This window comes from Quercus robur, chromosome 3 (assembly GCF_932294415.1).
Source record: "Quercus robur chromosome 3, dhQueRobu3.1, whole genome shotgun sequence".
Lineage (NCBI taxonomy): Eukaryota > Viridiplantae > Streptophyta > Magnoliopsida > Fagales > Fagaceae > Quercus > Quercus robur.
Window position 1 is genome coordinate 6850993 of NC_065536.1, and position 72089 is coordinate 6923081.

General features: G+C 37.0%; 3 protein-coding genes and 1 long non-coding RNA gene across 8 annotated transcripts; 3 read left to right on the forward strand and 1 right to left on the reverse strand.

The window, feature by feature from the left end:
* Window positions 1-9089: 9089 nt before the first annotated feature.
* On the reverse strand, window positions 9090-10182 carry LOC126719152 (pectinesterase 3-like). Its single transcript, XM_050421737.1, has 3 exons — window positions 9687-10182; window positions 9520-9636; window positions 9090-9202 (listed from the first exon to the last, which is right to left on the reverse strand). Exons 1-3 carry the CDS (start codon window positions 10180-10182, stop codon window positions 9090-9092), a joined length of 726 nt encoding a protein of 241 aa, XP_050277694.1.
* A 4260-nt stretch (window positions 10183-14442) lies between these two features.
* Window positions 14443-16484, forward strand: LOC126716873 (uncharacterized). Of its 5 annotated transcripts, XM_050417909.1 has the most exons (5): window positions 14443-14750; window positions 15138-15179; window positions 15724-15783; window positions 15903-15994; window positions 16267-16484. In XM_050417909.1, the coding sequence occupies exons 1-4, from the start codon at window positions 14534-14536 to the stop codon at window positions 15956-15958; spliced, it is 375 nt and encodes a 124-aa protein (XP_050273866.1). In that variant the 5' UTR covers window positions 14443-14533; the 3' UTR covers window positions 15959-15994; window positions 16267-16484. The 5 variants fall into 5 exon arrangements, with proteins under 5 accessions (XP_050273866.1, XP_050273865.1, XP_050273863.1 ...); XM_050417908.1 differs by having other exon boundaries at window positions 15903-16484; XM_050417906.1 differs by lacking the exon at window positions 15903-15994.
* Window positions 16485-29723: 13239 nt separating this feature from the next.
* Window positions 29724-31543, forward strand: LOC126716874 (uncharacterized). The gene is made up of 3 exons (XR_007652309.1): window positions 29724-30479; window positions 30737-30898; window positions 31179-31543. It is a non-coding gene; the product is annotated as an uncharacterized LOC126716874 (long non-coding RNA).
* Window positions 31544-35676: 4133 nt separating this feature from the next.
* Window positions 35677-39067, forward strand: LOC126719154 (midasin-like). Its single transcript, XM_050421738.1, has 8 exons — window positions 35677-35829; window positions 35966-36119; window positions 36326-36399; window positions 37872-38019; window positions 38360-38458; window positions 38604-38704; window positions 38819-38908; window positions 38993-39067. The coding sequence occupies exons 1-8, from the start codon at window positions 35677-35679 to the stop codon at window positions 39065-39067; spliced, it is 894 nt and encodes a 297-aa protein (XP_050277695.1).
* The last annotated feature ends 33022 nt before the right edge of the window (window positions 39068-72089 follow it).

Here is a 72089-nt window from a genome sequence, read left to right on the forward strand (position 1 = left end):
CAAGAATGGTCCATGCTTCCTTGGTAACTTCTGTGGATGATATTTTCTTGAATTCCTCATTGGTCACCCCACAAAACAAAGCATTCAAGGCTCTACTATTGAAATTTGCTGCTTTGATTGTTTCTTCATCCCAATCCATCGGTGCTTCCTTTGGCTTAATCCAGCCAACTTCAATAGCTTGCCATACCTGTTCACCTAAAGCTTGCAAAAAAACTTTCATATGAACTTTTCAATATGCATAATTAGTTCCATCAAATAAAGGAGGAATCAAAAGAGATTTTCCATGATCCATGACAATAGGGGGTCAAGGATCACACTCAGAAAATTAATCTAATCAGAGTGTACCTGCTTTGATACCACTTGTTGGGAAATTTAGACCCCGGTTGATAGAATTAACAAGTTTTAAACCCAAGTTGTTAATTAGATTTATTATGAATAAAACTTGTTAAAACAAACAAACATCAATATCATGTCAAAATCATGTAGCGGAAAAAATAAATAAGATAAGATATGATGACCCAGGAAAACCAATGAAACAAACTAGTTTCACAGTAAAAAACTTGGGGGGAAACCTTCCCAAAATGCAATCCACTATAGTAAAGAGAAGTTTCAGATCTAGTACAAAACCTTTGTCCTTAGACTCTACAATCCCTGTAAATGAACTCACAGCAGAAACCTTCTACCGCTTCAGAACTTCTGAACTCTTCAATATATGAACGCCATCCTTTTTTATGCACGAATCCTAGTACGTGACTAACCAATTGCGTGGATCCCAATATGCGACTTAATCACCAACTAGAAGAAGATGCTGGTTGTAAAGTTCTTCACTTCATCAACAATGAAGATCAAGAAGCACTTGGTTACAAAACCCTAAGGCGCAAAAGACGCAGTAACTTCTTTCAGAGAGAATAAGGCATCGGTCACCTTCTGCATATGTTCTCCTTGTATTCTCTTATGTAACGGCCTCTAAAATAAGCATTATATAGGTCTAGGGTTGTGAGAAAATAAACCCTACACAAATACAAAACCATGGGCCAAAAATCTGAATTCCCGTAACCTTGATCGATCAGGAGGTGTCGAGCTTTAAACTTCGATAGATACAGCTATCGAGAAGCTATCGAGGAGCTGTCGAGGAGACAGGAACTTTCTTGATCGATCCACCAGCTATCGAGAGGTGTCAAGATTGCGATAACAATCAACTGAAGAGCTCGATAGATAGCCTAGCTGTCGAAAGGTGTCGAGAAGCTGTCGAACTATCTGTCCGCAGGTGTCGAGCTATCTGTCCAGCTTTAGTGAACAGCTTTTCTTCACTTGTTTCTCAGTCCAATCTTCATGGCTTTAATACTAGACTTAAACAACATGTTTCTTGAAGTATTAAACACATCTTAGATTTACCCAAATACAAGTAAAGTGCGTTTTGTCAAAGGATTAGCCAATTACATAAAGTAGTGACATATGTTCCTAACAAGTGAATCACATATGTCCTAACAACCATAGTCATAAAGATTGTTAAGAATATGAATTATGTTTGAATATTTGAACTGTTTTAAGTCCTTGAAGCTGCTTATGTGTTTTTGGAAACTATTGTAAATTATAGCTTTGATATATGGAAAACTGATTATTTTCTAATCCATCTATGATATATTTGTAAGATTAAAATATTCGATCTATGTACAACTTATTATTTTACAAATCTATTTGCTGAATAGAACTTATTAAGACTTTGGTTACTTATTGAGTTGTCAACTCACCCCCCGTTTTCCCCTCCAATTTCAGATTGTAAAGAATAGCAAGTTTTGGGAGGTTTGTTGTTGTGTTGTGAGCATGAAAGAAGCTTAGTGATTTTGGGATTAGATGCTTTTGTAATAGTCTTATATCTTTTGGCCAATTGGCATTATGTACATGAGGTTTGGATTTTGTTCCTTTGGAATTATTGGAGATCTATTTATAAAGAAATTGTAGAGGTATTTTGGATTTATTTAATATAATTTTTGAGGATAAGTTTTAGTTGCTAAAAAGGCCTTGCACACTTGTAGGAGCTTACTTTATAAGCGTGCGGCCGTTGTCACATGCCTATCTTTATAATTGGGTTCAAGGCGTGACAAAAATGGTTAATGGGTTTTTATGTATGCATGATGTAAATATGATTCCTTTGCTTTTATTTGAAAATTTTCATGGATTGTGAAATTTTTTTGAAATTAGGGTTCATGTGTTCTTGAGAAATTGGGGATTTGTTCAATTGGGTAAAATGAGATAAAATTGATCATTGTTGTTGATTGATTGATTGTTTATAACATATTTCACACCTGTTGTGATGATCAATTGCTGAATTTGTGTGTTTTTGAAAAATTAGGATTTATGTTCTTCATAAATTGGGGATTCTTTATAAAACTTGATTTTCTAGGTCAATTTTTCAAAATTGTGAGTATTTGAACGGTTCTATGCATTAGTTCATGCATCATCTGAGTCTACACATCATGCATCATGTAGATTTTTAAGATTACACATATATATTTTGTTTATCTCTCTAATGCAGTCTACTCTTGGTTTTTGTGCTTCTTTTATGTTTCCTCCCTCTTAAGATCTTATAAATGGCTCCTAAGAAAGCTAAAACCAATGTCAAAACTAAAGCCAAAAGAATAGCTGAATCTGCTTCTACCTTTGCTAGGGAGTTTGATCAAATCAGGTTTCATACTCTTCCAAATGCTCAAAAGTTTGAAAATTCAGTCAAATATAGGTCTATCTCTACCTTTCAACAGCAACCATCATAAAAGGATTGAAAAAAAGAAAAAAAGAATTAAAAGTAAACTACAATGGTAGGTGTTTAGTTGAATGAATGAAACCCTAAAAAAAGGTGTGTATGCAACATGTATTCCTCCTCCTCCTCATTAACAAATGGATTTCTTTTATGTCCATGTCCAATTAATTACATGACCCAGCCAGCAACAAGAATTATTTTTAATAGTACTGAATAGACAATCACTTTTAAGTGAATGCATTAACACCACTCACAATTTTACATGAAATTTATATCAATACCTATAAGCTCCTTCAGCTAAATCACCGAGCAAGTCCAATTGCTTCCACTTATAGTACTGAATAAAGTCTACAAAACTATATAGAAACACATAGAAGAACTTAATAGAATTTATAAGCCAACAAATAACCCAAAAAAAATAAGGGTTTCTAAACCTAAGTAAGTTAGGATTTCTAAGCCTAATGTGCTGCACCCAAATATACAAATTGAAATTGTATTCAATTTTTAATGAATATGCCATAGTTGTATTTAAGCTATGGCTCAAGCAATAAGAGTTAATAGCTTTAAATGAATTTTTCATAGTTGTATTTAGTTATAGCTCAAGCAATAAGAGGCAACAAATATTACTCCATAAAAAACTAATCTCTTCTTGTCTAATAATTTTTAGGAGGGTTGTCGCCTTAAATTCAACTAAATTCTCTCAATTCCATCGGTCGCAGCACATACCATGTTGGCATGAAAAGAAACAAAAAAACAATCCAACAAACAATAAAGGACTTTCACAGAACAGACATTAATTTTTTACCAAGCCTTTGATCTTTATTGATTCCAATTTCATTAATTTAAACTAAAGTTGTAAAGTTGTAATTTACAACCATGTGTTTTGTTGGCTTTAATTATGTGCCAAATTTAATTGTAATTTTATTCAATCTTTTATACCCTATATTTATTGTGGGATTTAATTGTAAGGAGTGTGTGATAGAGAGAGAGAGTGTGAAGACTCAAGCACTTGAAGACAGAAGAGTTTTCATGGGTAGCTCGCCACTAAGCATCCCGCAAAATGATGCATGTGCCCTGCACATGACTGGAATGCAAAGAGTCAGGATGGATGGCGATAGCTGTGTTTCGCAAGTAGCTCGCGGGTAAGGCCTTCCTGCGAAACACTCACGAAACATTCTGTTTTGCCAAACTATGCTATCTAATACACACTTTCTGTACCCACACTATATATACCCATATTACCCACAATTGTTAAGGAGTGCTTCTAAGAGAAAACCTTAGCCATAAAACTTAAGAGTTAGAGATTGTTATACCCACAATCCTCTACACAATTGCTTGTGGATTTTCCTCAATTCCTACCTCTCCATTTCCATACCATTGAAAGGTTGATAGCCCAAACACTTACCACACCCTTTCAGAGTGTTTAGTGAGGTTTTGGTCCTGCTGGGAAGCATTCGAAGAAGCCAAGGATGGCAGATGCAACATGGAGCTTGTTGTGGGATCTAGAGAGCTAGACAAAACACTATTCCAAGTAGCCTTGTTGGAGTAGGAGCTTGAAGGACTTAGGTACATCGGGTAGATTAGGTTTGGAAGGTCTCTTGCTAACTCATGTATCCCAATTGATTGTCTAGTGGATCGATTACCACTTGAAGGGCGGTGGAGAGGTTTTACGCTGAGGATTTCCGTTTACTCTTCGAAAACAAATCGATGTGTTGTCTTTGTGTTTGCATCCTTCTTCCCTACTCTTTTACCTTTCATTTTACTACTATGCTATTATGAATATGGGTTAAAGTAGCTTGGTTGTTTATATGCTCGCATTTACTATTTTCTGCACTTAGTAAAAGTTAGAGTAAAATCTATCGAGTCGTAATTTTAAGTTGGGGGTCTAAATAGCTCTTGTGTTTTTACACATTTTAGAGCTTTCAATTGGTATCAGAGCAGATACACTTGTTTTGATTTTATAACCTGAGTGTGATCCTTGACCCCATTTGAGATGGACCGATATCAATCTCTAAATGCTCCACCATATTTTGATGGTAGCAACTATGCCTTTTGGAAAGTCAGGATGAGGGCATTTTTGTGTTCAATGGATGAAACCGTTTAGGATGCGGTGGATGTTGGATGGACTAGGTCGGAGGCTGCCAAATCCATGTGGGATAAGGCAGCTCTTGTGGCATCTAATGCAAATATCAAAGCACTTAATGCTATTTTTTGTGGTGTATCTCCAGATGAGTTCCACAGGATATCTCATATTTCTATTGCCAAGGAGGCATGGCAGATATTGGAGACCACGTATGAAGGAACGAAGAAAGTGAAAGACACTAAGTTGTAAATGCTAACCACTCAGTTTGAGGAGCTGAAAATGAGTGAGGACGAGTCATTTGACTCTTTCTATAGCAAGCTGAATGAGGCGGTCATTGGCAAGTTCAACTTGTGTGAGAAAACGAAGGACCCAAAAATAGTAAGGAAAATCCTTCGATCATTTCCGGAGAGCTTCCATGCAAAAGTTACAGCAATTGAAGAAAGTAAAGATCTTGATAATATCAAGGTTCAAGAACTGATTGGCTCACTTCAAACATATGAGCTGTCATTGCCATCACAAAGGAAGAGCGAATCCCTTGCTCTTAAGACGATCAATATGAGTGTAGAAGCTCACGACTCATCGAATGAGGATCTTGTCGATAAAGATGTGGCATATCTTATGAAGAATTTCTGAAAGTTTTTGAAGTTCAAGAAAAATGGAAAGTTTACTGAGAAGGGAAAACTCCAAAATTTCGGAAATGAGAAAAAGGATTTCAAGAGGAAAGATGGAAAGGACTCTTAATCCTCTCAAGGAATCACATGCTTCGAATGCAACGGACATGGACATATCAAGAAGGAGTGTCCCAATTATTTGAAAGCGAAGGGTAAGGTGTATGCCACTACTCTTAGTGATTTCAATTCCTCTAATTCAGATTCAGATCAAAGCTGTGATGGAGAGGGAAACTTCTCTGCATTCATGACCATTGCTCATATGGAACCTTCGGATGATTTGAGTGCTCTAGTGGAAGAGCTTGGTGAGCACACTGAATTGGAGTCAATTGGGATAGTTGAGGAGTCTGATGATGAGGAAGATAAAGGAACAGTGGGACTGCAAGAGACCTACATTTCCCTTCTTGAGAAGACCTGAAAGTTCAAATAGTGTATAAAACACCCTTGAACGTTTAGACCCCCAAATACAAAATAACCAATTCAAGCTTCATGACAAACAACTAGTGTGCGGAAAATGAACACAAGCTATAAACAGAATTAGTAATCAATCTAAGCCAATTAAAATCACATCACAGTAGATAATAAAAGGCAAAGATAAAGGGAAGGAAGATGCAAACACAAGGACAACACACGTTGTGTTATCGAAGAGGAAGCCGAAGCCCTCGGCGTAAAACCTCTTCGCCGCCCTCCAAGCGATAAGTAATCCACTAGAAAATATAATCGGGATACATGAACAGCAATAGACCCTTCAAGCCTAATCTACCCAATGTACCTAAACCCTCTAAGCTTCTTGCTCCAACGAGGTTGCGCCGAACCTATTTCTTTTCTAGCTTCTCGGATTTCGCTAATTGACCATAGCATCAACCAATGTAGATTGGTTCCTTCCTAACTGCTTTCCAGAACACCAAACAGCCTTCTCACAGTAATGGATATGGTGAGAAAAGGCTTTGGTAAAAAGACCTCTCAAGGGTTTAACAATGGAGAGGAAGAGAGTTGAGGAATTTGAAGAGTCTCTTATATGAAGATTGTGGATGAATTAATCTTGTATAACACTAGGGTTTCTCTCTCAAAATTCTCTCTGGAAGCTTTCTTTCTTTTGTGGGTATAAGGGGTATTTATACTGGGTTGAGAATGGATTGTGAAGAGTTAGGTTTTTCAAAACAAGGCTGGCTCGTGGCTTTACTGAGTAACGAGATCCAACCCCGAGATAACAGAACGGCCAGTTGTGCTATTTTGTCCTGTAGTGCTCCAGCTAGCATAATGCTTCAACTTCTGGCATGCTTGGCACGTATGCTGCTTCTGGCGGCTTGAAGCCGCAAGTCACCCGTGAGATTAAGTTGCGAGTCTCTGTTTTCTTACACACTCTTGAGTATTTTAACACTCTATCTCACTTACTACCCTTACAACAATCCCACCTAAATACAGGGTTACTAAATTCTGAAATACAAGCAAATTTGGCATGGAATAAAGCGAACAAGACGGTTAATTAAATTCAACCTTACAATCTCTCCCTTTGGCTATTCCATGACAAAATCCTAAAACAGACTCTAGACTTAACATTGAGTTCAGAACAGTTAAGCAAAACTCACTCACACCTAACTCTAGAAACTGTGAAGCTCTTGAATCATATGAACATGAAACTCCTGAAACACAATAATACACCATGATCATTGTATGCAGAAAAGCATGAAATGCATATGAAGCAAGCAATATGTGATCAAGCAAAGATGGAGTTAAGAAACAAACCATGGCTTAATCAACCAAGCAATCACTACAAGGTAGTAACCACAATACTCATTCACACTTGGAATGAACACTTGAACAAACAAGCTAACAAGCTCAATGCAAGTCACTTGCATGCCCAACACTCAACCAATGCACAATACACTAAGTATATGCATCTAGGAACAATCCTACAAGGGCATAAGAGTAATAGTACTTAACAAGAAAATGCATGACATTTAGTTAAAAGTATTGATTTAACAAAGTATAGAAGGCTGCATAAAGCATGGTACAGACCATAAAGCCTACAGATAAAGAACATAAACCCTAAAAGCTTACAAAAGCAACATGGGTACAAACACATTATAAACTGAAAAACATCAACAATATATATATATATATATATATATATATATATAAAGTAAACCAAGTTTCAAAACCATCCAAGAGTTATGAGTTTTAACCAAACATAAACCATAACCAACAAAGTTTCAAAACCATAGAAACAACACTAATCCAAAACATAAACAGAATTAACAAGATAGACACTGTTTTGATTGCTCTTCCTCAAAATAGTACTCCCCCTCAAGAGCTGCTTCAAAAGAAAACTTCTCCCTCTTTTTGACCGGAATGGCCAAAGGGTCATTGCCCATGATGTGTGGTGAAGCTATCAAATTTTGCTAAGAGAACATCAAGCTGGTCCTGCATGGCTGCTATCTTCTCAGACTACTCAATCTGGACCTCTCTGATTCCATCAAGTCTTTCCAAATTGACCTAAAATGCATCTGGAGGTGTATCTGAAGAAGTTGATGCTCTAGTCCTCTTGCCACTCCTTCCGGGGGTTAAAGTTGATGCCTGACCTACTGCCTCTGCCTCAGTCTCCATTGGGACACCCTCTCCTTCATCACCTTCATCTTCTTCACCTAGAAGATGAACACTTATCCTCTTGAAGGTTAGCTTGTTAATTACTAAAGATGTAGACATGGGACTGATGTCTCGAGGGATTGCAACACCCTTCTTTCTAAAAATCCTCATGAGCAGACTAGGGAAGATCAATTTAGGCCTAGAAGTGGTCTTTTGGGAATTTCACCTTCTTTGAGGCTTGACACCCTTAGTCCCACATCGGTTGGAGAACCCTCCCACTCATGGTTTATAAGCTTCTAGAGCAACCATGAGTTGTGTACTCACATTAACATATGTTTGTTCTTTGGGTGCGAGTTGTGTACTCACATTAAAAGGGCACCACTACTACACATGTAGTAGTGGTACACTCATGGTTGCTCCAGAAGCTTATAAACCATGAGTGGGAGGGTTCTCCAACCGATGTGGGACTAAGGGTGTCAAGCCTCAAAGAAGGTGAAAATCCCAAAAGACCACACTCGGGGCCGAGGACAAAACCGTGAGGAACTGGCTCCCCAAAGCGGACAAAAACCGATTGGTGCGAGTTGTGTACTCACAGTAGCATTTTAGTAAAAATTATAATATATTTTAATTGATAAAGTGGAAGAGAGATGGGGGAGAAGAAAGAGAGAGAGAGTTGTATTAAAATATATTATATTATTTTAGTGGGTAATATATATTATTTTAATGAGTAAAATAGGAAAATGAAAGTTGGGATGTTGGTTGTGTTGTAAAATGGTATGTTATAATTAATAAAGTAGCTTTTTTAAGATGATAAAATGTAATAGGAAGGAACTTGACCAGGCTTCGACTGTTTCACTAAGATTAGACAATTCTGAAATAAAGCAGCCACCTTGCCAACGATAAAATCGAGGGTACCCTCGATGATACAATTGTGGAAGAACTAAGATCCGGTATGAACATGGAGGGTATCTTGGAACCCACTAAATCTGTAGTTTTAAAAGGCCATTTCAGGGGCACTAACCACAAGGGCTACAACTTGATGTTTGTCTGGTCCAGCCATATTTAATATCGTCAACTCCTCTCCAATGAAGTTTGGCCCCTTCATGGCTGAACAACAATAGAAACAACAAAACAATTAAGTGTTCCAATCAACAAAAAAAAACAACAAGAAGTAAATAGCTGCACCAAGTAACAGAAATAAGTAACGTAATCAATCAAAGACCTAAAATCATATATCATTTGTGACAATAGTCATTTAGTTAATTTAATAATAATAAAAAATAAAGTGTTCCATTCACTTCAAAATAAACATTCTTATTCACAAAATACTTGTTTCAGAATATGCATTTAAATGGAATAGAAAGTAATTGTGCATTTATCAAAATTCACGAGCAAAGATAGCAATAAAGTATTGTTGAACTTACTGAACGTTGTCGTGTGCAAGGTAGATAACTCCTTTTCAATTCTATATAGCTCTCCCTGAATGATGGTGGTTTGCCAGTTTTCACCAACAAACTGAAACTTGGGCAAACCAGGAATTACTACATGTTCGTTGTATACTTCATATAAAAAATGACTGTAGTTGTTATACCCAAGGGAGCATGTCTAATGGCCTCTCTAATGGTTTCAACAACCCCTGTGCCATCCTTAGCCACCACTATGTTTGGTGTGACTTCGCTCCTACTAAACTCGTTGGGAAATGAATGAATCAACCAAGCTTTGGTTGAGTCATGAACTTCATATCTTGTATTAAGGAAAGAAGAAGTGATGAAAAATGCAATAAATAGACCCCTATGTTCCTTCAATAATTTTATCTCATTCCTTCTGATAAAGAATTTAGAATCACTTTTAATCAACTCATTCATATAGTTTGACTGAAACAGCTCACAGTTTACCAACGATTTTCCAATCATACCCAAATCTGCCCCAGCCACAGAGAAATTAGCCCCTAGAGATGCAATAGTTTCAACAAGCAGATGTACATTCATACCCAAATCATCTTTGCAAGATTGAACATCCGATTTGACCTCTATGGACAAATTAGAAAGTTCAATATCTCTAAGACTCCTATTTACCTTTTTGGCCATATTTGCTGTATTCTTTAGGGCAACGACAAAGAGTTTTTTCTCTAATGTTTATTGGCTTTGCCACCGTGCCAATAAACAACACATCGCACTTGGAGATGAAGTTCAGAAACTAAGGCTTGGCATAGATTTCTTCCACATAACAACTAGCATGCCAGTACTCGATGTCGGTAGTCACCACCGAAAGCTCAGTTGCCATTTTTGGCATATGTGAAAACCATAGAAAATAGAATGTACCAGCCAAGAGATAGAGACCAATTAGCCCGGTTAACATTTTCTGAATCTTGAACAAATCGATAAAAGCATGTGAATGGGTACTGGCTATTTTGAGAGAAGAGTAGCTAGAGTCTGGTATAGGGTTTGTAGCTAGAAAGCATGGGTGTGGCTCCAAGGCCACTGCACCCACACTGGACACTCGATGACATGTCGATTTGCACTCGACACATCAATTAGCGTTCTTTTTTTTCTTTTTCTTTTTTTTCGTTTCTTGATTTGCGCTAATTCGGGCCGATTAGTGCCAATTCTGGCCGAGTCGCGTTGATTACAGCCAAAATTAGCCGAGAAATTAGCCGAAATACATGTAAAATAAGAAAATAAAATAAAATAAAATCTTGAGTTGATTTCTTACTTAGTTATTAACTTATTATATATTTTTCAAATTATTTGTACGTTAAACAACTTAAGTTGAAATTAAGGAGTTATTTGTAGTTATTATTGCTCTTAAATTGGTATATATTTACCATTATATGAAAATATATTTAATAATTTGTTAGTAAACGTATCCCGCCGCACCCGCACCCGCACCCGCACCCGCACCTAAACCCAAATCCACACCCGTGCTTCATAGGTTTGTGGTAAGGGTAACGGTGGTGGGAGAGAAGAGTAGAGGTAGTTGCTAAAGTGTGGTATAGAGTTTGTAATAAGGGTAGTCAATGGTGGGAGAGAAGAGTAGAAGTAGTAGCTAAAGTCTGGTATAGGGTTTGTAATAAGGGTAGTGGGTGGTGGCAGAGAAGAGTAGAAGTAGTTGCTAAAGTCTAGTTTAGGGTTTGTAATAAGGGTAGTAGGAATAAGATGTGACATTTGCTTTATTGAAGGGACAAAAATAAAAGGAAATGGAATATTTTCTTATTTTGCTTTAAAATATCTAGTTGTCTTAAACTCCAGCTCTAACAAATTTACGCATTTCCATTTCCATTTCTCTTTTTTTCTTTTTTATTGGTTTATAAAACAAGCTAAGCTGGGGAACCCAAGCTCTAGGATATTTTTTTTTTTCACACATTTAAGAGACATCTCAATCGTTAAAATTGAAGGCATTTTCTTATAAGTAAATTTAGCATGCAAATTAAATGATATTAACTTGGAAATTATGTCCCATCCAAAAAAAAAAAGTTGGAAATTGTGTATGCAATAATATGTATTTTTTTAATTGAAAGAGAGTATATATTAAAGAGAAATGATATATCTTTAACTTACTAATTACCTTTTCAAAACAAATGTTATGTCTATAATAATTTCAAAACAAATTATAAGTGTAAGTTTTTTAATGATGGATTAAAAAAAAAAGTGATGTCATTGATGATCCAAATTAAAATCAATAACATCTTATAACATAAAAATTGTTGTAAAAATATTATAAACATAGCATTATTCATATATTAAATCACATATTAATTATAATCAGATTGAAACAATTTCACAAAGACAATTTAGAGAGAATAATGCTAAAAAAAATAATTAGAGGTGGAATAAAATAATAGTTTTTAAGAAAAAATGTTACTACATTTGCATTCTGCATCATAGGGTGTTGGAATTTTTTTGTAAATATGATTCTACATCAACATCTAGTAAGATAAAATATGCATTTTATTCACATATGTATAACATAAGAGCATTCTCATTGGCAATTATAAATGGTATATGTAGGGAAAATTTAGCATAAAAGTACAAAAAGAGCCCAGCAGCCGGACTCGGAAAATCTTACAATTACAAATTTTTTTACAATTGTGCTACTTGGCATTGTTGCACTTTAGTAAAAATTATAATATATTTTAATTGACAAAGTGGAAGAGAGATGGGGGAGAAGAAAGAGAGAGAGTTGTATTGAAATATATTATATTATTTTAGTGAGTAATATATATTATTTTAATGAGTAAAATAGGAAAATAAAAGTTGAGATGTTGGTTGTGTTATAAAATAGTATGGTATAATTAATAAAATAGCTTTTTGAGATGGTAAAATAGAATAGGATGAAAGTTGCTGATAGGAATGCTCATATTGTTCAGCTTAAAAAAAAAAAAAAGTAGTATAACATAACATATTGATTATTGAATTAATAATCGATTAATTTTTCAACTTAATTAATTAGCTCACATAATTATGTTGGCTTGCTTTTATTACAACCAATTTTGTAATTTTAAGTTTGTAGTTTTAAGTTACAACCAATTTTATAACTAAACTTTGTCCATTAAAAAATTAGCTATTTTTGGACTCTACATATTGTAATGGACCCTATGCCTCCATCATTATTGTGGGGATAAAAGGCTTGGATAAGGATATTGGGCCATGGGCCACCGAGGATGCCAAAAAGCCCGAGGACAAACAAGTATTAGTAAAGACAAGTAGGTTATTGGGCCAAGGATGATGGCTAGTCACAACAAGTAGGTGATGTTGTTTGAGGAGCCAAACCTCATAGGGAAACAGAGTGGAAGCCTGAAATCCCACCAACCAACAAGTACTAGGCAGTGGACAACCATGCTTGAAAGGAGGATAAGCTTCGAAGAGAGGTGAGTCAACAAAGAATTGAGAAATATCTTAGAAGAAAGCTGCTACCACCACATTAAATGCTCTGCACTTAACCAACTGACCGCATTAATATGGAGGTGATGCCTAAACAGTGATTTCTAGCCTTACAGCTACCCACAAAGATTTCAAGAAGATTCTGATGGGACAAGTATCAAGAAGATTAGTTATTTGATCAACAAGTGGAAGCCTAAGATGAGAGAAGGTGAAAGAGTATAAAGGGAAAGGATTCCATTACAAGGAAGGCAATTAGAAAAAAGGAAAGGAACCACTTTGTAATCAAGAACTGGAATATTTGTATAAGTCTGAGAGATATATATAAGAACATACCATCCTTGGACTTGACTGAAGAGTGTTTTTCTTTTCAACTTGCTCTTCTCATTCATTCCAACACTAAACTAACCCATTGTGATTCACATTTGACTTGTTAAACGTTCAGTATTAAACCCATTCTCTAACAAATTTATTGTTGTTGGCTTGTTAGGCCATTGTCCAAATCTTTTGGGTTGTGGATCAATTTGTGTCCTTACAATTATTTTGAAAAATATTTATTATACTCACGTGCCACTTTTGCACAAAAATTTTCACAATCATGACTTTAAGTAAATATTTTAGTTTAAAAAAAATGTGTGTAAGAGACATTTTCCTATTATTTATAAAGCCTTTTTCCGTAATATTAAGCATCATAGTTCAAGCATGTTCAAAATTTCTTGTATTTGGATAGAATCCTATATATTTTACTCTGTGACTTGTTAAAACAACACTACTGATAGTGGTTAGAGGTGGCTAGGATAGGTTGAGAGCTTAGGTAGAAAATACAATCATCAGTTTATTTTATTTAGTCTCTTGTTTAGGCTTCATTTCCACAGTTCTATTCTTCTTTGCACAGTATAATCAGGTGAAATTACTGAGAGAAGGAAAGGCAAAGCTACAAAGAAAGAGTGTTTGTGAGATCCCAGACCAGTGGGGAAGATGAAAATATTGAGAGTGTTGACAATAAAAAGATGTTGTGGCCGTTTTTCTGGTAAGTCATTGGAGGATTCTTGAATGGATCGAGTTTGATAATTAAGGATTTAGGAAAGTGAGGAGGTCATTAAAAGGGGGGATCGACTAAATGTTGAAGGAATTTGATGCTCGTGTGGCATTAGTTATTAACACAATGGATTTAAGAAAATCTTACTACTCTGTTTCCAAAAATATATATATATATATCTTACTACTCTCTCTGTCTAGTTGTTGCATGCATATCTCACTTGTTTAGCTATAATTTGCTTATTTTTATGATGAATAGTCGAATATGCATCATTTATTTAACTATTATCAATATATATATATAAAACCGAAGCTTTTAAAGCTCCCATAATTTTCCACATCAGCACAATATTTAAAAAAAAAAAAAAAAAAAAAAAAACCCATAAACCCAAAAAAATAAATATAAATTCTAAAACCAAAAATAAAAACATAAGCGCAAAATACTTTTCTAAAACCCTATAAACTGCTCTGCCATTCCCCCACACGCAACCTTTTCCTTCCTCTGCCTTCTCCTTCCTCCAACATGCAGACTGCCGTTCCCCCACACGCAAAACACAGCTCAACGGCTCCACCTTCAGTCCAAAACGCAGGCCACCATCAGCCCTTCTCTCCCACAACTCAACGGTTCCACCTTCTCCGGCACCACCCTTCTCTAGCTCTACATTTGTCAGTGCTACCCATCTCTCACCCTCAGTTCTTCTCTCCCACAACACTGTCGACACTTGGGTTTCTACCACCAGGTTTGTTGTTGGGTTCTACCCCTATCGAATTTTTATTTTTATTTTTCGTATCTAATTTGAGTTTGGGGTGAGTTTGTAGAGAAAATCTAATTTGAGTTTGGGGTGAGTTTGTAGAGAAATTCGAGTTTGGTTTTGAGAATATATGCTTATACACGACTGTATTTTGGTTGAAATCAAAGAAGCCCCAACACCCCGAGGCAGAACAACCCCACTTGAGGGTGTGGCTGAAGAGAATAGAATCCCAACCCTTCACCCTCGAAGTGTTTGACAAAATTCCTGAGCCAAACTGAAAAAAGGGCTTTGGCTTGGAGGCATGACGCTTCCTTTCCTCTTTCTCTTTTGTCTTAATTTAAGGTTTTTTTTTTTTTTTTTTTTTTTTTTTTGTAGAGCTTCCACGTCTTCTTCTTCTTCCTCTGGATTGGATTTCTGGTATTGGTCTTCACTACTCATTTGATCTATAGAGTTGATTTTGCTTTTGATTCTGTTTGATCTGTATGTATATTTGTGTTCTGTTTGTGTGTATATGTGTACATAATATGTATGTATTTAAGCTTCGCTGAAATTAATGCTACATGTTTCATATTATTCTGTCGGTTTTGTATTCTGTGACTAGGTTTCTGTGTTTGTGTGGTTGGCTTCAATGTTTTGCTTAATGAAATGATTTCATTGATTTGGGACATGAAATTTTCTGAACTCTGTTTTTAGTTTTTAATTACCTTGATTTAAAGCTTTGAGAACTTCTTATTTGTTCACTTGATTGTGGTTTACTTTTATGCCAAAATGAGTTGTTCTTAGAAAAGATGTATTTTCTTTTGGGGAAAACAGAGATTCTAATGTAAAGTTCACATTGTTTGTAAATCACTGTAAGCTGAAATATGTTTTGTGAAAGTCCCCTATTTTGGATTGGTAAAAATTAGATGTGAAGAATAAAGGGGTTTTTGCTGAATTCGTTTATTTTTGTTTGTGTTGTTAGGAAGTGGAAGGATATTGTGGATGAATCAACCTAGGGAACACACATCCTCTACTTTAATGGGTAACACTGATTGTACTATTTGGAATGAATTTAATTTCAGTTTCTCTTTTGAGTAAGTAACTGAGTGCAAATTGCATTATAGAAAGTAAGTTAATATTGGTAATTGTTGTTGTTGCCAGCTGATGGAGACTCACCTCAGCAGAAAGTTACTCAAAATGGTTATAAGTTGCTATAAGTTGATTTTTTTTGGGTTATCTTTGAATTACAGCAGGTTCTGTTAGTGAGAATTTGTATTGCAACTCCCAACTAAAACTGTGAGTTATAATTTTGTTAATAGAGAACTATAAGCGTTTAGAATTTTGGTTAAGAGTAATGATTTTTACTGATAAGTTCTTTGGAATTTTGGTTTTCTTTTTAAAATTTTCTTATTGAATAGATGTAAGCCTCAAAAGTTTGATTCCCTTGCTCTTTCTTATTTCACTTTTATGCTATTGGTTAAATGATTTGTTAAGCTTTCTTTAATTTATAACCTCTCTCTTTTAGTTTATTTGATTGCAACTCAGAAAATGAAGAGATATGAAGAGTATGTTGGGAGAGGAGCGTTGAAGAAGAAGAATGAAGAAAAATTGAGAGAGGGAAGGGAAAATGCAAGAAGCATAACAGAAAGTCAAAAACATAAAATTTAGTGCTATATACAAAGACAAAAGAACACCTCAATCAGAATGAGAAAGGGTTTGTTCCTTATTTCACTTATTTTTTTATTCATTTAGTATTTTGGATTTTCAAATTTAAATTTTGCATGTTTTTTTTTTTCCTTTATGATTTAATTTTGGAATTTCGTACTTTCAAATATTTATTTAACTAGCTTTTTCTTTTAATGTGAGGTTGATTAATTAAATATGTATTTAACTATCCCGTGCATCGCACGGGTTAGCGACTAGTTTTATTTAAATAAAATGTCCAACCAACAACCACCTCAACACTCTTAGTCCTAATACCTGACCAAATACATTCTTTGGATGATAATGATTCTTGTCTTAAAACTTTCAAAAAAAAAAAATTTGAAGGAAATTTTAACCGAAACTTTTATATTGAGTTGGGCGTGAGAAAGTCCTCAATATCAAATATCAAGGCCATAACCAATCTATCAAATTCCACTACTCAATGGGCCGCTGATTTTGTAGCCCAACAATAAGAGGCAATAGCCGCAAGAGCAAAAGTATATAATATATATACATACACATAAATATAAATATATATATATATATATATATATATATATATATATATATTGTACATTCGCAAGCAAGCACCATAGATAGGTCAACACTGTTTATGAGAAAGAGATAAAGAGAGTCTCAAACAATCAATGTTGTCATCTACTATCAAACCAAGTTGTAGGAGAAAGTATATGATGTTTCAGGAACTCCACGTCAGCAACTAGTTGGTGTTTCTAAGCTCAATAAAAAATTGACACCTGTCTAAAAATAACATATCAACACACCTTACCTTATACACCTGAAAAGACAAATATGCCCCTGAAAAATTTCAAACCCCCGCCTAAACACCATCTTTCCCTAGCAAAATCAAAACTCTTTCTCCTTTTCTGCTCTCTCTCACCAAACCACTATCTGCTCTCTTTCTTTCTCTCAAGTCCAAAGCTCCACAGCCACTGCTTAGCATCACCGTCGGAAAAATTTTCAAACACTCGCCCTCTCTTGCTTTTCCCCTTTTTGCAAAATCAAAATTTTCATCTCTTTCTCCCTTCGTTTCTCTCTACACCACCACAGCACACCAGCACCTCCATGGCTCCATCTTTTCTCTCTCAACTCCAAACCTTAACAGCCGTTGCCTAGCATCGCCGCCGGAGATAGAGATACACTGCCGATCCTCACCAGTTCTGACGAGACCGACCTTTGTCTCGTCGGAAAATGCCTAAAACTGTCTCCTTCTCGGTGTTTCCAACCACTAACACCGGAAGTTTTCTCACCACTTCTAACACCAGACGTTGTATGAAGGTTTTATTCTTCTCTTTTTGAATTTATTTTCTGAAATTTTATGTTTACATGTGTCTTGTTTTGTTTTGTTTTTTATTTATGTTTTATAAATTGACATATACATTCATATCTAGAAAGGAAACTTCTACTGTTTGATAAAATGCTTCAGTGAGAATATTGATTAGATGATGCATTTATATATTATAGCACAATTACTAGTACTATTTGGAGTTGAAGCACTTGCGGGAAAAAAAAAAAAAAAAAAAAAAAAAAAAAAAAAAAAAAAAAAAAAAAAAAAAAAACCCAAAGAATGGTGATTAGATGACGCATAGGAATCGAAATAGCCAAAGTCTAATACTTTCTCAAGTTGTAGACCCATCACTCTCATCTTCACCGTCCTTGCTTATTTTTTCAACAATATTAACCCTTTTCATCATCTTCTCTTCCTATCACTTCATGCTCCTCTTGAATCCGCAATACAAGTATTGAATGAGAATCATACACTAGCAAGCTCACCAACTCCACCACCGCCACTTCCTCCACCATTCGCATTGGTGAACGATTTTTGCAATAAGAGCAGCCATCCGGAGCCTAGGGTCTGCCTTGCTACACTCATGTACACTACTGACTTGACCCAACCCGTCAGAATCATTGTCGACCAGACTTACAAATGGTCACTAACCTCGGGCTTCAAATTCAAACAATACTTGGCTGTCCAACCTAGCAATTGGAGTGTTAATCTTCTTATGTGTGTGAAAGTTTCTGACATCATTGTCAATTATTGGGAAGATGGGTTCATTGGGTTGGATGAGTTTAACCATAAGTACGTAGCCTACGGAACCATGAACCACTTCTGGACCCAAATTCTATATCAGGTCCTTGACTGTACTGACGAACTTGATTTCTTTACTTCTGAGGAAGAGAAGATAACACAAGGGTATAAACTCGTGAAGGAATTCGTGGACTCCATTTGCAATGAGTTAAGTAATCTACTCCATCTGGGAAGTTCTCTTACGGACAGTGTCTGGGTTTCATGGATGAAACTTACGGAGTTGAAGCCAACGCCTTTGGTGGTGGCTATGTATAAGACGGATCCAAAGCGTTTTCGCAAGATGGTGTTGCCCTAGTCCTTCAAGCCTGGGCCAACCATATATATATATATATATATATATGAGATTTTAAATGAGAGTTAGAGTGGAAGAGACAAACTTAGAACCTTCTGTTTTGATACCATAAAGAGAAAATTGACGGGATTGACGAAATCAACTACAGACGAACCTAGCTAATATCACAGATGAGATCATCCTCACGGATGAACCGAACAAATGCCTCCATCACTAACGAAGGTATCAGGACCATTCAATACCGCCAGTAACACCTTGGACGGTTACAACAACAGCTACGCAAATCATTGAAAACACATTAAAACCCCATCATTAAGCAGAAGGCATTACCAAGAAACGCATTAACGTCCCATTATTAACCACAACGGTCAGAATCCAAGACAACATGTATATAAGGCTCTCACATCACCAACAGGAGGTACATACACACTCTAAAAAACACTCGTTATTATCTTGCTAGCCTGTTTTATTTTACAAAGTGTTTTCCTATTCTAACTTTGGCATTGGAGACGTTGTGGCAGGCACCACACCGATGACCATCTTTGAGGATACATTCACGCAGACCGAAGGTTGGTTCCATCTGCCCATTTCGACTCACAAACTCACACTTCATTAGTTTGGCATCGTCTGTGGGGAAGACTTTTTTAGATTCATATTATTTGAAAACGTAGTTTCCATCAACTCCTACATTCAAATGGAATCCAATCCAGATTCCGCCGCCTTGGCCCAGCAAGTTCAAGCTCTTGCGGCCACCATTGAAGAACTCACCAAACAAAATCAAGAGAGGAAGCTGCGGCTTCAACAGGTTCAACAAGAAGAGAATCGGTCCAAGGATAACCCAGAGGGGGAAGGGGATAGCCATAGGAGTATTCATCAAAGACCAACTACTCTAGACGAGCAGAATTCAGATCTCCTTCAAGAGATGAGGAAGGAGATAGACGAACTGAGAAACGCCATTAAGGAGAAGACAGACCGAAGCGTAGACAGAATGGTAAGGGCCACGGATTCGCCTTTCACCGCGACGATACTTGAATGCCCCGTGCTGTCAAAGTTCCGTTTACCTCAACTTGAGCCATTTGACAGACTCAGAGACCCTCAGGATCACCTTAATACCTTCAAAACGACGCGAGGTCTTCAACAGCCACTCGACGAGATAATGTGTCGTTCCTTTCCCACCACCCTCAAAGGAGTTGCAAGGGAATGGTTCACAAAGTTAATGACATCATCCATTAACAACTTCGAGCAGTTGAGCAATGCCTTCTTACGTCACTTCATAGGGGACAGCGTCCAAAGAGGCCAGCGGACCACTTACTCACCATTAGACAGGAAGAGAAGGAAACCTTGAGGTCGTACATGAAACGCTTTACTCGGGAGACTTTGGAGGTGGACGAAACTGATGACAAGGTACAGCTGACGACCTTCAAAGCGGGACTGAGATCTAGAGATCTCATGGCTTCACTTGTGAAGAATCCTCCAAAGACGATGGTAGAGATGCTCCTAAAAGCACAGAAGTACATGAATGCTGAAGATGCTTTAGCAGCCATAAAAGATGTAGAGAAGCTTGGAGATAAGGGAAAGAAGGAAGACAAGCGTAGGGGTCAAAAGAGGGAGCGCCCAGATTGTAGGAACAATGACGGGAACAGAAGAAAAGATGATAAAGGTCCTCGGACAATAAGATTTACTCCTCTAGTTATGTCAGTTGACAAAATTTTAACGCAGATTAAGGACGAGCACTATCTCAAATGGCCGAGACCATTACACTCATCCCCTAACGTCCGTGATAAGAACAAGTACTGCCGATTCCACAAGGATCACGGTCACGACACGGAAGATTGTAGGGACCTAAAGGAATAGATAGAAGAGTTGATACGGAAGGAAAAATTACAGAAATACGTGAAAAAGGGAGAATATAATAAGTTCAGGAACGACAATAAGAGCCAACATGGGTCCTCTTCCAGGAGTGACAAACAGTCGTTCCAACCTACACAGGACGTGATTGGGGAGATAAAGACGATTACCGGGGTACCCTTCACAAGAGGGTCATTTAAATCCCTCAAGAAAGCATACTAAAGACAGGTGAATAGCGTCCACACGATACCTTCGTTCAAGCAACAATGGACGGACCGGGACATGTCTTTCAATGAAGTGGATGCCAGGGGAGTGAAACAGCCCCATAATGACCCTTTGGTTATAATGCTTAACATAGAGGGATTCAATACCAAAAGGATCCTCGTGGACAATGGTAGCTCCGCAGACATCATCTACCTCCTTGCTTTCAAGCACCTGAAACTAGATCCAAGGAGACTGTGCTCATTTGACTCTCCCCTTGTCAGCTTCAGCGGAGACAGGGTATATCCCAAGGGCATAGTAACGTTGACAATAACAGTGGGGACCTACCCGATGCAGTTGACTCGTCAATTAGACTTCCTAGTAGTAGATTGCCCTTTATCTTACAATGTAATCATTGGGAGGCCCACGCTTAACAAATGGAAAGCAGCCAAGTCCACCTACTGTTTGAAGGTGAAATTCCCAACAGATAACGGTGTCGGCGAAGTAAAAGGAAATCAAATCTTAGCCAGAGAGTGTTATCAGGCCGTCCTGGCTGCAAAAGAGAACTACACATGGATGATTGAAGAGAAGGAAGAAGGCAAAATGAAAGCCCTGGAAACAAGACGACGAAGATAAGGACGACGCTAAGCCCTGAGATGAGAACAAGACTCATCCAGTTCCTCAAAAAAAATCTAGATGTTTTCGCATAGAGCCACAAGGACATGCCGGGCATAGCTCCAGAAGTCATCCAGCATAAGTTGAATGTGAACCCGGAAAGAAAGCCCGTCCAACAGAGACAAAGAGTCTTCGCCCCAGAACGATACCAAGTAATCACAGACAAAGTTACCAAGCTATTGGCGGCAGGCTTCATCCAGGAAGTGTAATATCCTGAATGGCTCGCAAACGTTGTCCTGGTGAAGAAAGTAAATGGAAAATGGAGGATGTGCGTAGACTTTACAGACCTGAACAAGGCATGCCTGAAGGACAGCTTCCCTCTACTAAGAATAGACCAGCTTGTGGACTCTACAACCAGACACAAGTTACTGACGTTCATGGACGCTTTCTAGGGATATAACCAGATAAGGATGGCAGAAGAAGAACAGGAGAAGACTTCTTTCATCACGAGTCATGGATTCTATTGTTACAAGGTAATGTCTTTTGGGCTGAAGAATGCCAGAGCTACGTATCAGAGACTAGTGAACAAAATGTTCAGCAAATAGATTGACAGGAATATGGAAGTATACGTGGATGATATGCTCGTTAAGAGTAAAGAAGAGCTTGCACGTCTGGACGACCTAAGGGAGACGTTTGCTACTCTCAAAAAATACTAGATGAGGTTGAATCCTAGTAAGTGTGTTTTTGGTGTGGCTTCAGGGAAATTCTTGGAATTCATGATGTCCCAAAGAGGAATAGAAGCAAACCCAAAGAAAATGCAGGTCATAATCAACATAGCATCGCTCAGAACCGTCAAGGAAGTCCAAAAGCTCACAGGAAGGATTGCAGCTTTAAACAGGTTTGTCTCTAGAGCTACGGACAAGTGCATACCCCTTTTCAAAACCTTGAAATAGGCTTTCACTTGGACCGACGAATGTGAGGCAAATTCCAAGAACTTAAACGTTCTTGAGTAGTCCACCCCTCTTAAACCCGTCCAAGGAAGGGGAAGACCTATATTTGTACCTGGTAGTATCAATTTCAATAGTGAGTGCAACCTTGATTAGAGAAGAAGGCAAGAAACAGCTCCCAATTTACTACGTCAGCCAAGCTTTCCAAGGGGCTGAGTCCAGGTATCCAAAGATTGAAAAAATCGCGTTTGCGTTAATAGTAGCCTCTAGGGCAATACTTTCAGGCAAATCCCATCCTGGTGATGACGGACCAACCAATCAAAAAATCCATGAACAAGCCTGAGGCAGCCGGAAGGATGATCCAGTGGGCAATTGAACTCAGTCAGTTTGACATTGAGTACCATCCCAGAACAGCCATCAAGGCGCAAACTTTGGCAGACTTCATCGCAGAGTTCACCTTTCCGGACGAGAACAGTCTCACCAATGGAGTCGAGCAATGGACGATACAGACTGATGGTTCATTAGCCCAAAGGAGGGGGGGAGTCGAGGTCGTCATAACCACTCCTGACGGAGAGATACTCAAGTATGAAGTTCAACTGAAATTTCTGGCTACCAACAACGAAGTTGAATACAAAGGGATACTGACGGGATTGAGGCTCGGAAAGGCACTTGGAGCTAAGAACCTGTTAGTCCAAAATGATTCAAAACTAGTGATTGGGTAGATCAGGGGGGGAATACGAAGCAAAGGAAGAGAGAATGCAGAAATATCTCAAGCTAACAAAACATCTGACTCAGGAGTTCGATAAGGTGGAATTTGCGCGACCACGTCGACCCCAAATCCCTGGTAAACAAGGTAATACGAATAGGTTATTTCTGACCTGCTATGCAGGGGGACGCTGTGGAGATCGTCAAGAAGTGCGACAAGTGTCAACGATATGGGAATGTACAATGGCTTCCAATAGAAAAACTGACGACGATAGCCTCCCCGTGGTAAAGGTTAGGTAAAATTCCTACTAGTTGCTATTGACTACTTCACAAAGTGGGTTGAAGCGGAGGCTCTAGCAATAATCACCGAGGCAAGAATTCGGAGCTTTGTGTGGAAGAATATAATTTGCAGGTTCGGGATTCCATTGACGATTATATCAGATAATGGGAGGCAATTCGACAGTCAAGGTTTTAGAGACTTCTGTTCAAACTTAGGAATCAAGAACCAGTTCTCATCCCCAAGGCATCCCCAGGCAAACGGACAGACAGAAGTAACGAATCGGACACTGCTCAAGATTATTAAAGCCAAGTTGGACGATGCAAAGGGTGCCTGGCCAAAAGAATTACCAAATGTCCTGTGAGCTTACAGAACCACGACGAGAACCCCAAAAAGAGAAACCCCCTTTAGGCTTACCTATGGCACTGACTGAAGCAGTAATCCCTGTTGAAGTAGGAGTAACAAGCATCAGGCGAGAGACATTCAACAAAGAGTGCAATGACGATGAAATGCGACTTAACTTGGACTGTTTGGACGAAGTAAGGGACAAAGCTTCCAGCAAGATGACAAAGTACCAGCAGAAAATGGTCGAATACTACAATAAGAGGGTTAAACTTAGAAGACTGGACATAGGTGATCTCATCCTGCGCAAGATCACCACAACAACTAAAGACCCTGCCCAAGGAAAGCTTGGCCCCACATGGGAAGGACCTTACCGAGTCGTCCACTACTCAAGGCAAGGCAGTTATCACCTGGAAACCATAGACGGATAGAGACTCCCTCGACCATGGAACATTGAGCACTTGAAGAAGTACCACCAATAGATGTAACAATTGAATATATTCATTCCTGAAATTAATAAAAGAATTATTCATCTAATGTCTTTATGTAAGCAGGTCTAGTCAACCGTACAAAACAAAATAGCCAAGTAACAAGATTCCGCCCTGACGGATGTAAGTTACTGACGAATCCAAAATCCCTTAAATGGGTGTAAGTCATAAAATGGCTAAGTAACAAGATTCCACATTGACGGATGTAAGTTACCGACAAAGCCAGACAAACACAACAAGATCCCTTAAATGAGTGTAAGTCATAAAATAGACAAGTAACAAGATTCCACCTCGATGGATATAAGTTACTGACGAAGAACCTGGCAACAAAGCCAAGGCAGGATCTGGGCTCCCAACTAGTTCACCAGAACCCTCGATAAGACCCCTTGAAGGGGTTCGGGTTACAAGAAATCAACTAAGTAACAAGAAGCAAAATCATTGATGAAGAAGAAAGGCACAACTGGAAACTTTTGTTAAGTACAAAGTATGGACGAATCCCACAAACATATCACGAACCAACAAGTGCACAACCACAAATACAAGAAACAAGTAAGTATGCAACAAATTCAATTAAAAACCCAAAAATCAAAGGCAATTACCATTGTTGTTATATCCAAAAAAGACCCATAAACGCTAGGCCACAAACATTGTTCTCAAGACAGGATAACAAGTAATTGTTTCGAAATTAGATTTACAAAAAAAAAAAAAAAAAAAAAAAAAAAAAGACCCAAAACATGATGGGCATCCAAGAAAATGAAAAGAAATTTTCTTAAGTAACAAGGTCAAGCATCAACAACAGAATTTTCACCAGCCGGAGCGTCAGTAGCAGTCTCTAGGGCATCACCTTCGGGAACTGAGGATTGGGCAGCTTCGTCCATCGCCATCTCTTTATCAACCTCCTCCAGGTCCAAACTCTCCATGTCAACCCTAGTAGGATGCTTAACCAGATACCTTCTGAGAAGCTTGAAGCCTTTGAAATACCAACTAAAGAGTATAGTGTTGTACTCGTCAGTTGTTTGGAAGCCTCAACTGATCTGGCGGCAATTGTTTTAAGCTTTTCCTTGGCAGTAAGGAGCTGCTCGTCCTTATCTAGAGTCAACTTGCGTTCAACTCTAAGGTCGTCATCCAAGGTCTTAACCTTCGCCTTTAAAGAGGTAGCCTTGTCCATAGAAACAATGAGATTCTTCTTCAGCTTAGAATTCTCCTTTTCCACGGCCTCCATCCTAGATGTTAAAGATGCCACTTTAGCCTCTTGAGTAAAATACTCAAAGGTGATGTGAAGACTTTCCCCCAACACCTGGAAAGAAGTTTCAAGTCGTAAGTACCAAAAAAAAAAAAATGGAGGAAGGCACGCTAACACCCTACTTGAACGAGCCTACGAACATGTCGAGACACAACCTCATTAAGAGGCACGTCAGAGAGGGCCTTCAAATCTACCACAGTCACGACCTCATGAGCCCTATCCACTACCAATCTCTCATCATCCCATATAGTGGACAACTGAGAATCAACCTTCTCCTTGTCCTTACCAGATACACACAACCTTTTGGAACCTGGGGTAGGGATCTCTTCTACTGACGTGGCAGGAGAAGTCGTTTTCGTCGTCTCAATGACAGAAACTATGGGATTGACGGAGAAAAGGGGAGCGACGAAAGGTTCCTTCCCGGTAACACGCATTGTCTTCTTCCCAATGTTTAACAACGGCTCATCCTTCTTGGACCTCATCTTCGCGTACATATCCTTATTGAACTTGGTCATCATTTCTGCAAGAGAAAAACACTTAAAAGAAAATCCAAGTGTACATAAGAAGAGTCGATACTGATGAGGTCAATACTTACTCTTTTTTCCTTCAATACCAATGCTACGAAGAACGTAAGGAGACAAGTCAGGTCCAAGGTTGTAAAAGGCAAGGGTCCGTGGATCAACCAGATCGTCCCAACTTTCGATCGTCTCTGCGTATCCTATTGCGGTCTTAACGTGCTTCTTATGCCTGCTTTTAAGCTTAGGCCATCTCTTAACTGTGCCAAACAAAAGATAAAGGAGTTAGTAGCAATAAACAGCAAATACGGCAAAACTGAAACGACGGGAAGAAATACTGACACACCTAAAGTCGGGGTTCCCCACCGACGAAGCAACCTCAGGATATCGCCCCAATCCCTACTAGATTGAGTTTCAAAATCATCCCTGGACATAAAGAAAAATCGCAATTTCCAATACCTGAAGGACGAAGGTAAACCCTTGACAATCCTTGTTCTTCTCTCCCAAAGGACTAACTTATAGTATCCATACTCTTTAGACTCTTTCAAACGGTATAGATAGGTGAGTTCACCTACCTTAATCATGTCTCCGTTAGTAACCAACCATATTTGCATACAATTGACCACAATTCTCCACGAGTTGGGCATAAATTGCCCGGGAGCAATACCAAAATGGGCCAGAAGTTCCATTAGGAACGGGTGGACGGGGAGCCTATAGCCCATAAGTGAAGGCCGACTTATAAAAACATACCTCACCTGGAAAAAAATGACAAGCCCTATCCTCGTCATTAGGACGACGAACACGAACCCACTCCGGAAACTGAAACCTATCCTTAAATCTACTCACAATGTCGGCATCCAGACCGCACACCTCCACGAGGGCATAAAAAGCCCTAAGCTCTCGAGGGGTAGAGACAGCTATATCTCCCTCCACTGGGTCACCATTAGACGATAACCCAGTCTCGCGATCGCTAGACCTAACCTCAGACATCGCCTCTCTATCTCTCATCAGACCCTTGATCCAGTTAAGCGATTAGCGAAGCAGAGGCAGTAAATCGCCCAAAACAACACTCAAATAATTGCCATCAAAGACAAAATTCTCTAAACGTGGGAAAACATCCAAAGACCCTCCTAGGCGTGCAAAAAGAAAGGAAATTGATGGGCAAGCTATCCTAACCTCAGAGCTGTTAACCATGGAAATACAGAAAAAGGCGAAAAGGGAGACAACACAAGCTAAATCCCCAAGAAAATTGAAGACAAACAAAAAGAAAAAGAAGAAGAGAATCAGAGGCTATATCGCAATAAGATAAAAAGGAAAGGTAAAAACATGTAAGGGAAAACATACCATAACAAACGACGAAGCACCAATCCGCAGCACACCAGTTTGAAGAAGAGTTGCAGAATGAAGGTTCTAAAAAATCGCTTAGAACAATGATTGGAAGTATTTTTTTGAAAAGTAAAGGAAATAAGAAAAGGAGAAGTTTTAAAAATCAAGACTCAAAACGATTGAAAACTAGCAGGAAGCCCAATAGTCCCACAAAGCGGAGCATTAACTCCACCAGTCAAAAAGCGCGACGTGGCCACTCCCTGTGGAGAGCCGCCACTACGCATTTAATATGGTGTGAAATCCCAAAAGAGTTGCTTACAGGTCTCAAAAAAAAAAAAAAAAAAAAAAAAAAAAAAAAAAAAAACTCTTCACCTTCCATGGTTGTCACGACATTTCAAGACAACTACAAAATCCGGGGGTAGCTGACGGGACTGATGAAATCAACTACAGATGAACCTAATATCACAAACGAGAGCATCCTCATGGATGAATCGAACAAATGCCTCCATCACTGACGAAGGTATCAGGACCATTCAATACCGCCAGTAACACCTCGGACGATTATAACAACAGCTACGCAGACCGTTGAAAGCACATTAAAACCCCATCATTAAGCAGAAGGCGTTACCAAGAAAGGAATTAATGTCCCATTATTAACCACAATGGTCAGAATCCAAGGCAACATGTATGTAAGGCTCTCATATCACCAACAAGAGGTACATACACACTCTAAGAAACACTCGTTATTATCTTGCTAGCCTATTTTACTTCACAAAGTGCTTTCCTATTCTAACTTTGGCATCGGAGACGTTGTGGCAGGCACCACACCGATGACCATCCTTGAGGATACATTCACGCAGACCGGAGGTTGGTTCCATCTGTCTATTTCGACTGACGAACTCATGCTTCATCAAAAATAATAAGAGTTTTTGCTTTGGTTTGCTTCCTTGAAAATATTTTTATCCTATTGTATTTAGATTACATGAATATTCCTAAATATTATCAAAATTGCTTTAAAGGTACTGGATTTAGGGATGGATCTATATATTGACTAGGGGGGGCAATGGCCCTCCTAATTTCTTTTTTAAATATTAGTATATTAATAGTACTAATTTAGTAATTTTGTTCAATAAATATACATTTTGCCCCTCTTAACAATGTCATCAATTTTTTTAAGAATAATGTTATAGTCACACACTTTTTTACAAAAATTTTACAAAGTATTGAGGTAGAAAATTCTTATTGGTTCTCACACTTTTACTTATCAATAACTACTCACCACATTAACAATTTGTAAAATTTTTTGTAATTTTAGCATTTTCCACCTTTTAAATGCCATAAAAATTAATAGATTAAATCTAAAACAAAATATACGTCTAAAAAAATTATCCCAAGAACAAAATTATGACTAATAAAGCTAAAAGAAATTAAACTCAATCAATCTATTATACCCAAAACTTTGTCTATTCCTACTTGATTCTAGAACACTCTCTAGCATGATCTTTTGACTTCTATTTCTGCTTCTATTTTCTTTCCTCTTCAGCCACTTCACACACACACACACAGCCGACATGGCCTTCGTCAATCTCTTTTTTTTTTTTTTTCCTGATTCACTTTGTTGTTACGATGGAGCTTAGATAGGCTTTCATGCTCTTGATCTGTTGTTTTTGTTTTGATTTTAGATTTGTTGTTTTAATTAAATTTGTATTTTTCCCTATTCTTGATCTGTTATTGTGTTTGTGTTTTGATTGTGATACCGTTTGAGAGAGACACAGATGAACAAAGAAGAGAGGAGGAAAGAGAAAGAATATTTTTTTTATTCAGCTGGGTATTTTTTTAAGATAAAATAATGGTTTGGAGTTGCTACAGTGTTCTCTAAATTAAGAGAACTACTATAGCAACTTCAAAAAAAAATTTGGAGAATCTGTGGGTTTAGATAAGCTGCTGGAGTGTGAACAGTAGCATTTGGTGCTCCAAAAGTAGAGATACAGAGTCCGTTTGGATTGAGCTTATTGTTGCTGAAATTGAAAACTGAAAATACTGTAGCAAAATAATTTTTAAATGTGTGAAAAGTACCGTGGGACTCATTTTTAATATTTTTTAATGCATGAACAGTATTGCTACAGTACATGAACAGTACTGCTACAGTGCAAAACAATAATTTTTGTGCACCAAAGTCAACATATGCGGGCAAAAGAAAAAAAAAAAAAAAAAACAAAGAAAACGCAGAACGGAAACGTAGACGCAGGAAAACACAGTAGCCAAACGCCCTCACAAACTCTGTTGGAGATGCTCTAAGAGACACGATGAAAGAAAACAAAAGTAACAGTATTAGATATCGCTAATCACTATTTTTTTTTTTTTTTATATATGCAAATAAAACCTAAAATTAATTCTAATTATTTTTTTTCATAATTAGCACGTGCTTCACACGTACTGTCCTAGCTAGTATATATATTATCTTGGAGTGTTATTTGTGTTGTGCGCAATCCAGTTTTACAGAAAATCATGCGAAAGGAATCAGTCCCAACTGTTTTACCCTCAATAGAATGCCTTAGCCCAAAAGTGTAAAAAGGCCCTTGACACTCACATACCCACGTAGATAAGCATTAGTACAATAGCCTGAAAGGTTACGGTTTGTTTGGATCAAGCAAATGGAAAGAATGAATTAAATATTTTTAGGAAGCCAGTAGTATGGAGGGTGTTTGGTTTGATGGCATGTTTGTAATTAATTACAAGTGTGTAGAGCCCAAGTCAGTGACTTGTCAAATCCAAGCTCAGTGCCGTTGGAAGCTTTTTCTTCTTTGAGTTTACCTCCAGTTTCACAAGTTCTCTTAACTACATACACCCACCTCTTCCTCTAATTTTTCTATAAAATCCTCTAGAGCAATTTCAACGCACTCTTCGGTCTATTCATCAGAGCCAACTTCCCCTTTCGACTTCTTTTCACTTTCACTCTCCAGGATTCTCTGTACCCACAGTCTCTTCATAAACGTTGTCCTTCTCCCCCAAAGTCAAAGTCCTAATTCACTCTCACAGCCCAGCTACACCCTTACCCTTTACATATGAAGCTCGCAGAGAATGCACCATCTTCATCATCCTCCTCCAACGATGTTCCTACACCTAAGGTAAGTGTTTAATGTTTCTGTTAAATTTAAAAATGGTATGTTTATCGTTGCTGAAATTTGTTCCTGTTCATTGTTGCTTGTAGCCTTGATGTTGGACACGCTTTTCCTCCCTGCCCTTCTAACTGTTCATATATGTATAATTGCTTTGAGTTATATTCATTCTGTGTTGCTCTGGATGCATCACTTTCTTAGCTTCTTTTATAAATAATTCTAGAACTTGTTTGGCACAGTTTTTTGACCATTTTACCATTGTGAAGTTACTTATTAGATGGCATCCTCCTCTGCGTTTCGGAAGTTATGAAACTGTTGAAACGGTGCTCGTTGACTTTTTGTTGGAAAAAGAAGTTGAAGGGAACATTTATAATGAGAACGTGAAGAAATGGTCAGTTCTTATAACGAGAACGTGAAGAAATGGTCAGGTATAGCCTCTTTTAAATGAGTTGAAAATTTAAACGGCTTAAAAAGTGTTTCAAAACAATTTTTTTAATTATGTGATAAATTATTTGATAGAGATGTTATGAAATATAATCTTGATACCAATGCTATCACAGATAATAAAAAAGCACATGTAATAATCGTGAGTATTATACATTTATTTAATTTTTACGTTGTTTATTCTTTAAATTCATTCTTTAAATTCTTTGAGTAAACAATCTCATATATATTAGTGTCTCTAATCTTATGATTTGTGGATGTAAGGTTTCTGTAACAAGGATCTGGACAATTATGAGTTGTTTAAATATATCGTCGGCTCAACATATAAGTGCAGATGATGTGGATGAGTAAGGCAGCAACCCCAAAGGAAAGTAGTTAGCTCATTTTGGCAGTTTGTCCGGAAAGTAGAGGAAATCAGTGTCTTTTGTTCCTGACAGTCGAAAAAAAATGTATAATTTATTCAAGTTCTTAATTCTTTATTAGTGGCCAAGGTTACAGAAATTTTGTAGAATTTGATAAAAAAATATTTTTTTTAAGATCATTGAAAAATGAGATAACCCTGAATGGAGGGAAGTATTCTGTAATCTTCAATTAGAGATTAGATTGGATCAAATATATTCACTAGTTTACCTAGGGTCTCGCAATCTGTTTTTATTGTCTTTCTATGCTTCCATGTAATTTTACCTCAAAATCGGTGGTTCTATAGTGCTTCTATAGTTGATGCATTACTGTTAGTTTCAGAGTCTTGTGGTTGCTGTAGTCTGGGATTGTTTGTATCAGAGGATCATTCCTCATGATCCTTTGTTTGATGGTGACCTGTTGTACTTGATCAATAATATTTTTTCAGGAAAGAAAAATCACAACGGCATTCAAAATTTGAGAAAACACATAACAAATTAACAATTATACCCGCCAGTAGTTGCAGTAGCAGGCTGACCAATGGCATTAGCCCTCTTCACATGCTATACAGCATCAATATCTTTATCCTCAAAAGCAAAATACACAGGATACTGTAAAAAAAGCATAGCAACATATTAATAGGCATTTCTACAAATTAACTTGAAGATAGAGAAAAGGTTTTTTTATTAGAAAACATGAAGGAACTACACTCCAAACAGGTAGCAAGCCTTGTTTGACGGTAAGGCCAGCCCATCCTTTGAGGCATCACCCAACTCACTCCCAAAAGTAAAGACATCTATGTTAAAACCAATAAAAACCCAAAAGTATCAGTAGGAGGCTGTGGTGATTGTTGTAGCAGTGGGGCTTGAACCTACAATCTTACCCCCTACAGCTCACCTAGCACTTGCAAGGGGAGGATTGAAGACCAATGAAGATGCCACTCAACTGATTTCAAACTGACTCGTGAAACCACATTTAAGGGTGCTTAGGATCAAGCATTTGTTTGAAATTTTTAAACCCCCCTCAATCGAGTGCATGTAAAATTCCTCTCCAAAACTAACGAACGCAATCACTGCAGCTGCCTAGTAAAGGAGACCCCAAGATATCACATTGGGAGAATGAAAGAGTTTAACAGCTGAGATAGATTAAGAATGTAACCGCCAAAATGAGCAAGTGAAAAGGCTACACACAAGTTGTTCTTGAGCAATAAAGAACTCAATAAAACAGCACTGAGCAGAGGTCAAATTTGAAATATATAGGCATCATGAACCAGTAAATGAGAGATGTAAAAATAAATAAACAGCTGCAACAACGATGTAGTGTGTAAAGAAACGACAAAAGAGATTATAAAGGTTACACTTGCAGGAACATTGGGATGTATAAGTAACTGTTCAAGTTCTGCCATTACATTCTTCAACAGGTCATTTCCTTGATTTTGATGATTACTTCTCATGTCATCTTTATTTTCAAAACTAAACATACGGGGTAGCAAAAACAATTAGCCACCCAAAGGCTGTCTTTGAGCAATATATTCTGCCATATGTTTGTCAAAAATAATAATAATCTTGATCAGGAAGTAAAAAAACAAAGTGGTAAATCTTCAACTTCAGGAATAAATGGAATTGGAGATGTATATATTATCTAACCATTTTATAAATAAGAGAAGGAAAAAAGATATCCATACCAGCTATAAATAAAACAAAATCTAATCAATGGCTTAAGAAGGAAAAAGGTGAATGAGTATCATGTCTGAAGTAATATTTAACCATCATGGATACATGAAGGTGTTGGACTTTATTACTTATTGCTCTTATTAATAAGGGTGCATGCAGCATATTGCCAATGAGCTATAGCTTACTGACACCTCCTTCTCCCACAATAATTTGTTGGAGGGTGAGGTCACTCATGAGTTGAAGACTCATTGAATGTCTGTGTAACTTGTCAATCCAAAAAAAAAAAAAGTGCATGCTCAACATGATTACAGTTTATTATTATAATGGGCAAATCAAAGACAAATCTTTTATAATAAAAAAATTTAGGATTTTTTTTTTTTTTTTGGTTCCCACTTTCCAGTGACCTTACAGTAGGTCAGGATCTAAAAGCCAGTTTTTTTTTTTTTTTATAAGTGATATGTTTTATTAATGAGAAAACTAATTCATCAAATACACTGGGGACATACTAAATGAATAGCACATCTAAGTACTAAGCCTACAATGTTCCATGAAATTCAGTAGTTTTTTTTTTTTTTTTTTTTTTTTTTTTTTTTTTTTTTTTAAGATAATTATAATATGCTGCTAACCCCGTAGCTCGAACCCTTTTGGTATTAAAACAACTAAATTTTATTGAAATCATAATATCATAATAAACTTACCATATACTCTTTAAAAAACAAAAAGCATTTTTGTTTCCAATAGAACCTCTCTTTTAAGTTACATGACCTGAGATTCTCAAAAAAAAAAAAAAGTTACATGACCTGAAAAGTTTGTGTCCAATTGTAGCAGTTTAATTGTCCTAAAAGTACAAAATCTTACCCAGTTGACTTATTTTATTTAGGACTTCTTTTAACTTTTTCTTGAGATTTCTGCTTTCAGTTAAATTGTTGATTAAGATTATATTTTTACGATAAAATCCTTGTGGATTAACCGGTTGGTTCCTCTTTGTATCACTAGATGATTGTCAAAAGATTGCTTTTTCACATCTCGCAATATTAGGAAGACTAGTTCCTCACAAGTTACACTCATGGTTAACCAATAGTCCATTACTAACGTGTACTATCAAAAGAAAAATCACATTTGCTTACGCTCATGTTTGACTTCATATATTCAGCTAAACACACCTATCATCCTTGGCATGTTATTGTAGGGTTATTTACAGAAAACCAATAATATATATAACACATGATATTCTAATTCTCACATATCACTACAATATATTAATACTGCTTGAAATACTAAAATAGTAGTTGAATGATGAATTTCATCCTTTCCTAATATTTCACTCTTTTGGGACAAGTGATGGTTTATTATGGTAACAAAGCAAGTGGTCTTGAGGTTCAAACTTTTTCTTCATTCTAACCCCCATTTAAGTTTTCGAAATTACACACATTGGGTCCTAGATATTGGAGGGGAGTTTGGGCCTACACGTAAAGGGAAAATATTAGAGTAATGGTTGATTCATTGAACTCGAAATTTCTTACAACTATATCCTCTTTAATTACAGTTTTGACTTATGTAACTATTAGCTACTTTATTTCCTAATAGTAAAAGATTATAAATAGACTAGCTATGTAAGAGTACAATCAGTTTTTGATGTGAATATAATTTAGTTTTAGACCAAGACAGAAATTTGTTTTTCTAGTTTCTCTGTAATTCCAGCTTTAATTCTTAATTTTAATGCAATTCTAGTTCAAGTTCTTAATAAATTGATCTTGATTCCCATCATTGATGCACTCCATGAGACTTGAACCCAAGGTCTCATTCACCCTATCATTCTTATGGGGGTTGGAATTGCCATTAGTATTTGCAAATAGTAAAATGAAAGGAATTTTTGTACTTTGGTCTTAGACGAAAGATGTGAGCTCATCATAGCAATAATCTTCCTCTCTTAGTTGCAAGAATGTCAAAAGTTTATAACAGTATGAGTTGAGTTTTACAAAGATTTTTTTGTTTTGTGGTTTTGGTCATTTGTTGCCTGTCCTGTGATTTTTTATTCTTGGCTTGTGGTTGTGGCTGATTGGTGACTATCTAGTATATTAAACTACTAAATGCTAATATATATATATATGTGGGGACACGGTTCTCTAACGGCCCAACAAGGACGTTGAGCTCGCGCGGGATGGATCCCTCACAATAATATTTGTAGAGCGTGGGCTTGAAAGGCTAGCGTTGGGTCACGGGGCGTTAATACAAGCCGGACCTTAGATAAACTTAGACTAGAAAAGGCTTTAGCCCGGATATCCAAGCCAAATAACTTTATAAATAGTGGGATTGGACTCCTCGGATCATGTCCGAGGAGCATTAGTGTTTTTCTCCGGTTACCCGTCAATGGGTTTTCCATGGTGGAGCGCATATATTATCCGGGCATTCTCATTCCTGGAGTTTTTCCCCAGGAAGTCAGATGGGAGCCTCCCTTTTTGTTACCTTACGTTTTCTTTTATACTAGCCTACGTTCGTTATCCTTCGTCCACGTGTAGGGTCGACTTTTTCCAGGACAGATATTTGTCCCATCAGTCTAATCCCGAAATGGTTGGGAGTAGTTGATAAAGCTAAAGGACATGACTCTGTTAGGTGTAAAGTTCTGTCTGGGAAAGGTAGTAAGGGCAGCCTTTCCCAGATATTTCAGATTTTCTTTCAAGATTATCCTTATGCCGCTTTTGCCCTTTTTTCCTGGTGGAGCTTTGGGCCAGCCGAAGGCTGCATCGTCCTCGGCCGCTTTTCTGGGCCCATTTGTACTTTGCGCTAATGAGCTTGGACTACCACCTTCTTCGGCTTTGGACCTTAAAGCTTCCCGCGAACAAGTGGGCCTGGCCCATAAATTGTTGGGCCCCACAATATATATATATATATATATATATTGGCAGCTAGTTCTGGAATAATAATAGTAGTCTCAAATCTCAATTTTTAACTTTATGTTTTAATATCTATGCTATACAGTGGTTCAACCAGTTACACCCTGGGCGGATGCTTACTGTTAGAGATCTTCTCTCTTGCTGGGTTGCTTTTATTAACATGACAGAGAGGAGTTTAGGGCCTGAATTTGCATTTCTCCATGGGGCATTTCTTGTGTTGCTTGATGGACTAAGTTTAGGTACATTCCTGCTTTGTTATAGCAATACCTGTCCTTGTAGTTTCTATTCTTTAATAGTGAATAACTGCAAATTTCTTTTCAAAACAGTTTGGCTAAGCATTTATTTTTACCATTTCTTATTGATGGTAGGAAATTTTTTTGTTTGGTCTCAAGTGGTGAGTCATTTTTTGCTATCTTATGTCCATATATTTTTTATGTTTGTTCAGGGACTGATATTTCTAAAAAGGATGCTGTAGAGTTCAGGCAAAGATGCTTGCATTTTCTATTAGAAAAGCTAGCGGTGTGTTTTCTTTTATACTCTTGTTTTGTTACTTCTTGGTATAAGCATTGTGTACTTTTTTTTTAAAGAATAAAATAAAATTCTGTAATGCTTAAATGGTGCATCACTTTTATATTTTTATTTTTTCTTGTCTTCATATATAAACTATTAGTTTAAGTTGTGACCTGACTTATGGAGTGTTTATTACTACAATATAATGAAGTCTACTATAAAAAAATAATTCCTTGATAAGCATTACATGTTATATACCATACAATAAAAGTTGACATAAATGAAAAAAAAAATTACATATCATATGTGATGCATTATAAGTATATTACAATTATTAATATTGTTCTCTATAAATGAAACTCTTTTGCCAAAGTTTTAAGAAGTTTATAAAACCTAGTTTAAAAAAAAAAAAAAAAACAATTCTATAGCCAGAAATTTCTAGAAATTTTAATAAATTAAAGTTCCACTATATTATTTGACCTTTAACCAACATTTTTTGCTTTAGTAATAAGATATAGGCATTACGTGTCCTATTTGTGTTATTTGTCTCAATGATAAGTGTTAGGCACTGTATGATGTGTTTTTGTCACGTGACACAATATAAATACTTTACATAGTTTTATCTAACTAAAGCTCTATTACCAAAGTTTCAAGAAATTTCATTTTATCTAACCAAATCTTACCAAAGTTTAAAGAAATTTCATAGAATTTTCGTTATTTATTTTACTTGTTTAGTTATCTATTTTAATTTTTGGTTTTGATAAAGCCTTGGTCTTAAACAATGTGCTTTTACCAAGTATAAGATACAAAAATATTAACAATCAAGCAATCCCAAACAATGTGTTTCATTATTTTTTTTTCTTTGTATTTGTTAGTAATTCTTTAGGCTACTTTATGCCCTTTTGCATGAAGTGGTCTCTTTTCTATAAACTTTTCATACATATATATATATATATATATATGAAAAAAAAAAATCAAAGAACTTACTCTTTAGTATGTCTTTGGGGAGGTGCAGATTTTTTGTGAGACATTTGGTTGTCCTACTTGTGTGTATAATATGTGTGGATGTCAAATTCTATTTCCTTTTCCTTAGTTTTCACTTTTCGCTTTTGTCATTAGGAGTATACTCATGTATGCTATGTGTGAACTTCATTTTCATGACATTGACATTAACATCTTTAAATAAATTTATTTATACTTGGAAAATGAAAACATATCTTTCTTACAACTTTCCACCCATCTAAATCAGTCGCTATGTTCTTGTTTGCTTACCTTTTCAATATTACTTCAAAAGTTTGCCTACATTTCACTTGTATTGGTTTAATATTTTATTTTCCCAAAAGAAGTTGTTGAACTTGTACGTTTACTGCAAGTTTATTTGTTAGCTTCTCTAGTAAGTGAAATGCTGTCTGGTCTTGAGATGTTATGTTCAATTATTTATAGTGACTGATTAAGACTGCGTGCTCTTTCTGAAACAATAGGTGGAAACCAATAATTTGATATACACAAAACTTTCAAGGATGGAAAATTTTGGTTTGGGTGATCTGGGAATGATTGCTGATATTTCTTGCACTGAAAATATGCAATGTGACAATATCTTTGGTATCAATCCATTCTACATTGAAAAAGGTAACATAATTTGATGTAGTGTGTGTTATCTCATTGTTGGATAACACTAGTGACTATTAACTCGTGCTTTATTATTTTTGAGGGTTTTAGTTGTTATATCAAGTGCAGTCTATGTATGTATCTGTTTGTTTGTTAATGTTAAAAAATGTTAGTTAATTTCAGATGTTTTCATCTGTGACCTTCGGCAAAATTTCTTATTTCTAGGATCTTGTGTAATTTGTTAACCTGTTTTGAAGTTCAGTCTAACACCAAGTCCTAAACATATGTAATTGACCATTAGATTGTAAAAGTATCCACATTACATAGTTAGTAGTTAGTGATGTACATGTTATGTCTACAGGTTGTGAAAGCTGTGAGGTAGGGGAATTTGAGTTTTTGGCACCAATGACCTGCAGAAATGCCTTGCGGGTACTGAGGGCAATGCAACTTCCAAAGCTAGGTTTTTTTTATTATTTTATTTTTTAACTTTTGTGTGTGTGTGCGCTCATGCACTTTATTTCATTATTTCCCTTTTGCCCATATTCTACCTGTTGGTGCAATGGAATTCTTTGTTTTAACATTCTAAATTGGCATTTGGTTCCCAGTTTTATTGGAAGGTAGTCCAGGTGTTGGGAAGACAAGTTTAATTGTTGCCTTGGGAAAATTTTCTGGACATAGGGTTGTACACATAAACTTATCTGAGCAGGTGAGCAGTTCTGAGTTTACTCTTTCCTTTGTTCTCTCTCTCTCTCTCTCTTCTTTTTGGTTTCTGAAACCTTTTGCACTTAGTAGTATTAATATTAAACATGTTCTTATGCAGACTAATATAATGGACTTGTTGGAGTCGGACTTACCTATTGAGAGTGATGAAGGAATAAAGTTTGCGTGGTCTGATGGAATCCTACTGCAGGTTAAAGTGTCATATATCAAAGGTGTAACTGTCTCAAACTTAATTACTCTAAACATGTATCGACATTCTTCCTTCTTTTTGCAGGCTTTAAAGGAAGGTTGTTGGGTTTTGCTTGATGAACATAATCTTGCTCCACAATCTGTGTTGGAGGTACCGTAATGAACCTCTATCGTTGTTTTCCTAATATTATTTTGTTGATGCTTCTGCTTGTTTTCAAGATTTACACCGCATATTTAGTCAGTTACAAATTTCACCCTTTAGCTTTTACCTTTTATCAATTAGTCTTTCAAAAGGTTCCGTTTTTTCATTTTAGTCCTTCAACTTTAATTTGATTTCAATTTTGTCCTTGTGTCTGGTCCCATCCAATCTCACTATTAGTTTTAGCAGTTTTCAGTATACAAAATGACATCGTTTTGGTGGGTCTTAAGAGTGAAGATGACATTGTTTTGTTGGTCTTAACAGTGAAGATTGGATAGATGACATTGTTTTGTTGTTTCATCACTAGCTTTTACTTTGTGTTTGCCTAGAGGATGGCTAATGCCATTGAAAGTAATGGATTTTGTATGGTACTCAAAAGAAATTGTAAGGTTGAATTTAATCAACCATTTTATTGGCTTTATTCTGTGCCAAATTTGCTTGTATTTCAGCATTTAGTAACCTTGTATTTAGGTGGGTTTGTTGTAAGGATAGTGAGTGAGATAGAGTGTTGATTGCTCAAGAGTGTGCAAGAAAACAGAGACTCGCGGCTTGCTCTCGCGGGTAGCTCGCGGCTTCAAGCTGCCAAACGCAGCACACATGCCAAGCGTGCCAGAAGGTGAACAGTCATGCTAGCTGGAGCACTACAGGACAAAATAGGACAACTGGGCATACGGTTATCTCACGACTGGGTCTCGCGACTTAGTCAAGTCGCGAGGCCAAGCTGCGAGCCACCCCTGTTTTGTAAAACCTGACGTTTCACATTCCTCTCTCACTCCAGTATAAATACCCCTTATACCCACAAATGTATGAGAGCTTCCAGAGAGAATTTTGAGAGAGAAACCCTAAAGAAAAACAAGATTGATTCACCAACAATCTATACATTAGAGTCTCTTCAAATTCTTCAACTCTCTTCCTCTCCATTGTCAAATCCTTGAGAGGCATTTTACCAAAACCTTGTTATCACCATATTCATCACTATGAGAGGGTTGTTTGGTTTGCTGGGAAGCAGTTAGGAAGGAACCAATCTACATTGGTTGATGCTATGGTCTAGTAGCGGAATTCGGGAAGCTAGAAAAGAAAAAGGTTCGGCGCAACCTCGTTGGAGCAAGAATCTTGGAGGGCTTAGGTGCACTGGATAGATTAGGCTTGGAGGGTCTATTGTTGTCCTTATATCCCAACTACATTTTCTAGTGGATTGTTTACCACTTGGAGGGCGGCGGTGAGGTTTTACGCCGAGGGTTTCGATTTCCTCTTCGATAACACATCGCATGTTATCTTTGTGTTTGCATCTTCCTTCCCTTTTATCTTTGCCTTTTATTATCTGCTGTGGGTTGTGATTTTAATTTGGCTTAGATAGTTTATCCAATTCCATATTATAGCTTATGTTCATTTTCCTCACACTAGTTGTTTGACATAAAGCTTGAATTGGTTAATTTGTAAATTGGGGTATAAACGTTCAAGGGTGTTTATACACATATTTGAACTTTCAATTGATATCAAAGCGGGTACACCTCTAGTGGTTTCATTACCATTGTGTGATCCTTGACTCCCTTTTGAGATGGATCGGTCTCAATCCCTAAATGCACCTCCATATTTTGATGGTAGTAATTATGCTTTTTGGAAGGTTCGCATGAGAGCTTTTCTGTGTTCTATTGATGAATCTGTTTGGGATGCTGTTGAGATAGGTTGGACCAGGCCTGAGGAAGCCAAATCCACATGGGATAAGGCAGCACTTGCTGCAACTAATGCTAACAGTAAAGCACTCAATGCTATTTTCTGTGGTGTGTCCCCAGATGAATTTCACAGGATCTCTCACATTACCATTGCTAAAAAAGCATGGGAGATATTGGAGACCACTTACGAAGGCACGAAGAAGGTAAAAGACACCAAGCTGCAGATACTAACCACTCGGTTTGAGGAGTTAAAAATGAGTAAGAATGAGTCCTTTGACTCTTTCTATAGCAAGCTGAATGAGGTGATTGTAAGCAAGTTCAATTTGGGAGAGAAAATGGAGGACTCTAAAATTGTAAGGAAGATCCTTCGATCATTGCCGGAAAGTTTTCTTGCTAAAGTGACAGCGATTGAAAAGAGCAAGGACCTTGATGACATCAAAGTCCAGGAGCTGGTTGGTTCTCTTCAGACCTATGAGATGTCGCTGCCCAATCAACGAAAGAGTAAATCTCTTACTCTTAAGACCATTAGTGAGAAGGTGGAGGATCATGACTCATCAGGAGAAGATGTGGTTGACAAAGATGTTGCTTACCTTGTGAAAAATTTCAGAAAATTCTTGAAATTCAAAAATAATGGCAAATTTGGTGATAAAGGAAAATTCCAAAGTTCAGGAAGGGAGAAAAGGGAATTCAAAAGGAAAGATGGAAAAGAATCCCAACCTACACAAGGTGTCACTTGTTTCGAATGTAACGGGCATGGACACTTTAAGAAAGAATGTTCGAATTATTTGAAATTGAAAGGCAAAGTGTATGCCACGACATTGAGTGACTCAGATTCATCCGACTCAGAATCTGAAGAAAGCTGTGATGGAGAGGGGAACTACTCAGCCTTTATGACTATTGCTCATGTTGAGTCTTCAGATGAGTTGAATTTGCTTGTACGAGACCTTGGAGAACATAGTGATGAAGAATCAATGGGAATTGTTGAAGAATCAGATGCTGAAGAAGATGAATGCAACGACATTGAGTGACTCAGATTCATCCGACTCAGAATCTGAAGAAAGCTGTGATGGAGAGGGGAACTACTCAGCCTTTATGACTATTGCTCATGTTGAGTCTTCAGATGAGTTGAATTTGCTTGTACGAGACCTTGGAGAACATAGTGATGAAGAATCAATGGGAATTGTTGAAGAATCAGATGCTGAAGAAGATGAATGCACAGCCAACCTTCAAGAGAATCATAACTCACTCCTGGAGAAGTCGGGTGAGTACACAAGGGTGGCCAAGGCAGCTATGAGAAAAATGAAAAAGGCAGAGGAGGATTATAAAAGTCTCCTAATCCGATATAGGGAGGCCAAATGTGAGATAGAAACACTGAATGGTGAGCTGTCAGAAGCTTACACAAAAGTGAGATTTCTTGAGCAAGAGGTTGTGCAAGTAAATGCCAAAATTGAGAGGGTCACCACCAAGAAACTAGATGATGTTATTTCATCGCAAAATAACTTTTCAGACAAATCCGGGTTGGGATATACCGGAGGAAGTAGCTCATCTGAAAATGTCACTAAAGAAATGAAGTTTATAAAGGCCAAAGAATCAGCTGATATTGGTCCTACTGCTGATAAGCCCAAGATAGAGGAGAAGAGAAATGTGGGGAACGAACGGTTGTTGAATTCCCGTAATCAATCTGTGGGCAGGTCTGAATCTCGTGCCAAGTCTCGTCCACGACCACAAAGAAGTCCTAGATCAACTTATGTGTGTCATCATTGCGGACTTCAAGGGCATACTCGACCAAATTGCCAAAAGCTGAGAGCAAAGAATAGTGCAACTCCTCAAAGGTCACGAGAACCTAGAAATGATAGAAGAAACTGGGCAGGTGAACAATCAAGAGATCAAAATGGTGATCCCAGAATGATGAACGTGATGAAGATGATTGGTGCATTCACCAACTGCTTGGAAAGCTTCTCACGAAGGTTTGAAAGCCCTAACTTCCGTACCCAATGCTATAAGGAAATCACCCCAAACGCAAGTGACGTGTGGGTGAAAAAGGGTACTCATGCATAAGCATTACAACATATCCATGCATTAATACTTTCTATGTTTTGTGACAATGTTTGTTTGATTGCTTGTTGTTTATGTTGATGGTTGTGTGTTTGCTTATTTGTGCATACTTTTGGTTTTCTTTTGTTTTTGATCAATTTTTTTCTTCTTGTGTCAAAAATCCAAAAATCACATAAAAATTAGAAAATCAAAAAGTTTGATTGACATTGTTGAGTTTTTGTCTTAAAACTTGTTTTGCCTTGTACCTTTGTGCTAATGGCTTTGTGCATTTTCGAGCATAGCTTGGTTCATTGCACTCATATCACTATGGGAGAAATCTAGAAATTTATGTGATTGTTGTAAATAGATCTTCAAACTTGTCATGAATGATTAGTAAATGGTTATGATGATCTTGAGACATGCATAGACTTGTGTCTATATATCTTCCCACTCTTTATTTTTTTTTTTTTGCTAAAAAGAACTCACCAAATGTAAATCTCCAAATGAAAAGAGGTATTGAGCTGCAAAAGCTTGTCGCACATTCTAGTATTTGACTAGGAAAAAGGGTAAGCGACCTAAAATTCAAGTGAATGTTTATTCGAAAAGCCAAAGGCTATCTCATCAAGGTGAAATATCTAATATCACTCTCACAATGACATGTGATTGTATCAAAAAGAATCAAAAGGATCAAATGTTATAATTGAAAGTGGAGTCAAATGTAAAGCTCTAAAATATGTTATTAAGTTTTGTGGGAGGTCATATATACATACTTCTATAATTGAGATAGATCACATGATCTAGTGCTAATTGTGTATGCCTTGGTTGAATTGATCATTGAAACTTCACATTAGACTAAGGACTATCTCATTGTTGATATCCACACACAACACACAAGTTTATATTTGATAAATACCATAATCATTTGTGTGATTGTACTTGATGAAATGTGTTTTCACATGCTCAATCTTTGTTAATTCAAACACAAAAAGATTTTTGAGTGTTTTAGGTGTTTTTGGAAAGTATTTTGTTCTCAAAATTTGAAATTTTCAAAAATTCAGTTTTGCCCTGTTTTGGCGACTCAGTCGCGGGTTAGTCAAGTTGCGAGCCTCAGTCACGTGCTCGCGGGTCATTTTTGGCGACTTGTTCGCGAGTGGAAGGTCCAGTCGTGAGGGTTACTCAGAGATTTTTGCGGCTCAGCTCACGACTCTCTCGCGAGTAGACCTTCCAGTCGCGAAAAACACTTAGAAAAATTTTTCAAATTCTTGTCTTTGAGTGTTTTGGCGGCTTGAACTGGCGACTTTGTGGCAACTCACTTCAGTCACGAAAAACGCGTGTTTGGCAAAAAGAGGGGTAGTTTTTAAATCTTTTTTCAGTTTTCCCTCGAACTTTTGTGACTGTTCATTTTCTTTCTCAACTGTCTCCTTCCCAAACACTCCGTGCACCCATTTTTCAAACTCCATTGTTGCCTCTTTTCAGCTCAAAAATCTTCAAGTAACAGGTATGGGTTTTCTGTCTTCAACTCTATTTTACTTGTTTTTGTGTTTTTCCCTTTGGATTGTTCGCATTTGTTTATGATTTTGAGATGGGTTTGTGTTTCGTCAGTTACTCTTTGTCCATGCTTAGCCTGTGAAAACTATTGATTTAGTTTGAGCTTAATTTTGTTGTTGGTTTTGTTCTTCATCATGTGCTTAACTAGGGTTTGTTTATTGGTAACTCATCTTGTCTGATCTTATGTTGTTATGTTGTTTCATAATGTTCCTATTTTGAATGTGTGGTTCACTGTGCTGAATGTGCCAGTTCTATTGTGTGCATTTATTGGGAGCATCTGTGAGTTTTACTATACTGATTATGAGTCATGTCATTCTCATCACATTGTCTTTAGGATATTTTCTATCTCTGCTGCTTTAATTCTCCCCTGCATTCTCCCTGTTGTTCTTGTGTTTCCTCTTTTAGGCTTGTTCATCCATATGGTTGATCTAAGTAGCATAATGTTTAAGTGTTCAAGTTCATCTATGTGGCTGCAATTTCTATGTTAATTACATGGTACTGATTAGTTCTACACATGTATTGTTCTATGTTGTTGTGGCTTTTTCTGATTGCTCATAGATGGCACCTTCATCCCCAAACACGAAAACACCTGCAAAGAAGGCAGGCAGATAAGAGAATGAAAATGGACCCTAATTTGTTCAGGTCTGTTTCTCACTTTGAGAGATACAAGGACTTCTTCTTGAAAGAAGGAATTATTCAAGAAAGATTTGTAGATTTGGAGGATTTAAGAAGCACCTTTATACCCAGCTGTTTTGAAGGGAGAGGATGGGAAAAGCTTCTAAGTGATCTCCCTGTAGTGTGTGAACCCCTGATTAGGGAGTTTTATTCAAATGTTGTGATAAGGGAGGATGATTTAAGCTACTGGGTTAGAGGTAAAGAATTCACTTTGGATGCACATGACATTGATGATGTGCTAGGGCTTGAAGGATTAGAAGATTAGGAGGTTGTCAATTACAAAGATAGGATTGTGTCTATTGAAACTGTTCAACAAAGGATAGGTGGACAGAGAGAAGGGAAATGTCTGAATACTACAGCTTTTCCAGTGGACATGAGGTGTCTAACAATAATCATGATGTTTAACCTATATCCCATAAAGAAGTTGACTACAATCAACTGTGCAAGAGCAATCTTTCTGATGGATCTCAAAGAAAAGACATTCATTGACATCAGTTCCCACATATATGACACTATTGTGGATGAGACTAGAACAACTTCTAGGCCAAAACTAATCTTTCCTAGTTTACTGATGAGGATCTTTAGAAAGAAGGGTGTTTCAATCCCTCAAGACATCAGTCCCTTGTCCACACCCTCTGCAATTAACAAGCTTACCTGCAAAAGGATAAGTGTTCGGCTTCCAGGTGAAGAAGATGAAGGTGATGAAGGAGAGGGTGTCCCAATGGAGACTGAGGCAGAGGTAGCAGGGCATGCATCAACCTCAACACCCAGGAGCAGTGGCAAAAGGACTAGAGCATCAACTTCTTCAGATACACCTCCAGATGCTTTTCAAGTCATTCTGGAACGACTTGATGGGATCAGAGGAGTCCAGACTGAGCACTCTGAGAGGATAAGAGCCATGCAAGACCAGATTGATATTTTATCTGCAAAACTTGACAGCTTCACCACCCAGCATGGACAGTGACGCTTTAGCCATTCCAGTCAAAAAAGGGGAGATGTTCTTTTTGTTGTTGATGAGATTGTTGATGAGAAGCAGAAAAGCAGCTCTTAAGGGGGAGTAATGTGTTGAGGGGGAGTTGTCAAAATCAGAGACATTGTTTATATATGCTTATGTTTTGGGTATTTAATGTTTATATGGGTTTGATACACTGTGGTTTTTGGTGTATTCTTGTTTCTAACTCATATCTTATAATCTTGGTTTAATCTTCTATATTTATATTATTGATGTTATTCAGTTTATGGATATATTGTGTTTGTACCCATGTGCTTATGTAAACTTTTAGGGTTTATGTTTTTATGCATATTTTGTAGGTTTTATGGTTTGTACCTTGCTTATTGCAGCCTTTTATGCTATGTTGAAATCAGTACTTTAATCTAAATGTTTTGCATTTTGTTTTAAGTACTGTCACTCTTGTGCCCTTGTAGGATTGTTCCTAGATGCATATACTTAGTGTATTATGCATTGGTTGAGTGTTGAGCATACAAGTATCTTGCTTTGTTCTTGTTAACTTGTATGTTCAAGTGTTCATTCCAAGTGTGAATGAGCACTGTGATCACTACCTTGTGGTGATTACTTTGTTGATTAAGCCATGATTTGAATCTTCACTTCATCTTTGCTTGATCACCTTTAGCTTGTTTCATATGCATTTCATGCTTTTCTGCATACAATGATCATGGTGTATTGTTGTGTTTCAGGAGTTTCATGATCTTATGTTTCAAGTGCTACACAGCTTCTAAAGTTAGGTGTGAGTGAGTTTTGTTCAACTGTTCCCAACTCACATGTTAAGTCTAGAGTCTGTTTTAGGGTTTTGTCACGGAATAACCAAAGGGGGAGATTGTAAGGTTGAATTTAATCAACCATTTTATTGGCTTTATTCCGTGTCAAATTTGCTTGTATTTCAGCATTTAGTAACCCTGTATTTAGGTGGGTTTGTTATAAGGGTAGTGAGTGAGATAGAGTGTTGATTGCTCAAGAGTGTGCAAGAAAACAGAGACTCGCGGCTTGCTCTCGCGGGTAGCTCGCGGCTTCAAGCTGCCAAACGCAGCACACGTGCCAAGCGTGCCAGAAGGTGAACAGTCATGCTAGCTGGAGCACTACAAGACAAAACAGGACAACTGGGCATACGGTTATCTCGCGACTGGGTCTCGCGACTTAGTCAAGTCGCAAGGCCAAGCCGCGAGCCACCCCTGTTTTGTAAAACCTGACGTTTCACATTCCTCTCTCACTCCAGTATAAATACCCCTTATACCCACAAATGTATGAGAGCTTCCAGAGAGAATTTTGAGAGAGAAACCCTAAAGAAAAACAAGATTGATTCACCAACAATCTATACATTAGAGTCTCTTCAAATTCCTCAACTCTCTTCCTCTCCATTGTCAAATCCTTGAGAGGCATTTTACCAAAACCTTGTTTTCATCATATTCATCACTGTGAGAGGGTTGTTTGGTTTGCTAGGAAGCAGTTAGGAATGAACCAATCTACATTGGTTGTTGCTATGGTCTAGTAGCGGAATCCGGGAAGTTAGAAAAGAAAAAAGTTCGGCGCAACCTCGTTGGAGAAAGAAGTTTGGAGGGCTTAGGTGCACTGGGTAGATTAGGCTTGGAGGGTCTATTGCTGTCCTTGTATCCCAACTATATTTTTTAGTGGATTGTTTACCGCTTGGAGGGCGGCGGAGAGGTTTTACGCCGAGGGCTTCGGTTTCCTCTTTGATAACACATCGCGTGTTATCTTTGTGTTTGCATCTTCCTTCCCTTTTATCTTTGCTTTTTATTATCTGCTATGGGTTGTGATTTTAATTTGGCTTAGATAGTTTATCCAATTCCATATTATAGCTTATGTTCATTTTCCGCACACTAGTTGTTTGACATAAAACTTGAATTGGTTAATTTGTAAATTGGGGTCTAAACGTTCAAGGTGTTTATACACATATTTGAACTTTCAGAAACTTGTGTGAAACAAAATTGGATGTATCTAGAGTTCCTGGGGGCTCAGTTTGCATCATTTGAATCAGGAATTGCTAGTGGCCATGCTCACTTGACAAATGTGAAGAAGTTAGAACTTAAAACAGAAAATGTTTCCCAAGTCTTCAAATTCAACTGTTTCAAACTTTGGTAGGAAAATGGAATTAGCATTGGCTAATAAGATGCTGGAATTTGCTGCCAACTGGACCATCGAACAAGCCACGGAAAATGATCTTGAGCTTTATCTTCTCTGGCTTAGCTAGTTTAGTGCTCAATTGCAAACCTTCTGCCAGTTTTTCAGTTCTTTTTTGATGTTAATCAAGCGGGTAATGGATCATCCTGTTTGGAAATACATTTCTCAGCGACACCACGAGGTTGCATCTCTTCACCAAGTAGATTTTGGCTTGCTGCCCATCCCAATGTTGTCATTAGAATTAGTTAATTTAATGGCATCGAAAGACATGGTTGAATCATGCAGCTTATTTGTAAGTAATGCCATTAACTGCCTAGGTCCATTAAGAGTTAGCTGTCAGCAATGGAATGCTCAAAGCAGCCATGAACATAGTGATGAAGCTCAGGGTTCTGTATTGAAATCTCTGCGAGTAATTGAAGAGGAAATTCTTCATAAGTTTGTTGATTCATCATACATTGTAAGGTTGAATTTATTCAACCATCTAATTGGCTTTATTCCGTGCCAAATTTGCTTGTAATTCAGCATTTAGTAACCCTGTATTTAGGTGGGTTTGTTGTAAGGGTAGTGAGTGAGATAGAGTGAAGTTTGCTCAAGAGTGTGCAAGAAAACAGAGACTCGCGGCTGGGACTCGCGGCTGGACTCGCGGCTGCAAGCTGCCAGAAGCAGCACACGTGCCAAGCATGCTGGAAGATGAACAGTCATGCTAGCTGGAGCACTACAGGACAAAACAGGACAACTGGCCATACGGTTAACTCGCGACTGGATCTCGCGACTTAGTCAAGCCGCGAGGTCAAGCCGCGAGCCACCCCTGTTTTGTAAAACCTGACGTTTCACATTCCTATCCCACTCCAGTATAAATACCCCTTTTACCCACGATTGAATGAGAGCTTCCAGAGTGAATTTTGAGAGAGAAACCCTAAAGAAAAACCAGATTGCTTCACCCACAATCTCTACCTTAGAGTCTCTTCAAATTCCTCAACTCTCTTCCTCTCCATTGTCAAATCCTTGAGAGGCATTATACCAAACCTGGTTCTCACCATTATCATCTCTGTGAGATAGTTGTTTGGATTTCTGGCAAGCAGTTAGGAAGGAGCCAATCTTCATTGGTTGATGCTACGGTCTAGTAGCGGAATCCGGGAAGCTAGAAAAGAAAAAGGTTCGGCGCAACCTCGTTGGAGCAAGAAGCTTGGAGGGCTTAGGTGCACTGGGTAGATTAGGCTTGGAGGGTCTATTGCTGTCCTTGTATCCCAACTGTATTTTCTAGTGGATTGATTACCGCTTGGAGGGCGGCGGAGAGGTTTTTCGCCGAGGACTTCGGTTTCCTCTTCGATAACACATCGCGTATTGTCTTTGTATTTGCATCTTCCTTCCTCTCTATCTTTGCCTTTATATTATCTGTTGTGGTTTTATTTTATTATGGCTTAGATAGTTTTTAACCAATTTCATATTATAGCATGTGTTAAGTTTCCGCACACTAGTTGTTTGACATATTGCTTGTATTGGTTAAGTTGTATTTTGGGGGTCTAAACGTTCAAAGGTGTTTTGTACACGTTTTTGAACTTTCATACATGTTTATTGAATCTCCTTCTTTTGCTGTGCTGATTCAATTATACACTGACCTTCTTGAAGATCACATACTTTTCTGGAATGATGTCAACTCTGACCCAACTACATTGTCAAATGTTGAGCAGTTGCGAATTTCTTGGCGTTCTTTGATGAAGGATGTCACAAAATTGAAGGAAAAATTGAGTGATGTCTGCCCAGAAGCAGCTGAGATTGTGCTGGTGAGCTGACCACAATAATGTTGCATTTTGTGTTTGTGTCTTGTTATTCATTTCTTTTAGCCAGATCCTGTAATGCACTTTGGGATTGATTACTCTTTTGTTGATAATAGAGGGAGAGCAAGAATCTGGAGAATTTCTCAGCAATGCTATAGACCTGCTAAATTATGCGTATTTGTACTAGTCTTGTTCTAATGCAGGGGGCACAAGTTAGAAAGCACATTGATGGCACTCTAGGAAGTGAAAACCTAAGGGAGGCTATAAAACTTCCCACTAGGGCGGACTTGAATGAGTGGCTTGCTGTCATGTTTGAAGGCTGGAAATTAATTAGGCCACTATTTGGATGTGTTCTTTTCTTTCTTGCTCTCTTTCTTAATTTTTATTTTTAGTTTTTTTTTTTTATAGTTTTCAGTGTTCTATTCATTGCAGCTCCATTTGACATGTTATCATGTTTAGAGAGCCCCCATTGTATACACGTAAGTTATGACATTTGTGGATCATACTTGCAATAAAAAGCAGTGATTTTTTCGTTCTTGGATTAATGTATATTTTCAGTTACTGTTAGTATTAGATTGCCAAATGTGTAACTTTCAGGAGTCATGTTATACGTATTTGATCTATTCATGAAAATTGATCCTTAAAAGTGTGATTATAACCAAACCATAATTTTCAATACCCCAATTGAAATCTTCTTCTTTCTTCTTTCTTCTTTTATTAATACCCCCATTGAATTGATGAAATTGCCCATGCCCAGTAAGACACCTGTCAGGAATTTAGTTTAATCTTTGACATTTTTTTTTAAATTAATTTACTTTAATTAGTGTCCTATTTTTATCCAAATGAAAATGAGTGTATGTGTACTGGTAGAGATGCATGAGACATTCCTGGAACTGGACATCACTGAATCAAGGAACAACTTTGTACTGACTCAATCAAATTATGGGTTAACACAATCCATTAACGTTGCTCAAAGAACAGTGAGTACTGATTGAAAACATTTTTTTATGACATTAATCATTGTCATGTGCACCTAAACAACTCCAAAATTGGTTGTCATGTGCTTTAAAGAATCAAATGTGGAGGAATCCCAGGATGTCATCAAATATAGTTTTAGTACAAACAAGGCAAATGGAAGAGAAACTAATCAGCAGAGAACATAATTATAGTTTTAATACAACAAGGCAGATGAAAACAATTTCTGAGATGGGAAATGTTGTATATGTGGGAAGAGGATAAAATCAAGCTGTTCCCTTGAGTTTCTTTGAAATGCCAGCAAAATACTTTCCCTGGTGGAAAGCTAAAATTGCTACTCTAGCTTAGAAGGCTGTCTTGATCCAAAGATGAAGTCTTGGAAGGCAAATAGTGATAATTGCAAAGTCATCAGCAGAAACTATTAAATTGAGAACAAAAGAGAAAAACAGTAACTTCATGCACTTGATACAAACCAGTTCAATCTACATTTGTACAGCTGAGGAAACAAATGCTAGTTATGACAAGTTGAAAAAACAGTAACTTCATGCACTCTTACATCATTCTTCAGGTATACTCGTCTCACCAAACCACCGCGGACGATCAAATCCAGAACCACCTGACAAAGTACCAGAAAATTCATTCTTATTACAATATACATACATACACATATTATACCTATAAAAGTGAAAACTAAATTTTAAGCATTATTACCAAGGGGATTGCAACGACATAGACACCGAGCAATTAAGACAGTACCCTTAGCAATACCCAGTATTAAAAAATTAAAAAGAACTCACCTTTATAAAAATTGTGCATAGATAGTGCGGCTTTAACTCCTATATTGTCTTCGACTCATCGTAAAAAGACATGCGAGCACAGGACAGAACAACAGACCACCTCTCTCCCACTTTTAGCCGTTTCCATCTTAGGTTCAATTACATTAAAATTGTTGGCAAAAATTTGACATGGACTTCTACCATATACAAAATTAAAAAGGATTCAAGCATATATGTTGTCTATGTCATAAAATTCACTCATCAACTATCTCACTAGTCACTACCCAAGTTGGCTTATCTCATGCAAGATACTTCAATAGTTTCATGATTTACAGCAAATCCTAGCATTTTCCAGCAATTTAACAAGTATAAAAAATGAATAGGAAATTATATATGCGAGAAAAAATCAAAATCCTGCTATTAGGATATTGAAATATACAATTTGACTTATTGCTTAGGAGTTGGGACCAATAATTCAGCTTTATGCATCATGATGGTAAAATATTCATACTCATGACAGTTACGAACTCAATTTTACCTGGTCAAATATCAAACAGAACCAAACCGTTGCCTAATAATGTTTATTGGATTATCAAAAAATAATAATAATAATAATATCATTTTCATCAATATCAGTCCATAAAAGCAATCATAAAAAACTATTACTAGTGGTTTTTTTTTTTCAATCATTATACAAACAATCAGTTTAGAATGCTAGAGACACCTATGGGCATCGACCTTTAGACCTTAGACACCCATGTGAAGCTTAAAAGGCACACTGTATTACAAAGCTCTTGGTTATGAGGTTAATGGATTCCATTAACAAAAAATGCATGTACTAAAACCATTACTACCAACACTAATTATAGAGAACAACCCATAACTGAGTTCCATGAGAGTATAGTTCTCACAGGCATTCTATCAAACACCTGGTCAGCAATCTCAAACATCTATACTAACCATCCACGACTTTCAAAACAAAAATAAAATGCCCACATAAACCAAAAATAGCAGCAGCCCCAACATAACATTTCCAGAGGCTATCACGCATAAATGTAATGCCTACCTATACAAATGCTAGATTATGAAAATAAAGACAACAATTCCACCAACCACCACAAACATCAATGCATTTGCAGATTATATATTAATGCTACTTACTCTTAGAGTATGGCGAGAGTATATATCAATATTTAATGCAGTCATGCAAATTCTCTATGCAGGTCCACGAAAGGCTTAGGCTGTGTTTGTTTCAGCTGTAAAGAAAATTGGGAAAACAGTGTACACCATGCTTGCTATTTAGTATGGTCTAAAGATTTAATTAAACAATAAATTATTTGCAATGCACGAAAAGTCAGAAAAGGCAAAAAACCACTTCGAATGCAATGCAAGAAAATGCAGAAAAACGGAAATAAAATGAAATGCGAGGGAGAAGAAGAAACAAATTTGTTTCAACTTTCACTCAAGAATGGTTGCTTGTGTACTCTGCCCACATAGCTGCTATGATTTCATCTTGAAACCGGGACATGGCTTGTTTTGCCTGAGGAATAAAGGTTTCCTCGTTCCCACCACCTCCAACTCTTGCATCACCCAAGGTACTTGCATCTCCAGGTTCTAGGTCTTGTCCTTCCCATGCATGAAACATTTCATCGGCGTGACTATACATGCGGATAAAGTTATGCAACACACAACAAGCGGTGACGATCAATCGTTGTCTAGACTGTGAATAGGAGTGCATGTCATTAAGAATCGGGAACCTCACCTTCAGCACTACAAAACACCGCTCAATGACCATGCGGAGCAAGTAATGCTTGTCATGAATAATTGCAATAAACAGGGTAGATATGGTGTTCACCTCTGGGTGACCGAGGGAATTGAAATCCCGTATCGGCAACGGCCTCCTACATCACCCGCAAATCATGTGTACTACCCTCCCAGCCAGCATGCACATATGTGAACCTTATGTCAAAATTGCATGCACACATCACATTTTGGGAAATGTCACAGCATCTATCCCGGTAGGCGATACTTTTGCAGCCCGATGCATGAGCACTGATGTGTGTACCATCAATAGCTCCAACACATTTCTTTTAACAGAACATACATATCAACTAACTAGTCAGAAGGTAAGAAGAGTATAAATTAATAATTGAAATGAACAATTTCCATTGACTTATGTTAAAAAGAATTATAAAAAAAGAAAGAAAAGAAAAACAACTGTCATTAACTTAAATGGTGGACATGAAAGCTAGAAACATGAGGCCCTGTGAACCAAAAGAGTTGTGGACTTGCCATTAGGAAAATTTTCGTACTCCATAAATTTGATTTTCAAGTAGTGGCCACAGTTTTTGTTTATATTCTTTCCAACTGCAAGAAGTATTGGACCCAAAAAAATAAAAAATAAAAATGAAGGCATGAGTATAAGAGCCTATTCAGAGAAGCAGCGTTTGGATCCAGTATATTCTGGCCCAATACATTAGTGCATCTATTCTTTGTCTTTTTGGTTAGTAGTACTTCTATTCATGTAGATTTCAGTACTTAACAAAATGATGTATATAGTCGAATCATACTCTGCAGACTCTGCATTGAAGTTAAGGGAATCATGCTTCACAAGTTACATTGTCATATACGTGTACTCAATTCTTATATTGTTCATTCCCCTAGTGAAATTTTCTTGTCTTTTGCTAGGTCTTTATTAGGATTGTTAAGTTTTAGGCTGTCCAAGAATAAGTAAATGGAAAATAATTGTGAGCTTACTGATTCTAGAGTAACTGTTGAAGTTCACAGGTGATATCAAATAATTTTTAATGTAGTCCAAAGCTTTGCTATATTTATTTATAATATAAATGAGTGATTGAGAACTAATGGTCAGTTTTCATTTCAGATAAATTATATTATAGCTCGTCCTTATTGAGTTTTCAATTCTTTTTTAGCAGGAACTCTCTCAAATTGATGATGGGAAGAAAAGTTAATGGAAGTGGTGGAATCCAATGTCTATTAAACTAGAAAAGAGGGAAACCTGTCCTGAATTGTTTTAAGTGCCTTTTCTTATAACCTGCCATATCATCCAAGACATCGATAATAGCTTTTAACCACTGTTTCCATACCAGAGACCTTATAGGCATGAGTAACACCAGTCACCAAACTTTCTTCATACCATAACATATATGCACATAAACACACAAGACTCAAATATTTACACATCTCAGAGCCAATATAGAGGTCAAGCTGAAAGACCAAATACTAATACAGATTCTAAACCCAATACTTACGGGGTCAAATTTACATTACAAAAGAAAATAAAAAATAACACAAGCAGAAATGGCTAGAGTATTAACATCTTTTAGCCAGAAAAAGCATTTTTCATTGATAAGAAGAATTTTCAAATAGCCTAATCACTAAAATCTATTGAGCAATAGTATATGAACAAGATGCAGAAAAAGATCTCACCTTAGAATAACAAAAACTGGATACAAAATTGAAGTTGTGGTAATGATTATATAAAGTAAAACAACAACATGTAATATTCATGTAATATTAAAGTAGAAGTTAACTTTTGAAGAATCCGGCATGTCAAATCTCAAACTTAATATGTAAAGAAAACCCAAGTACCCAAATGGCAAGAAAAATTCTGTGGCTACAATTCATTTTTATTGTAAAGAAAAACTGTTGATCTAAAATAATTAAACTTGAATAACTTATAGGTTCAGAGATATACTTCTGTTGTACTAACTTTTCCACAATAAAAGCGGCAACTGGGAATATTGGCAGTTTAAGACTACAATAAAAGAAATACTCCATATAAAATATAAGCTACTAAACATGCAAGTACAAAAAAATCATAGTGATCCACAAACCATCATTATCCCACACGACTGGAGGGGTGGAATCTAAAAATGCAAACTATTTCTGAAGGCAGTCAACAGTGAATAAACATGAGGCCACTATTTTATACAATTAAGATAAAATTAAGATCCCCATCATCGCAGCAGAGTACATGCACTTGATCAACTATATAGATGTATATATAGGTGATACTATATGATTGCTGCCATGGTTACAATCATAAGTATATATCAGCCCTTGATTCCTGTCCTTAGATTCAAATCTCACAACTGTTATAAGCCTAGGAGAGGTTGAGCTTGAGGAAAATTTGTTTATAATCTGTTTCATAAAATAGAAGTTTTACCAACTTCAAGTTGGAGATATGAGATACAATACAACCAATTTGATGCAAAGTCAGGGCAATTCTTTATGGAGTTCCATTCTAGGCAATTGGCTACACTAGCATGTAATGTGATTTAATTAGGCTTACGATATTACACAGGATGTGATCCTATAAGCCGTAGCTGACTTATAACCCAAACCAACCATAAGCATGCTCATAAAAGTTATGCAGCAACTTAAGGTAAGCATTATTGCCACCAACCATGAGTATAGATCCAGTCAGCATAAATCCTGAAAATCAGCCACATATAAACTAGTTACCATCACTAGTGAAATTCAATAGAGCGAATAACCTGACTTGGGCATTATATAATACAATAGATAGAAAATAGATCATGTATTTTTTTTCTTTTTTAATTTCTAGTGAAATTTGAAACCTTAGTACCATAACACATTACCAACAAAGCACTGAGCTATGGTTTTGCCATTTCATCACTCAAAACATCTAAAATTGATACCAACATATGTCTTAACAAATCCGTGACACCAATTGAAAAAAAAAAAAAAAAAAAAACCATGCCCAGCAATAATATTTCAACAAGTCAAACTGAAATCATAGCAATTCATGATTTAGATCACACCCTGTCTAAAATGGCGCACTTCTGTCCAAGTAAATTTTGTTAGGTTCTAAGAAATTAGGAACTAATATATTAGAACTTCAATTTGTATTATGTTGGCAAACCATGATCAGAACATAGAGTCTAGGTTTAGGCTTGCTCAAAGTATGTGTTTTTTGTAAAATTGGAATCAAGTGATTGCAGAATTTATTGGACTAAATCTGCAAGGCTCGATCGATCGAAAATTAGACTCGATCGATCGAACCACGTGCAGATTTACTTTTCTGCAAAGTTTCAGTTCAGCCCAAACTCTACTTAAACGTATTAGGGTTCAAGTAAAACTCTCCTATATATAAGGGAAACCCTAGAACGTTTTTTGGGGTGGTTTTTAGAGAGATGAGAGTGCCTCTTGTGCCTCTTTTTATTTTTAGGGTTTTGTACCCAAAGGCTCTCTAAAGGTTGCTCATATTGCGGTTTGTGTAAATCTCTTGTGAGATCTAGAGGAGCTTTCCTTTACACAAACTCAAGGTTTTCAATGAGGAGATATTCTCTACACCTTGATGATCAAAACAGTTGCTGCCATAAAAGCTTAAAGAATACACAAGCGGGGGTGCTTGTAGCTGGTGGGAATCCAAGAAAGAAGGAGTCCATGGATTCGAAGCTTGCACGTGGTCGTGTCAGTAAGTTCTACTGGTTGGTAGCATTAGGAAGTCAAGCGGGGGTGCTTGTAAGTCCTTTTGTATGAACTTCGATTCTTTCAAGATAGTGGATTCAGGTTTACCTTGAGGATAGATAGGTCAAATCCTACCCAGGTTTTTACCGGTTTGGTTTCCTGGGTGATCATATTGTGTATTATTTATTTTCCACTACTTTGCATGATTTGATCTTTATTATTGTGATAACCTAGACTTGTTTAATTGGACTAAGTAACAACTTGGCTAATTATCTAGATTTAATCAATTGTGTAAGGGGTCTAAAAACTATCAAGTGGTATCAGAGCGGGTTGCTCTTTTGTTTTAGATCTTTTGATCTAAGAGCTAATCCTTGACCCCTGTTGTCATGGATAATTTGAATTGTATTTCTGATCATGTTTTTGCTCATGCTTCTGTTGATTTTATTGATGCCTGTGAAACTCTTCGTAAGGAATTATTGAAATCCATGAAAATTGCTAAGAAATTCAAGGGAGAGTTAAAATTGGCTAATCTTGAAAAAGAGGAATTGGTTGTTAGATTAGATGAATCTAATAAAAAGAATGAATTTTTGAGAAATCAAATTTCCTCTCAAGATGAGAAGATGAAAAGTTTGGAACAAGAATTAGTTGAATCTAAAGCTAAAATTGAAAATTTAACTTGTACCAAGTCTGCTGTTGATAACAGAAATATTTCTGTTTCTCTTAAGCCTAAAACTGAGAAAGTTTATATCCCTCCTTTCAAGAGGAATAATAAAGAAAAGGCTTATTTTGCTAGGTTAGACAAAGGTAAAGGTTTTGATATTGACGTTGATGTTTCTAAACTTATGTCTAAACCTACTGTTAGAGAGCATAATAAATCTGTTTTTGTGCCTACTTGTCACCTTTGTGGTGTTGTTGGTCATATTAGACCAAATTGTTTTTTGTTGAGGCAAAAACCAAAATCTGAGACTAGACTTGTTGTTAGGAATACTGATGTTCCTAAATTTGTTCCTGTTTGTCACTTTTGTGGTGTCTCCGGTCACATTCGTCCTAATTGTTATAAATTAAAATTTAAGCATTCAGTGTTTCAATCTAGGATATGTGATGATATTTCTCCTGCCATAAGTCCATATAAATTGTTTCCTATTCTTTTGAAAAATTTGAGCTTGTTGGCTTGTGAAATGAATTTGCAGGATTTCAGTCTTTCTCAGAAGATTGGTGTAATTCCTCAAATCCACTCTGCTTCATATGGATTTTCACCTACAAAGCCGAAGACTCGTGCTATATAGGTAAGAAAAAATTCTCTAAGGTGAGTGTTACTGACTTGTCCCTGATTTAATTCTTTCAATTATTTGTGGACATGTCTTGTTTTTGTTTTTTGGTTGTTTTGTTTCTTTTAGAATTTTTTTTAATAAAAAAAAAATCCAAAAACATTGAAAAATTTTCAAAAAGACAAAAATATTTTATTTTGAGTCTTGTTTTATTTTTCTTGAAGATTACATGAAGTATGATATCTCTCTTGATTTAGAGCATGCTTGACATTGTGGAGAAACTTGAATAGTATGTGTTATAAGTGCTAAACTTTTTCTGTTTTTGTGTGAGTATGTACTAGTTTGTACATGTACTCAAGAGTTAATTAAGAAATTGATATTTCTTGTTTGAGTAACCTCTATAACTTAGTTAAGCACTGTCATGCATTGTATTTGCATTGTTCATTTAGCATAATGTGTGTTTTTTGTTTTTTGTCATAAATTTTTTTTAAACCAAAAAGATTTTTGTGTTTTGTATTTCATATCTTGGATTTATAATCAAGGATTGGTCATATTACCTTTACGTAACTAGTTTATGTACCTTGTTTTACTTTGATGAGCTTACTTATTGCACTTCACTAGTTGAAACTTTGTAGTGCATGTTTTGTGGGAGATGTTTATAGTTTTTGATCACTTTGTCTTGATCTTGAAGTCACATGTCTTTGACTGTCGGACTTGAACCTTTAAAGAAATGCATAAATAACCATCTCACCACTGTTTACTAGCCAATCATAAACACCTTAGTGCATATCGTAAGATTTTGTGCTCGAGAAAGTGTAGCACATGCACAAAAAGAACATAAGGTGTAGCCTCGGTTTAAATTGCTTAATACTTAAAATTGGTGTGTACTATTAGGCTTAATGCCAAAATCACATAATTAAAATTAGTGTGTATATTATGAGGCATAAAATCAAGAAACTTACATGATTGCAAGCTTGTTTTCTAGGAAATGTGGGAGTTATATGATGTAACTCTTTTGGTGATAGTCTCTTTCAAATTCTATGTGATAAATTTTGTAGACTTTGTGAGCATTTGGGCAGGGCTGAAAGTTGCGTTTCAGCCCTATGTTTTCATGCCTTTTTTTTTTTTTTTTTTTTTTTTGCTCTGCAGTGAACAGTAAAATCACTGTGTAGGAGACAAAAAACACTATTCATGCACTGTTCATACACTGTTCACGCACTGTTCATGGGTCCCACGACACTATTCACACATTTAAAAATTATTTTGCTACAGTGTTTTCAGTTTTCAGTTTTCAGTTTCAGCAACAATAAGCTCAATCCAAATGGACCCTTTGTGTTTGATTTCTATTCACATATCACCTCACATGTATCTCAAGTTTTTGCTAGTTGCACACACTATACAAGTTACTCTTTGTTAAACTTGGTACATTATATTGTGTGTGATCTTATTGTGGTCATCCAAGATTAAAAGTTCCTTGATTTTAATGCAAAATGTGTTTAATGTTTGCGTTTTGAGGACAAATTGATTGAAAAACTTATTTTTGGAAGATCTGGGTTAAATTCAAGTGTTTTTGAAAAACTTTTAATCTCATACTCATGCATTTCATTCATGAAATATTGTGCTTTGAGGAGTTTCTGCATTAAATTGCTCTGTTTTTCAAAAAAAAAAATTCCATGCATCATTTGTGTTTAGGATTCACATGCATTGCATTGTTTTTGTATCCATCTTGCAGTTTTGCAGTCATATCTCTCATTGTTTTCACACATAACATGCATACACTTTGCTACATTGGGTACTCAACTTGATCAAAAAATTGATTGATTAATTTTTGAGTTATGTACTTTCTAGTATATGCCTTTTTTTATGTGTGAACTGTAGAAAATATTTTTCTTAAGAAATATGATGGATAATCAATGTGCAAATATTTTCTCTACTCATGCAACTGTTTATGGGTCACATAGTGCCATGTTTGCATTTTATTGAAAGAGAGTATTTTTTCTTCATGTGTATCCTCAACTTAGTTTTTTTTTAAAACTTGGTTTGTGTCTTTTTATTTATCCCCACCCCCTTTATTTTTCCCCAAAACTGTTTTTCCCAAAACTTGTTTTGTTTTTCCTATTTTTATAGGGGGAGAATCTTGTTTTTAACCTTTGTTGTTCATAGGGGGAGTTGTCTCTATTTCTTATAGAGTTGTATTGTGTTATGTTCCCTTCTTTCTCTATTTTCTCTTCCTCTGTTGCGTATGTTTTCTGTCAACTCTTTGTTTGAGTTGTCTCTGTCAATGCGTGACAAAAAAGGGGAGAAATTTAGATGAAATGTGTGGAAAATACAAGAATGTTCTGTTTAGGGGGAGTTAACATTGTTTTTGATGTATCTAATTTAGGGGGAGAGTTAGATTGCATATTTGTTGATTTACTGTTTTTGTTTTTCTGTCACACATGCGTTTATGCGTTTGTTGAGTGTTTCAGGAAATATACAGGTTGATTCAGTTATGCTGCTGTCTACACTTGCAACAGATAGATAGTAATTAGGTTGAATTATTTTTGGGCTATATGTAACTTTGAGCATTTCATGTTTGTGATGTGTTTTGTCACGGATTGCCAAATGGGGAGATTGTTAGGTTCTAAGAAATTAGGAACTAATGTATTAGAACTTCAATTTGTATTATATTGGCAAACCATGATCAAAACATAGAGTCTAGGTTTAAGCTTGCTCAAAGTATGTTTTTTTGTGAAATTGGAATCGAGTGATTGCAGAATTTATTGGACTAAATCTGCAAGGCTCAATCGATCGAAAATTAGACTCGATCGATCGAACCACGTGCAGATTTATTTTTCTGCAGAGTTCCAGTTCAGCCCAAACTCTACTTAAACGTATTAGGGTTCAAGTAAAACTCTCCTATATATAAGGGAAACCCTAGAACGTTTTTTGGGGTGGTTTTTAGAGAGATGAGAGTGCCTCTTGTGCCTCTTTTTATTTTTAGGGTTTTGTACCCAAAGGCTCTCTAAAGGTTGCTCATATTGCGGTTTGTGTAAATCTCTTGTGAGATCTAGAAGAGCTTTCCTTTACACAAACTTAGGGTTTTCAAGGAGGAGATATTCTCTACACCTTGATGATCAAAACAGTTGCTGCCATAAAAGTTTAAAGAATACACAAGCGAGGGTACTTGTAGCTAGTGGGAATCCAAGAAAGAAGGAGTTCGTGGATTCGGAACTTGCACGTGGTCGTGTCAGTAAGTTCTACTAGTTGGTAGCATTAGGAAGTCAAGCGAGGGTGCTTGTAAGTCCTTTTGTATGAACTTCGATTCTTTCAAGATAGTGGATTCAGGTTTACCTTGAGGATAGCTAGGTCAAATCCTCCCCAGGTTTTTACCGGTTTAGTTTCCTAGGTGATCATATCGTGTGTTATTTATTTTCCGCTGCCTTGCATGATTTGATCTTTATTATTGTGATAAACTAGACTTGTTTAATTGGACTAAGTAACAACTTGGCTAATTACCTAAGTTTAATCAATTGTGTAAGAGGTCTAAAAACTATCAAATTTAACCATATTGAACAAATAAGGTCCTCTCTATAGCATCTATATAACTTCCCTATAGTTTCTCTGTTCAAGAAATTGTGCAGTGAGGCAAACTCTAAAACCGGCCAAACCTTTAAGATAATTGAGCTTAACAGATTCCATTTAAGTCCTCCCCACAATCTATGCCCCAAGTAAAAATTAATATAATATATTTTTAATTGCCACATTATAATTATTTTAACTCTATCTAAAATTGCTATGCTGCAGGGCATGAGCATAGACTCTTCTTTACAAATTGTCCAACATGAGAAATTTTTTTTAATAAAAAATGATATTACTTGAACAACTAAGGGCGGATTGCAGTTCTTATTTCTCCCCCGATTTCCTATTGACTTAATGAAGGCAGAAAGCTCCTGTCATGATGAATCCTGCAATGTATTGGTGATGCGTATATAACGTGGCTACTTTTATCCACAAAAGCTTAAATCTTGCCAGCTTTGGCTACACAAAAACTAATAAGAGCAATCAATCCAAATGCCTTAACACAAACAGAAAAAATTATGGTATCAACAGGTGCATGACAATATAGCAAAATAACAGTGAACTAGTTGGTTACAATTGGGATTTAAGATAAGTATTTATTGACATGGTTACAAATTGTGATAATTGATCAATTTATTTTTACATTGGGTATCATGGGCATGATGTTAATAATTTTAACTAAAAAGATAAGACAAATGGCCCCTATGGCCTATGCCCCCTTACAATTCACCCAACTATCAAGGTTTTTTTTTTTTTTTTTTTTAAACTTTATTCTCTAATGAGTTGACATTATCTCAGAACAATTTAAGCATTCATAATATACACTAAAAAGATTATTAAAAAAATAATTAAAGAAAAAAAAACTGAGATGGATTAAATCATTCAATTCAATGGCAAATTGGTGATACTATAATTGGTTTATTAACTATAATAATTATTGAAAGCAATGCAATTTTAAGTAAAAAGATAAGGCAAATAACCACTATGGCCTCATCCCCTAAAGTTTAACTCTTTTTGTGAAAAGAAGAATTTCACTTGATTCTCTAATAAGTTGACTGCATGTCACAGCAAATGAAGCATATAAAATATAACCTAAAATATAATTTTTGATTAATACTTGCATGAGTTGCTAAGATTTAAAAAAAAGTAAATCATTCAAAGAAATGGGAAATTGGTGATCCAAATATATCTGTGCAATAAAGGACTTGTAAATTTCTAAAAATAGTGGTGTGTAAGAGTAAAAGACCACTCTGCCTAGTTACCAGAAGCAGAATGATTTGTAACTACTGAGGTATTTGTTCTACTCCACAGAGGAGGCAATGCTAGTGACCCTGTTTCAATATAGATTAAAAATATAACTCAATTAGTCCATTGTTTAATCACTGTTTTGCTTTCTAGGATAAAACTGATAAAGCAAAGCAAAAAGGAACAGAGTGCAAGTTTGTAACTTTGTGCAGAAAACGGAAATTGTGCAGAAATTGTGAAGAAAATAGATATTGTGCCGAAAACAGAAATTGGGCAGAAATTGTGCATTAAAAGATAAGTTACAAGTTTTTTTATACAATAATAAATTAGCAACACAAACTGTTTGTAACAAGAGAAGATAATAAACATAACAAACCAGCAAATAGTATGGTACTCCCCCACATCATCTGGACTATCAGGTTCAACACTGATGTGTACTCCCTGCACAAGGAAAGCGGCATCCAATTCTCACTCCTCGTCACTGTTAAGGGCTGGTTGGGCAGAGGATATTTGTAAAAATCCGGTTGCCGTGCCTGTGTGGAAGAGCTGTCCCAGCAACTCATAGTGGTCCAACCACTTTTAAAGAAATTCCTTATACCTAGGGTTCAACTAGAAAGAGACAACATGTGGTATACATGGGATTAGAGACACTGGTATATATGGGATTGTTTATATGAAGAATTTACAGAATGAACGTGGAAATTAATTAAATGTATGACACTCACATTAATTGCATGTGACCACGCCGCGTCACTACCTGTGACGGTGTTGGTAACCAAACCCCATCCCATTCCAGTTCGACCAATTAGTTGGGAAAACGTATGATATCTCTGTTTTAACCGTTGAAATTTTTAGGTTAATTGCGGGAGGCAAGGTTCGTCGGTTAAACTCATCTGTGACAAATAGCCACTTTTTTTTTCTTCATTTGCCCTTTAGGCATGTTCCCTTTAGCTTGTTCTTCCAACAAAATATTAATGAACTGTTTTCTACTGCTGTAAGCCATAACTTCAAATCCTCAACATCGGATAGTTCTGCCATCTAATAGGACATACACCCTTAAGCCATAAATATCCACAAACATCGGATAGGTCTGATTTTCTAATTTGTTTTATGATTTCTCAACTTGAACCTAACCCTATGGTCTAACCCAGTAACTGCACAATGGTAAAATGGTCGTTTGAACAAAAACCTATACCAAACAAGTTGTGGCAAAGTGATACATCTAGAGCAACACAAAGTGAAGATAAACTCAAAGCAGTTATTATAGGTATATTTTGAAGACATTCTTTCGTAGACAAGTTACATACAGCATGGGAAAAAAACCAAATCTAGAATCACTATTAAAAATTAATTGGAGGGAAGCAATTAACCAGTTTAGACCTTTATTAGCTTCAGAAAGCCCATTTCACAAATTATACATATATGAACAGTTAGAAGGGCATAGAGGAAAATCGTGTCCAACATCAAGAGCAACAAGCAACAATCAACAACAATCAAGAACAAATTTCAGTAACGGCAAACATACCATTTTTGAATTTAACACAAACATTAAACACTTACCTTAGGTGCACAAACTGCATTGAAGGAGGTTGATTCAAACAGTGGAATGACTAAGGAGGAGGACGCAGTGTCTGCGAGTGCGAGCTCCATATGTAATGCAAGATTGGGTTTGTAAAACAATTTTAAAGGTGATTTGAGATAAAGGCTGTGTGAGTAAATATGGTGGTTGGGGAGGCGATCAAGCCGTACAATTTGGGGCGATTGCATGTGCTAAATTAGGGCTTTGATTTTGGGCATCTGTTGGGTGTTTATGAAGGAGATCAAAAGGCCATTGAGATGAGTTATGATGGATTGGGTGGGTGTGTGAGATTAATGGCAGGTGCGTGAGGCATTAATGGAGATGCGACTTAGGTGCGAGAGGGAAAGGAGAAAAGAGCCAAGTTCCTTCCTGCGACAACGCGCAGGAGAGCCATTTTAGGGAGACTCGAGAGGGAGAGGAGAAAAGAGCCAAGTTCCTTGCTGCGACAACGCGTGGAAGAGCCATTTCAGAGAGACTAGAGCATAGTGACGCGTGGGAGAGAAGAGACGGTATGATTATATGTGTGGGCCCAGAGTACAGTAAAACACACGCTCAAACAAGCTTGAACAGAACTCAAATCATGTGAAACACTTGCTCAAACAGTGCTTTAACACAACTCAAACTTTGCTAGTTCAGACTCTTTCACCAAACAAAGATTTCAGCACGGGGCCCACCACAAGAGCGTTTAAAAACAAAAAAAATGTTGCTCAAACTGGGTGACCAAACAGGCCCCAAGTCTCTAAGGCTCCGTTTGGGAGTTCATAAAGGAATGGAATTGAATAATCATAAGAGAATGGAAAGGAATAGAATGAAATGGAATGTATTTAAGTAAGGGAAAGGAATAGAAAAGAATGGAATGGAATGGAATTAAATAACCTTGATTGGATGTTTTAAAATAAAGGAATGGAAATGAATGAAAATGAATAAAATGTAAGTAATCTTGTTTGGGAGTAACATGGAGGGAATGGAATTGAATCATTTTATAACAATATTACTATTAGACCCCTATTTTAAAATAAAGAATTGAATATATAGGGGTAATTTGGAAGTTTTAATAAAAAAATCATTAAGGGTGTGTTTGTTTTGGGGGAAAATGATTTCAGGAAATCATTTTCCCCCAAACCCACGTGTTTGGCAGCCACGGAAAATGATATTTTCCGAAAAATGACTTCCTGTTGACCAAAATTTTCCCCTTTGACTCGGAAATAATTTTACACTCATTTTCACTTTAAATCATTTCCGGGTCATGCAAAACACAGAGAGAGCGAGAGAAAAAACGCAAAACACAACACACAGAGAGCGAGAGAAAGAACAAAAAACGCAAAACACAACACAGAGAGAGCGAGAGAAAGAACGAGCGAGATCGAAGCCAACGAGCGAGATCAAGTGCGAGAGCTCCGATCGATCCAGCCACCAATAGCTCCGATCCAGCCAACGAGCGAGAGAAAGAACGAGAGCTTCGATCCACAAACCGACACTGATCTACCTTACGCCGGTCACGCCGAGCTCAGCCAGACGATCACCGCGCCAAACGCTGCAGACCCACGATGAGTGAGAGCTCAAACTCACACCAATCCGACCAACGCACCCAATCCAGCTCAGCCAGTCGATCACCAGTCCAGCCACTCCGATCACCGAGCCAAACACAGACTCACGGTGAGTTTTCCGGAACTGGTTGACTGCCACACGCTCACCTCACCTCTGACCCACACACGTCCGATCCACTCACCTCACCGGTCCAACCCATCCTCCCGATCCGATCTCTGCATTATATATATATATATATATATTTATTTATTTATTTATTAATTTATATAAATATTTATATAATTATTTACATGTTTTTATTTATTAATTTTTTTAATTATACACTGTTTATTAAACTGTGTATTTATGGGTTATGCATATGAAAATTTGGGGCTTTTCTGATTGCAGGTTATTTATTAATTTTTTTAATTATCTATTGTTTATTAAATTGTGTATTTATGGGTTATGCATATGAAATTTTGGGGCTTTTCTGATTGCAGGTTATTCCTGATTGGTTTGTGGTTTGATTTTTTTTTAGAATTTTGGAGCTTGACTGGTTATGCATGATTGGTTTTTGCTGTGATTTTTTTTAGAATTTGGCTAGTTGGGTTATGTGTAGAACTTTTGCTGTGATTTTTTGTTTAATTTGGCTAGTTGGGTTATGTGTAGAAATTTTGGAGCTTCACCTATGCTTGGTGTTATTATGTTCTTGCAGTAGAATATGTGTGTGTTTAAACCTTAATTGAAGGTGCTTTGGGTATATAGATGATTGTAAATAGAATGCAATGTGATGGTATTGTGATATATTGTAAGGTTGAATTTATTCAACCATCTAATTGGCTTTATTCCATACCAAATTTGCTTGTAATTCAGCATTTAGTAACCCTGTATTTATGTGGGTTTGTTGTAAGGGTAGTGAGTGAGATAGAGTGAAGTTTGCTCAAGAGTGTGCAAGAAAACAGAGTGTCGCGGCTGGGACTCGCGGGTGGACTCGCGGCTGCAAGCCGCCAGAAGCTGCACACGTGCCAAGCATGCTGGAAGATGAACAGTCATGCTAGCTGGAGCACTACAGGACAAAACAGGACAACTGGTCATACGGTTATCTCGCGACTGGATCTCGCGACTTGGTCAAGCCGCGAGGTCAAGCCGCGAGCCACCCCTGTTTTGTAAAATCCTGACGTTTCACATTCCTCTCCCACTCCAGTATAAATACCCATTTAACCCACGATTGAAAGACAGCTTCCAGAGAGAATTTTGAGAGAGAAACCCTAAAGAAAAACCAGATTGCTTCACCCACAATCTATACCTTAGAGTCTCTTCAAATTCCCTTACTCTCTTCCTCTCCATTGTCAAATCCTTGAGAGGCATTACACCAAACCTGGTTCTCACCATTATCATCTCTGTGAGACAGACGTTTGGAGTTCTGGGAAGCAGTTAGGAAGGAGCCAATCTTCATTGGTTGATGCTACGGTCTAGTAGCGGAATCCGGGAAGCTAGAAAAGAAAAAGGTTCGGCGCAACCTCGTTGGAGCAAGAAGCTTGGAGGGCTTAGGTGCACTGGGTAGATTAGGCTTGGAGGGTCTATTGTTGTCCTTGTATCCCAACTGTATTTTCTAGTGGATTGATTACCGCTTGGAGGGCGGCGGAGAGGTTTTTCGCCGAGGTCTTCGGTTTCCTCTTCGATAACACATCGCGTGTTGTCTTTGTGTTTGCATCTTCCTTCCTCTCTATCTTTGCCTTTATATTATCTGCTGTGATTTTATTATGTTATGGCTTAGATAGTATTTAACCTATTTCACATTATAGCATATGTTAAGTTTCCGCACACTTGTTGTTTAACATATTGCTTGTGTTGGTTAAGTTAATTTTTGGGGGTCTAAACGTTCAAAAGTGTTTTGTACACGTTTTTTAACTTTCAATTGGTATCAGAGCGGGTACACTGCTGTTGGTTTTATTACCTAAGTGTGATCCTAGACCCCTGAGTTGTGGTTGTTGTTTTCGTTTATACCATGCTGAATTGTAGCTCAAGTGTTTGTGAAAATGTCTCTATGCATATGTCTGAAAGGTGTCTTAATGATGATCTTGTAGAGTTATTAAAAACTAAGAAACATGCTAGAGTTTTTGTTCACATGCTGGAATATCTTGAAAATCAGAATCTTGTCTTACACAGTAGCATATCTGAATCTAAATCATTGATTAAAAAATATAAAAGAAAGAATAGAATGTTGTGTGAGATGATTGAGAATCTGAAAATGAAAAATCAATCTAAAAGAAGCATGAAAACTGATGATGAGTTTGTTTTTGAAGATCAAGAATGTCTGTCACATGTGAACCTATTTGTGCATACCTCATTAAAGGTGTTTAATGCATGTTTGTGGTATCTTGACAGTGGGTGTTCTCGCCATATGACAGGGGATAAGTCACTGTTTAAGTCACTCAAAGAAAAGTTTGGTGACTATGTGACCTTTGGGGATGGAAGCCATGCTCAAGTCCTAGGCAAAGGAACCATTGAGATACCCGGTTTGCCTCTGTTGAAAGAAGTGTTGTTCATAAAAGGGATGAAGGCGAATTTGCTGAGCATCACTCAAATCTGTGATGACGATTTCCTGGTACAATTCTCTAAGAAAGGATGTTTGATCATCAATGAAGAGGGGATTCAGGTTTTGGAAGGAAATTGGACTACAGATAATTGTTATGGAATAGTTCCCACGGCACCAATATCGTGTAGAAGTGCTCGGGTGGATATGTTGGAGCTGTGGCATCACAGATTTGGGCATGCCAACTTCAAACAAGTAGCAAAAGTCTCCAAACTTGATGCAGTCGAGGGACTTCCTAAGTTTGGAAAAGTGAAGAAGACCGTATGTGGTGCATGTCAAATGGGGAAGCAAACTAAGGCAAGTCATCACAAGGTAAATGTGATAGCCACCTCTCGGTGTTTGGAGTTACTTCATGTTGATCTGATGGGGCCCACCAGAACTGAAAGCCTAGGGGGAAAAATATACATTATGGTCATTGTGGACGACTACTCAAGATACACTTGGGTTGAATTCCTTAGAGAAAAATCAGAAGCTTGAGAGAGGTTGGAGATTCTGTGCAAGAAACTACAAAATGAAAAGGGGATTCCGATAGCCAAAGTTAGAAGTGATCATGGGAGAGAATTTGAGAATGCAAGATTCGAGTCCTTCTGTGAGAAGAATGGTATTAAAAGAGAGTTTTCAGCTCCTAAAACTCCACAACAAAATGGAGTGGTAGAGAGAAAAAATCGTGTGATTCAGGAGATGGCAAGAGTCATGTTGCTTAACAAGCAAATACCTCAAAAATTTTGGGGAGAAGCTGTCAACACCTCGTGTCACATTGGCAATAGGATTTTCTTTCGAGTTGGTACAAAGAAGACTGCATATGAGATATGGAATGGGAAGAAGCCTAAAGTGAAGTATTTCCGGGTATTTGGAAGTAAATGTTATATCTTAAATTATCGAGAGAATCTTGGGAAGTTTGATGCAAGAAGTGATGAGGGTATTTTTCTTGGCTACTCTACTACAAGTCGAGCGTATAGAGTGTTTAACAAGAGAACAAAGGCTGTGATGGAATCCATAAATGTCAACATTGATGATGCCTTACCTAAGGTGGAAATGATTGATGATGTAGAAGGGCCGAGCACCGAAGAGCCTGATGTTGAGGTAGAAGCTTTGGATATAGAAGGTGAAGAACCTATACCAGAAGTAGAATCGACTCCAATCAACCCAAGAATGGAAACGAGATCGATGACTAGAACTTCAAGTCCTCTTACTCCTCCAGAAGTTCATCCTCTTATCTCTCGTAGTGATGAAGTTTCCACTTCAAAAAGGCCATCTTCAAGAGTTATCAAGAATCATCCGGAAAGTAATATCATAGAATCACTTAATGACGGTCTTCGCCTCAGGAAAGGAAATATTCTGCTAGCCAATCATGTAACATATCACTGTTATCTTGCACAGTTTGAACCAAAAAGGGTTGAAGAGACTCTTCAAGATGAGAATTGGGTTGAGTCCATGCATGAAGAGCTGAATCAGTTTGTGAGGAATGATGTGTGGGAACTTGCTCCACGGCCTGAGAACGTTCATGTTATAGGCACAAAGTGGATTTTTAAAAACAAAACTGATGAAGATGGAGAGATAATTCGAAACAAGTCTCGGTTGGTGGCTCAAGGATACACACAAGTAGAAGGGGTGGATTTTGATGAATCATTTGCTCCGGTGGCAAGACTCGAATCCATTCGAATCCTCATGTCCATTGCGTGCACTTTGAATTTCAAACTTTATCAAATGCATGTTAAGTGCGCTTTTCTGAATGGATATCTAAATGAAGAAGTTTTTGTTGAGCAACCAAAAGGATTTGAGCATCCTCATTTTCCAGACCATGTATTAAGATTGAAGAAAGCACTTTATGGTTTAAAACAAGCGCCTAGAGCCTGGTACGATCGTCTTACACATTATCTTCTAGATAGAGGTTTCAAGAGAGGGTACGCCGATCGAACTCTGTTTGTCAAAAATGATGAAGATTATCTCCTTGTGGCACAAGTCTATGTTGATGACATAGTGTTTGGGGCAACTATCGAAGATCGTGGTACTGAATTTTCTGAGGAGATGAAGAAGGAGTTTGAGATGAGCATGGTGGGGGAGCTCACATTCTTCTTGGGTCTTCAAGTCAAACAACAGAAGGAGGGTATATTTGTATCTCAAGAGAAGTATGCCAGAAACATTGTCAAGAAGTTTGGCCTAGACTCCAAAAAACATGCCTCCACTCCCATGAGCTCTTCCACTAAACTGAATGTGGATTCCTCAGGAGTTGAAGTAAGTCCTACATTGTATAGGAGCATCATAGGAAGTTTGCTCTACCTTACAGCAAATAGACCGGACATTGCTTTCAGTGTGGGCGTTTGTGCCAGGTACCAAGCTAATCCGAAAGAATCTCATCTGACTGCTGCTAAGCGAATCATTCGATATGTGAATGGTACTGCAAACTATGGTCTGTGGTATTCAAAAAATTCAAATGCTTGTCTTGCTAGGTATTCAGATGCTGACTGGGCTAGCAGTGTAGACGATCGGAAAAGCACTTCAGGCGGCTGTTTTTATCTTGGTAACAATCTTGTTTCGTGGATGAGCAAGAAGCAGAATTCAGTGTCTCTATCTACTGTAGAAGCAGAATACATCGCTGCTGGAAGTTGCTGCACTCAGCTTCTTTGGATGAAGAAATTACTTCATGACTATGGAATTCCTCAAGAAACGATGTGTGTCTTCTGTGACAACACCAGTGCCATCAATCTTTCCAAGAATCCTGCTCAGCATTCAAAATCCAAACACATAGAGATACGTTACCATTTCATTCGGGATTTGGTAGAGGAAAGAGTTGTGTGTCTTGAGTTCATACACACCGACAATCAAAAGGCGGATATCTTCACCAAGCCTCTCGATGGTCCACGGTTTGAATCACTCCGTAAGACCATTGGTGTCGGTACAATTCCTTGACTCTCTTGTGTGTTGTGTGCTTCACTTATTTATAATATGATAAATCTGTCTGTGTTGGGGCACACACCTTTATGATTAGCTTTTTGTGCAACATGTTTATTGTTGGTTTGTACTTTTGTGTATAATGTTGCTTCTTTTTATGTTTGTTCAATCATTTTTTTTTCTTGTGTCAAAAATCCAAAAATCACATAAAAATTAGAAAATCAAAAAGCTTGATTGACTTTGTT

What these genes read in the sequence shown, in the direction of transcription:
- LOC126716873 (XM_050417906.1), top strand. Translation starts at nt 14,534, where the DNA reads ATGCAGACTGCCGTTCCCCCACACGCAAAACACAGCTCAACGGCTCCA. An exon ending in TCCTCTGGATTGGATTTCTG is followed by an intron (nt 15,180 to 15,723) that starts GTATTGGTCTTC and finishes TTGTGTTGTTAG; the next exon opens with GAAGTGGAAGGATATTGTGG. An exon ending in CACATCCTCTACTTTAATGG is followed by an intron (nt 15,784 to 16,266) that starts GTAACACTGATT and finishes TCTCTCTTTTAG; the next exon opens with TTTATTTGATTGCAACTCAG.
- LOC126719152 (XM_050421737.1), bottom strand. Translation starts at nt 10,182, where the DNA reads ATGGCCAAAAAGGTAAATAGGAGTCTTAGAGATATTGAACTTTCTAAT. An exon ending in CATTAGACATGCTCCCTTGG is followed by an intron (nt 9,637 to 9,686) that starts GTATAACAACTA and finishes ACGAACATGTAG; the next exon opens with TAATTCCTGGTTTGCCCAAG. An exon ending in CTTGCACACGACAACGTTCA is followed by an intron (nt 9,203 to 9,519) that starts GTAAGTTCAACA and finishes ATTGTTGTTCAG; the next exon opens with CCATGAAGGGGCCAAACTTC.
- LOC126719154 (XM_050421738.1), top strand. Translation starts at nt 35,677, where the DNA reads ATGCCGCTTTTGCCCTTTTTTCCTGGTGGAGCTTTGGGCCAGCCGAAG. An exon ending in TTAAAGCTTCCCGCGAACAA is followed by an intron (nt 35,830 to 35,965) that starts GTGGGCCTGGCC and finishes TATGCTATACAG; the next exon opens with TGGTTCAACCAGTTACACCC. An exon ending in CTGATGGAATCCTACTGCAG is followed by an intron (nt 38,909 to 38,992) that starts GTTAAAGTGTCA and finishes TTCTTTTTGCAG; the next exon opens with GCTTTAAAGGAAGGTTGTTG.